Source organism: Crinia signifera, chromosome 7, assembly GCF_055691185.1.
Source record: "Crinia signifera chromosome 7, ASM5569118v1, whole genome shotgun sequence".
Lineage (NCBI taxonomy): Eukaryota > Metazoa > Chordata > Amphibia > Anura > Myobatrachidae > Crinia > Crinia signifera.
Window position 1 is genome coordinate 122,845,682 of NC_139223.1, and position 72,089 is coordinate 122,917,770.

Consider the following 72,089-nt stretch of genomic DNA (forward strand, 5'->3'; position numbering starts at 1 on the left):
TATGGTTCGTTATTAACAAATTACCCCTTCTTTCAAAGTGAACTGTTTATCCGCCTAAAAGATACGGATCTTTTCACTGGCTGATCTGCTGGATCCCAGCTCTCGCTAGTGACCCGTTTTGCCCATCTCTACCCCACTGGGCCCTTCCATCAGACTTTGGCCTGGATAATTTGTACCCCCTACCCTTTTCTCTCGGCACCCCTGATAATACCACACAGTAATACCCCTTACACCTGACACACATTGTTAATGTCCTTATAAACATAATGCCCCTTACACATTATGCCAACCTTTATTAATGCCCTTCATACACATAATGACAGATATAATGCCCTTTACACATATGTTGCACATTATTAATGCCCTTATACACATGACACACATAATGCCCATTACACATATGTTGCACATTATTAATGCCCTTATACAAATGACACACATAATGCCTATTACACATATGTCGCACACTAATAATTCATTTATACATGACACACATAATGCCCCTTACACATATGCCGAACACTATTGCACAACCAACACACCCGCAGACAGCACTCGCACAGCCGCTAACACTGTGATCTCTGCTTGGATACAGATGTTTCCTCATACATCTTTCCTCAATAGGCCATGCAGCTTCTGACCAGTTCTGCTAACGTTGGGTGCCTTTTTTGCGGAAAATTCATCTTATTTGCATTGTTATGTGACCAGGACACACAAGGAGCTTCCAATGTTTAAAATGATATGCAGCATGCCTATATTCTGTGTGCGACTGTGGCTGTACCTGCATACAGAATGCTATGTTACAGTGATTTCCATGAATACACTAATTCATATGCAGATACAGCCTCACTCACACACATAATAGAGACATGATGCATATAATTTTAATCAGCAGAAGCTGCTGGTGCCCCTAGACATTCCAAATGTCCTAGGCAGTTGCCTAGTTTGGCTATACCTAGGGCCGGCTCTGGGCTAATGCCATCTGAAAGAATGCAGCCACAAACAGCAGTAAGCTACACGTATCACTACGAATAGAAGAGGCTTAAAAGTGTGTGTGGGTGGCTAGTGAAAATTTAAGTTTTTTTTTTGTCAAAAGCAAGAGCAGAAACATACAATACAAAAAGCAGAGGGGAGTACTCAGTAAAAGCCTCCGACCATCTGAAGTCTCATTTTCTTGCATGTGACAGAGATGGTAATTGCAGGAAATGCCAGTCGTGTTTAATGGATCCTCATTTAATAAAAAAGCAGGATATGTTTGTCAGTACAGCAAATAATCCAATCTTTATCTTCCCTGATGAAATATTGATCTTTGTTGCACTTAAGCGATAACAAATGTGACAGAATTTCATGCTAATGATTTCTGTAGTGCGCTGTATTCAAGCTGCTGGGGTCCCTGCCAAAGCCGTAGACATTTTGGTGCACTGTGCCATAAAACAAATCCCCCCATTTCCCATGTTCAAAATTGGGAAGGTATGTGCCTAAAATATAGGGGTGTGGCTTCATGGGGAAGGGGCTTGGCTTCACGTGGCAGGAGCATAACCACAGAATAAAACCAGTGGCTGCTGCAGCGCTGACTATATAGAGTAAGGGGCGATAAGTTAGCACATGTTAAACATACACACTCCAAAGCCCACCCCTGGAATAGTAGGTACTTGTGGAGTATCACGGCTCCTATCGCATGCCATCGCATGCCAAATGTAGTGGCATGAGATGGCATGCGATGGGATGCGATTTTTACCGTTTTAGGCTATTTTTAGCAAAAATCGCATGCAATCGCATGCAATCGCATCGCATGCGAAATGCATCCAAATGCATAGAAATGTGCAGGAAACATGTTAAATGCCCCCAAATGTCATTTTTTAGAGTGTCCCACCCCCTCTATCAACACCAACCCGAAGCGTGACGAGCACAGCAAGCCCGCGAGGGGCGGCGGTACGCGTCCTACGACCCTTTCATACCCCCACTATCCACATCGGCGTGGAGTTGAGAATAGAATAGTGTGGCGAGCGCAGCGAGCCACCGAGCCCGAAGCGTGGTGATCGCAGCGAGCCCCGCGAGGGGACGCGGACACCTGTGAAGCCCGCGAGGGGACGCGGATACCTGTGAAGGTATCCGCGTCCCCTCGCGGGGCGCGCTGCGCTCGCCACGCTTCGGGCTCGGTGGCTCGCTATTCTATTCTCAACTCCACGCCGACGTGGATAGTGGGGGTATGAAAAGGTCGTAGGACGCGTACCGCCGCCCCTCGCGGGCTCGCTGCCCTCGCCACACTTCGGGTTGGCGTTGATAGTGGGGGTGGTACACTCTAAAAAATTACATTTGGGGGCATTTAACATGTTTGCTGCACATTTCAATGCATTTGGATGCATTTCAGTGCAAAAACGCATGCGATCGCATCGCATCGCATGCGATATGATCGCATGCGATGCGATATGATCACATGCGATGCGATGCGATTTTTTAGCATGCGATGCCCATCGGGGGAGCCGTGATACTCCACAAGTACCGAATAGTATTTGCTAGTTTCACAGGAGTCTGGCTTAGAAGTGTGTGAAGCATGCTGATTCCTAGGCACCATGCCGATCAACAGTTGGCGTTGCAGCTCAGGGCCCATAGTCACACCTGGTACCAACTCACATTACCCCACACAGTAGTGTCCATTAGTCACATTACATTACACAGTAGTACCCCTTATGCACATTATGCATCACAGTAATACCCTTTATACATGTGACGCCACTCAGTAAAGCCCCTCATACACATTACACTACAGTAGAGCTGCTTATACACGTTACGCCACAGTAGAGCTGATAATACACATTATGCCACAGTAAAGCCCCTTAAGTATGTTACACCACAGAAGAGCCCCTTATACACATTATGCCATGGTAGTGCCCCTTTCACAGATTAGAACACAGTAGAGGTGACATACATTTTATGCCACAGTACAGTTATTCCAGGGGGAACCCCTTATGCACCTCCACCCATTGTTGCAGTACCAGTTTAATTATACAATAATGTGAATAAGGATGTTTGAATAAGGGTGTTTTAACATTCACATTATTTTAGTATCACTTGAATGTACTAAAGAGCTTTAGAGCAGTTTTTGTGAAAATGTACTCCAAACCCTTTGATTCACTTGTTTTTTTAGTAACCGGATCGTATTTCCCATACTCAATAATGGGAAATGTGACCTGTCAGAATTGACTAAAATAAAAAATATATAAAAATAAACTGTAGTGAGCTCTGTGAAAATAATGCTCTCTTCAATTAGTGTAATCACAGGGCTCTCTGCAAAGCCTGCCTCCTGCACAGCTTTTCCTGGCCAATGGACACAAGATGATCACTTAGAGAGAAAAAGAAGAAACAAAAATGTATACTCACCTACAGCGAGGGTTGCCAGCAGTTATCAAGACTCTGCTGCTGCAGCTACTATGACTTCCCTGTGCAGTAAAGTGGGGCTGCTAAGGGTCAAGCAGCAAGAAGATGTGTTGCAGCTAAAACCATTTCTGTCTTTTGACATTTCTCATTATGCACTGGATCCACTTATACCTAGAGGGCCTTATTCAGATCTGAGCTCAGTACAAATTTGTTTGGAAAATGGGAAAAACCATGTGCAATGCATGAGGAGCAGATATAACCTGTGCAAAGAGAGTTAGATTTGTGTGAGTTATTTTGTTTCTGTGCAGGGTAAACACCGGCTGCATTATTTTTACACTGCAATTTAGATTTCAGTTTCAGTACACCCCACCCAATTTAACGCTCTTTGCACAGGTTACATCTGCTCCTCCTGCAGTGCACATGGTTTTGCCCATTTTCCAAACAAATTTGTATTGAGCTCAGATCTGAATAAGGCCCAGAGTGAAAATATAACAGTATGGCGAGCGAAGCGAGCCACCATGCCCAATGCATGGCGAGTGAAGCGAGCCTGCGAGGGTACAATCCAGCTGCAATAAAATAAAATAACCTACACCTATGGAAACTATAGAAAAACTAAAAAAAAATGCTGTGAGGGCATCTACAACTTCCACCCTCACATAACATCACATCTTCATCAAAGAATGGAAGTGGATCAAGACACAACTCAAGATGATCCGATGGATGGTATCTATCTGATTACTGGAGGAGACCAGGATCCACTATATTTGTTATGGGTAAACTCACAGGATCTCACGCCAATGTTAGACACATCGATAAAGAGCTGTGATATACCCAGGCTAAACTCCTGGATTATATCTGGTGGTTGCTCTAGTGATCTGGAGTGATATAATTGTTATTTATTATATGAATAGATTATTGTTTATGCTATTATTGGTATTTGATATTTTGTACAAGAGGTGACACCATGGTGTGTCAGTATGTCAGCATATATGTGTCGGTATCAGCATCTGTATGCTTGTCAGTGTGTCATCATCAGTGTGCGAGTGTCAGCATTCAGAGGAGTCTGATGGCATAATAGTGGCATATGGAGAAGTCTGATGGCATAAAAGTGGCATGTGCAGGGGTCTTATGGCATAATAGTAACAATTGGAAGGGTATGATGGCATAATAGTGGCATGTGGAGGAGTCAATGGCATAATAGGGGCATGTGCAGGGGTCTAATGGCATAATAGTACAACTTGGAAGGTCTCATGGCATAATAGTGGCATAATAGCAACACTTGGAGGAGTTTGATGGTATTATAGTGGTGATTCATTAGTCTGATGGCATAATAGTTGCATGCAGAGAAGTCTAATGGCATAATAATGGAATGTGGAGGAGGTCGCAAGTGACAAATGTGATATAACCAGCGCAATTTGACACATACAACAATCCTCGACATGTAAAAAATAAAAACGGACATTGAACAACATCATCAAACAGGTAATTTCAACTTTAGATTTAGATTTTGTACTGTATGAACATGGCTAGGAATAACAGATGCACAGGCAAAATTTTTAAAACTATGTGTGCAAATGCTAGAAGCCTAGGAGACAAAATTCCTGATCTAATTGCAATAATGACAAGGGATGACCTAGACATTGTGGCTATCACAGAGACATGGTGGAATGAGAACCATGTCTGGGACGTAGCTATACCAGGATACAATTTATTTAGGAAGGACAGAATGGGAAGAATCGGAGGAGGGGTAGCAATGTATGTAAAGAAAAACATAAATGTTACTTTAATACAAAACATTGAAGAAAAATCTGAGGCCCTTTGGGTGACCATAGAAATGGGGGAGAAGGACATTATTGGTACTGGGGTCATCTATAGGCCACCAGGCCAGGGGCAGGATTTGGACAGGAGCCTATTGCTTGATGTCACTAAAATGGCTTTAAAGGGAGAAGTCGTAATCATGGGAGACTTTAATCTACCTGATGTGAATTGGGAGGAGTCTTTTGCAAGATCATCTACAAGTGTCAAATTTCTAAATTCCCTACAGGGAGCCTCTCTCAAGCAATTGGTGAGGGAGCCTACTCGCAAAGACTCAATATTAGATTTAATACTCACAAATGGTGACAGGATATCAGACATATATGTGGGTGAGAACCTGGGATCCAGTGATCATCAAGCAGTATGGTTTAGTATCAAGGCAGGGTCCAACTCCAGTCACACAAAAACTAAGGTGTTGGATTTTAGGAAGGCTGACTTTGCAAAAATGGGGAGATGTTTAAGCGACTCATTAGCAGATTGGATGAACTTGAAAGGAGTGCAGGAGAGGTGGAGAAAATTAAAAAGTGCAATACTAAAGGCAACGGACCTTTGTATCAAAAGGGTTAAGAAAAGTACCAGGAAAAGGAAGCCAGTGTGGTTTACAAAAGAGGTATCAACTAGTGTAAAAGCAAAAAAGATGGCCTTTAGGACATACAAGCAGACTCAAAATAATAATGACAAAGAAGTGTATCTTGCCAGACGCAAAGAGGCTAAGAAAGTGATCAGGCGTGCCAAGGCACAAGCTGAGGAGAAAATGGCTCAGTCGGTAGATAAAGGAAACAAAACTTTTTTTAAGTATATAAGTGAAAGGAGAAAATCAAATGGAGGAATAATAAGACTGCGGACAGACACTGAGAATTTGGTGGAGGGAGACAAGGCAATTGCAGATCATCTAAATAATTACTTTTGCTCTGTATTCACTATAGAAGGAGAAGGGAAGGGACCACAGTTAAGTTGCAAGGACATTCATAAAAATAAGGTAGATGGAGGTACATTTACTAGGGAGAAAGTCCTAACAGAACTTTCAAGACTGAAAGTGGATAAATCAATGGGGCCAGACGGAGTGCATCCAAGTATACTAAAAGAACTAAAAGATGTGTTGGTAGCGCCATTAACAGATTTATTCAACCAGTCACTAGATACAGGTGCAGTTCCAGAGGACTGGAGAAAAGCAAATGTAGTTCCACTGCACAAAAGCGGAAGCAAAGAAGAAGCAAGTAACTACAGACCAGTGAGCCTTACATCAGTAGTAGGGAAAATAATGGAAACACTATTAAAAGAAAGAATAGTGGAATATCTTAAATTAAACAACTTACAGGATCCAAAACAGCATGGTTTTACTGCAGGGAGATCATGCCAAACAAGTCTCATTGACTTTTTTGACTCCATGACCAAAATACTAGATGAAGGGGGGGCTGTAGATGTGGCATATCTAGACTTTAGTAAGGCATTTGACACTGTCCCACATCGCAGGCTGCTAAATAAACTTGAAAGTGTGGGATTGGATTATAAAACAATTAAATGGATAAGAACCTGGTTGCAGGATAGGAAACAGACAGTTGTCGTAAATGGAGTGCATTCTATGGAGGGACATGTTACCAGTGGAGTACCCCAGGGATCTGTACTTGGACCAGTGCTCTTTAATATCTTTGTTAGTGACATTGCAAATGGTATTAAAGGGAAAGTATGCCTTTTTGCAGATGATACAAAAATATGCAACAGAGTAGACACACCAGGAGGGGTAAATCAAATGACTGATGATCTAAGTAAACTTGAGAATTGGTCAAGAGAATGGCAACTAGAACTAAAGAATTTTGGGGGTTATTCTAGTTCATTCTTTCTGACAAAATCCTTCTTAGATGGACAAAACCATGTGCACTGCGGGTGGGGCAGATTTAACTTGTGCAGAGAGAATTAGATTTGGGTGGGGTTTTTCTTCAAAGTGAGATCTATATTGCAGTGTAAAATAAAGCAGTCAGTATTTTCCCTGCACAGAAACAAAATAACTCGCCCAAATCTAATTCTATCTGCACATGTTACATCTGCCCCCCTGCAGTGCACATGGTTTTGTCCATCTAAGAAGGATTTTGTCAGAAAGAATGAACTAGAATAAACCCCTTTGTTGGCCTTTTTTGTAGCTACATTACAATGGGCACTACATCCTAGATTGCTGTCTATTTGGACTCCTAGATCCTTTCCATACTTGAAAAGGATCTAGGAGTCCAAATAGACAGCAATCTAGGATGTAGTGCCCATTGTAATGTAGCTACAAAAAAGGCCAACAAAATTCTGGCATGTATTAAGAGGGGAATGGAAACTAGGGACTCAAGGGTAATTATGCCACTATATAAAGCATTGGTGAGACCTCACCTAGAGTACGGAGTACAGTTCTGGGCCTCACACTATAAAAAGGACATCATAGAATTAGAAAAAGTCCAAAGGCGAGCAACAAAGCTTATTAGGGGAATGGAGAATTTAAGCTACGGGGAGAGATTAAGCAATTTGGGACTATTTACATTAGAAAAGAGACGTTTAAGGGGGGACATGCTCAACATGTACAAGTATATCAAGGGCCAATATAAGGAACTGTCACACACCCTATTTTCTACTAGAAAGGAATCTAGGACGCGAGGGCATGAGTATAGATTAGAAGAAAAAAGATTTCATTCAGCTAGTAGAAAGAATTTCTTTACGGTCAGAACAGTCAAACTCTGGAACTCTCTTCTCAGAGAGGTGGTAACGGCTGGCTCATTAAATGCGTTCAAGGCAAAGTTGGACAAACATTTACTGGAGAAAAACATCCATGGGTACAAATAAGAAATATAATTTGTCTGTAAAATACCAGAACCTACCAAATCAGCAATGGATATCTATACCAGGTTGAACTAGGTGGACGCAAGTCTTTTTTCAGCCTTACCTACTATGTAACTATGTAACTACAGTTTAATGCTAAAAAATGCAAAATTATGCACTTGGGACTCAAAAACCCAAAGGCTCAATATAGTATCAAGGGTACTATAATGGAAACTACTGAGGAGGAAAGAGATCTAGGAGTCACTATTTCAAGTGACTTAAAGGCACGGAGGCAATGTAACAAAGCAATGAGGAAGGCTAGTCAGATGCTTGGTTGCATAGGGAGAGGAATCAGTAGCAGAAAAAAAGACGTAATAATGCCACTTTATAGGTCATTGGTACGACCTCATCTGGAATACTGTGTCCAGTTCTGGAGACCATATCTTCAGAAGGATATAAATACATTGGAGAGTGTACAAAGAAGGGCAACTAAAATGGTTCATGGCCTACATCACAAAACTTACCTGGATAGACCAAAAGATCTTAACATGTATAGTTTGGAGCAGAGAAGGGAAAGGGGGGACATGATAGAAATCTTCAAATATATCAAGGGTTTTAACATAGTACAGGTGGGAAATTTTCTTCAAAGGAAAACAAGTAATAAAACACGAGGACATGCACTGAAACTGGAGGGAGGTAGGTTCAGGGGAAATGTTAGAAAGAATTACTTCACAGAAAGGGTAGTGGATAAGTGGAATAGCCTCCCTTTAGAGGTGGTAGAGGCTAAGACAGTAGAACAATTTAAACATGCTTGGGATAGGCATATGAATATCCTTACAAAGAAATAAGGATTAAAAAGGGTTGAGTTTACCTGAAGGGTAAATAAGGGGCAGACTAGATGGGCCAAATGGTTCTTATTTGCCGTCAAATTCTATGTTTCTATGTTTCTATGTATGCATAACATAATGGAAAATCTATGGTACAGTATCTGCACACATCTACCCATTTTGCCTCTATCCTACTATTGTATAGAATTTATCACAAAATGCTAAGCGAACATTTGCTGCTTATCCTTTCTCACATATGGGCAGGATATGTGTGGTGTTAGAGAACCCGGGGCCACTTGATTGTGTTTGGCCCACAGGCTGAAAGTTGCCAGCCAGTTGATGTAAAAAAAGACAATGGCAGCAAAAGCTTATGTGTGGAACAACATGTTTACTCCATAATTCATGAGTAATGTCAACTAGAGATATGTATGGCACTACAGGAAACATATCAGGATGGGGTCTCATGAGAAGGATGCTTTCTATATCTCTGTAATTAACATCTGTTGTTGTACAGATAGATGATAAAGAAATACCAACAGCCATGCTGCAAACACTGAGCTTGACTTCATAGTTGTGGCATTGGAGGACAACACAGCAAAGTTTTCAACAAACATAATAAGAGCAAAGCTATTACAGTTTCAGGAAGTTAAAGTGTTGTCACAAGAAACCTGTGCAAAGCCATACATTTAACAATAAAAATGAGTTGGCACCAATGGTGAGATGTATCAAATGGAAAATGCGGTAAAACCCCGGTTTTACCGCATTTTCCAATGTATCAAAAATGATACCGCACTGAAGGGTATCGCCACCTTTGGGTGGTGATACCCTATAGAAGCCTATGGGCTTCTTTTCGCCGCCGACGCAAACCCGCCGCCTCGCCGACCCCCCCTCTGGCTTACCTTCCTGAAGGGTCCTCCTGGACCCCGGAAGGTAAGCCCTGCCTCCCCCTAGTGAAGCAGCCGGACATCCTTCCGGCTGCAGGGGGGAGGAGGAAGCGCCGGGGACAGCATGCATGGCTGTCCCCGGCGTGAGAGGAGAGCGTGGCGGCAGGGAGGTGACGGAGATCCCCCGCACACCAGTGTACAGGTATCGCGGGGGGCCTCCGTCACCGCACCGCGATGCCAGCCGCATATGTTAGTACATATGCGGCAGCATCGCGGCGGGGGGGGGGGCGGCGAAGGGTGGCGATATATTTTAATACATCCCGCCCCAAGTGTCAGAAATAGCCACAGAAAGAATTGTTGGATGTGACACTATCGCAATAAAGTGAATGGCATTCATACATAAGCTATAAAATTTGGGACAATTAAAAAATTGAAGCAAGAATAAAATAATAACATATGTGTTTTGAGTACCTGGGATCAGAAAACAAATCTTATTGCCATGAGTGTCCTAAAGTAAATAAACCACAGACTCAATGGGTCATTCTGGTTAACTTGCACAGCTGCGAATTTCAGAGCTTTGTGAACCAACTAAAGGCCGCCCGCCACTAGCCAACTTTACCCGTAGGCATGCAAATAGATGTTTAGCATTAACATCCATTCGCAGCCTTGCATAAGGGGCCAAAATCATTCGATGGTCACCAACCACCCAATGATTTGTATAGGCCATGCAGATATACTGTAAGTCAGTGGAGACTGACATATTTGCGGCCATTTTGGCGAAGACAGAGCGGGCGGCTGACTTCATGTGACATCACCCGCCCACCCCCGGCACCCCGCATCACATCCGATGAAATGCTTGGCATTCCCATAGGTGCCACCCATGCAGGCTACACCACACCCCCGCCTGTACTGCACCAAGTGAATGGGCTGGCAAATAATCAATTTGCCACATCAGTTCACCCAAAGAGTCTACACATGCGCATAAATGTTTATGCACATGTGCACAAGCAAAACATTGTTCCCCTGTTTGAACGAGCAGGGGAACAAACAGACCAGAATGACCTCCTTAATTTCAGGGGAAAGGGAATGACAATTGTGAGAAACAGAAGTAGGACAATTATTGCAACACGCACATGGTTATACAGGCCCCGAACAGAAATTCCACATGCTTTGAAACCGTATTTGACTTTTATTAAAGCTTATTTTAAATATATTTACATTTACTGTATTTGCAATAACAAAGGCCCAACAAAAAAGTCTACTCATACATCCGCTCTTACCCTTTTAGAACAAGCACAAGAAGTCAGCAATTACAGTATATGTCTATGAAATGGTGATAACTAATACAGCAGGGCGATATTGCATACAATTCTTTAATTTCAACCGCATGTGTGAGATATATCTAAGGATTGTATGCAAGTGGAATGGGTCCCCCAACATGATGCGTGGGCCCACCGGTTGAATGTCGCGTCAATAGATATTATGTGCTGCATAAAATTGTTATCGTATCTCATGTTCGATGAAAAGTGGTTTTTAAGCACATTTGTTTTATTGCCAGTGCGATGTGCGATCGATGATGTTTTTACATCGTTTCCTGGACACTCTCAATATTACAATGGAGGGGAAGCCTTGCTCGACCGCCGTGACCCTGTCCCGTTCTCGGTCAGCTCGACCGAGAACATGCAGGTGGGATTCAATGTCCCGCCTGCAGTGGGAAGAGAAGGGGGAGTGGCCACGAGGTGTGGCCGGGAATTGGCGAGCTGCAGCCGGAAGCTCCTCAATTCCCGGCCGTTCTCAGCAGAACGAGCCTGACAGCTTGTGAAGTCGGGCTCGTTCTGCTGAGAAACCCTGCTCAATGCTATCCGGGAAGACTCCATTGAATAGGGCCCGGCGACCATCTCCCCCGTGGGGAGATGGTCGCCAGCGAATGAATACCGCCCTTAGTCAGATGCCATTGTTGCCAGTGAATACTCCAACTAACTACATGATATGTTTTAAAAAAATACATCTACTTTTATATACCAGTGATAAATTAATGAAAAATGATCCTCTTATCTTCATTCTTATTTAACGTTTAATATGCATCTAGGTATTTAGCTGGCTGTCCTGCAGCAACCATTCTTCAATTAGAACTGTGGCTCCTTAAACAGAGGGTTCACTCCTGTACTTCCCAACTGCATGTAACATCCTGCGTCAGCATGTAGACATTACTGCTTCTTAATAAAGTACATAATTCACTTAAGCAAAAGAACATACTGTACTCACAATGACAATACTAGTCACTGTCAATTTACATTGGAGGGAAGTAGGTTTTACTAGTGGGTAAATAAGATATTTTATGAAATTGCAAGATGTATATCTGCGTAAATGCCGAATTTTCTCTGCTTCATGCATACATGGGGCTCACCTTCCTACTGGTTCTAGAAATTTTCATCCACATTTTCCATGCTGTACATATATCCCAACCATATATGTAAAACATAGCAATTATATGCAATGGTGATAAATAGAAAAATATATAAATTACAAAAACCACACATTAAGGGGGAAATTTACTAAGATGGGAATAAGACTTCACATGTGATGTTGCTATGGGCAACCAATCAGAATCTACTTCTTTATTTAGCACCCTCTAGAATAGTGGTAGCCAACCCTAGCCCTCGAGAGCTACCAACAGTTCACATTTTCCAGATAACCTAGCTGCTGCACAGCTGCACTCATTAATCACTGACACATTTTAAAAGATCCACAGGTGGAGCTAATTAGCTCACTTGTGATTCTGTGAGGAGACCTGCAAAACATGCACTGTTGGTAGCTCGCGAGGACTAGGGTTGGCTACCCCAGCTCTAGAAGATAGTAGACAGAATCTGATTGGTTGTCCATAGCAACATCACATGTGAAGTCTTATTCCCATCTTAGTAAATTTCCCCCCAAGTGTCACGCACCATGGTTTAAAGCACAGGCAAGTATATAAATGAAATCTGCAGCATGACCACCACCCCCCCCCCCCCAACTACCCCCCCACCCCCATTTATCGCCCCTTTAGAAGATTGAAAGCACATTAAATGGGCCTTGTTAGTGGAACTGGTAGGATCCTTGGTACTTGTTTCCTAGCATGGCCACAACGATCATGATCGTGGGCATCGTGAGGAAAAATCGGGGCCATCGCATGCACTAAAAAATCGGGTGCGATGGTACCGACGCGATGCCCGCGATTTCCCCATAGGGAACAATGTTAAATGCATCAATTTACCCGCGATGCCCCCGATTTTCCATAGGAATCAATGTTAAATGGCTCAATTGACCTAATTCATCATAGGGAACACTGGTAAATGGGCCAGAAACCCAAAAAACACCGCTGAACAGTGAAATGTCCCCCCAAAAGTAGTTGACGCCACCCCACGATCAACGCGAACCCGAAGTGTGGCGAGCGCAGCGAGCCCGCGAGGGGCGGCGGTACGCGTCCTCCGACCTTTTCATACCCCCACTATCCACGTCGGCGTGGAGTTGAGAATAGAATAGTGTGGCGAGCGCAGCGAGCCACCGAGCCCGAAGCGTGGCGAGCGCAACGAGCCCCGCGAGGGGACGCGGATACCTGTGAAGCCCGCGAAGGGATGCGTTTACCTGTGAAGGTATCCGCGTCCCCACGCTTCGGGCTCGGTGGCTCGCTGCGCTCGCCAGACTATTCTATTCTCAAATCCACGCCGAAGTGGATAGTGGGGGTATGAAAAGGTCGGAGGATGCGTACCGCTGCGCTCGCCACGCTTCGGGTTCGCGTTGATCGTGGGGTGGCGTCAACTACTTTTGGGGGGACATTTCACTGTTCAGGGGTGTTTTTTGGGTTTTCTGTCCCATTTACCATTGTTCCCTATGATGATTTGGGTCAATTGAGGCATTTAACATTGATTCCTATGGGTTATCGGGGGCATCGCGAGTAAATTGAGGCATTTAACATTGTTCCCTATGGGGAAATCGGGGGCATCGCGTCTGGACCATTTAAGCCTTTTTTAGCCGCATACGACGCGACCGACGGGATATTGACTTTTTTCAATGCATTTCAATGGGAAAATCGGGTGCATCGCGTCGGTCGCGTGGTATACCACTAAAAATGACACCCGATGCCCGCGATTGTGGCCGTGCTAGGAAACAAGTACCGGATCCTTTCCTTTTTTTAGTAGGTGGCTTCCCTTATTAGTCAAATAGGGGTATGGTCAATGGCACAGGTATCAGTTCATAATAAAGAGACCCCTTATCATATTGTTTTATAACAAATATACATGATTAAATTGGGGTGTTCTACCAATGGACATAAAAGAGGTCAGAACATCAAAAAGGAAAGAAATGTCATAATGTAGTGCACTCTGTAACATAAAATAGAACTCTCATTTTATTAAATGTAAAACAGCAAGTACAAAAAAAAAATCAAACAAGTGATAAAATATAGAAGTGATTAAAAATAAATATGGTGGGGTACCAGTGCATACATGGTGTGTCATACAACAAAATGCTGAAACATTGGGGGAGTCTTATGGGCCCTACACACGTAGCGACCCTGCTGAGCATTCTGAGTGATGCCGTGCCAGTGCTGTGTGCTGAGTGATCTGTCTAGGCCCAGTGCTCTCCGTCTAGAACACTGGCCCTGACTCCGACGATTCATTTGATTTATCCAACATGTTGGATATCAATCGCCAGATACCTCATATTTGCAGTTAACCACAAAAATGGTTGTTTTTGGGGAATTATGCACAAATATTAAATGATAAATGGGCCCCAATTCACTTACTGCCTTAGTAGGATATAACCCACTGATTCTTTACAGCCTCTTTGGCAAATATTGTAACAATCTCTATATAAATAAAGGGGTTTTATATGTTTTTTATAGCTACGTCTGGCATTGTTTCCAGTATTGTAGCCCATGACCAGTATTTCCTCTAATATATCACTGCAGACACGCATGTCCCTGCTAAATAGGACGACTGTCCGCTATTGTGATTTATCACATCTGCGTCTAATACATATATTTACTTTGAGATTACTGAGCCATATTGCCTGGTATGCTGCCCTACGTGTCATTATAGATCTATGATATTATATAACCCCAGGATAGAAAGAATACCTTATACCAGGGGTTCCCAATCTTTTTTGAATCACGGCACCCTACAAGCAAATCCAGAATTTTTTCACGGCACCCCTAGGCCAAAAAAAACAACAAAAAAAACCCCCTAGAATACCTATAACATTAAGTAGATTGGGTTTATATGCGATTCTTAGGTTCATTTATGGTGTAAAGGGCAGGATTTGCTTGTTTGTACACATATTTTATGATTGGCAACCACCAGAACTGGTTTTGCCCATAAATAATTAAACCATAAATAATTTGAATTGGTCCTAGACCACCCACCTGGGGCACCCCTGCAAGTGTCCCGAGGCACCCCAGGGAGCCACGGCACACAGTTTGGGAACCACTGCCTTATACAGTATATTTTCAATTTAACATATTTCTGCACTGAAGTATATACTCTATTCTATTCCATTAGAAGACACAGTGGGCGAGCCCCGCCGCCAGGGCTACGCTGCGGGGGGGTTATGCCAGTTCTAGATGGCGTAACCCCATGGAAGCCTATGGGCTTCCCTTCACCTCCCCCGTCGCCCCGTGCGCCCCCTGCCGATCTGCGCCACCCCCCTCACCTGTGTCCATGCAGCCTCCTGCTGTGCTGCCTGGTCCAGTGATCTCTTCCTTCCTGCACCTCTTCCGAGTGCAGGGAGGAGAAAGCAGAGCCGAGTACGGGTCCAGGGAGGGAGGGGGAACCCGCTGCACATTGCCAGCCACAACGCAAAGGACAGCTCTTATCGCAAGAGATGTCCTTTGCCTTAATAATCGCATATTTTAGTGCATATCCGATTATTAACTATGCGAATGCCGGCGATGTGCAGCCGCATTTATTAGAGAATTCTGCCCAATGACTGGAGCAATGTCGGTAACTTATATATTGCAACATTTTTTCTAGAACCATACATTGTTGTTACCAGCAATACATGTTACCATTTCCTAGCAGGATCACACATTAAGCCTAGAGACACGATATGAGAATGGCACCTAATGTAGTACAGGCTACATTATTATTTATTACAGTTTATTACACAGAGAATATAGGGGCATACACACGTAGAGATGTGTGATAAGCTATTTTGCTAAGCTATTTAGGGTAGGCGATTTCCCTGTGTCCAGATCGCCCATGGAGAGCACATACATAGTAGGTAAGGCTGTACATACATACATACATACATACACATGAAGAGATTTGTGCTATCCAATTTTGTTTAAGCAAAAAAACGGCCAGGTAGGTGCTTCAGAATGAGAGATTACTATCTCTCATTCTGTACACACAGAGAGATTTACAGTCACTCGCTAAGCAATTTAACTAGGGCCATTATTCTAATTCACTCGCAAAGGCAAATTCCTTCTCAAATTGACAAAACCATGTGCACTTCAGGAGGGGCAGATGTAACATGTGCAGAGAGATTTAGATTTAGGAGAGGTATTTTGTTTCTGTACAGGGAAAATACTCACTTCTTTATTTTGACACTGTAATATAGATCTCACTTTTAAGGAAAACCCCACCCAAATCTAATTCTCTCTGCACATGTTACATCTGCCCCATCTGCAGTGCATATAGTTTTGTCCAGCTAAGAAGGAATTTGCCTCTAAGGGGCACATTTATCATGATCGCATTTACAATGCGATCTGGGCGCAATATTACCGCCCAGGATCGCATTGTAAAATGCGATCAAATCGGGGCAATGTATCAATTTTAAGGGCGCAGGGACAGGGCTCCGAAAGGAGCCCGTCCCTGCGAAGCCCTGACCCGGAAGCCGGGGGGGTCTGCGCATGCGCGGTTATGCGCTGACCCCCGCCGACCCCTGTGACCACACTGCCCGCTCGGCAGTGCGATGTGTAGCCATATCAGAATGGCGATAGCCCAGGGGTGCAAAGCCGGGCTGCCCGATGTTGATACATCGGTCAGCTTCCCATCCCCCATAGAAACCTATGGGTGATGCGGCCGGCGGCGCTGCAGGGAGGATCGCAGCAGGGATCGGAGATTATGGGCCCCTATGAGTGAACTAGATTAAGGCCCTTAGTTAGCAGGAGATAGTTTAATCTCTCGAGGAACAGACACAGAGAGATCTGTGCTTACTTTGTAAACAATCAAGCAAAATGGCCAATAAAGTTGATTCTGATTCTGATTCTGAATACAGTCCCCCTGTACAGGCACAAACTGACATTCACTACTAAATTTGATCAAACTCCTTCCGAGGCCGAACACAGAAAAACTGAGGAGATTATAGCCTGCTAGAACAATTTCTTCTTATATATTACTGTATAATTGTTCTCATGATGGATGATATATTGTTTTTGTTTTACATTGTGTTCAGATTACATTTTAGATTGTTGTAAAATTCCATCAAAACGAAAACCTTAAAAAACATAAAAAAAAAAAAATTTCAGGAAATTGTCACTAATTTTTCCTATTGCAATGTTTACCAGATTTACATGAACAGTACAATACTGTTCAGTATAGGCCACACATCTGAGCTGTGCAATGATGTTTTATTAGTTTTACATGCATGAAAAAGCTGGTGTATTTGAAATTCATATTTTTTCATGAATCTCAATGTTTTACGACCGTATTCTGAAAACAATACATATGTCATTATTTGCCGTACTTTATTAAAGTGTATGGAGAAATACGGCAAAGTTCTTTCGATGGTGTTGTCATTCATAAAGCTGAATTCGGATGAGATTGGCGTTTGTAAAAAAGATGCGTCCCCATGAAAACACTGGGTGTTCCCATGGGAACACAGGCAGGCCGATGCCAGCTGGAGGCGTCAGCACCACGCCCCTCTTTGGCGGATACCGAAGGAAATAAAAGTCAGACTGACTTTTCTTTCTGCAGTCAAGAGAAATCATCGATGGTCTGTGACCATCAATAATTTCTCCTGCTAGCGGCTGCATGCAAGGAGATGTGTTAGTGGGCACAACCCCTCACATGGGGCCTTATTCTAGTTCACTCTTTCTGACAAAATCCTTCTTAGATGGACAAATCCATGTGCACTGCAGGGGGGCAAATGTAAAATGTACATAGAGAATTTGATTTGGGTGAGTTATTTTGTTTCTGTGCAGGGTAAATACTGGCTGCTTTATTTTTACACTGCAATATAGATCTCACTTTGAAGTAAAACCCCACCCAAATCTAATTCTCTCTGCACAAGTTACATCTGCCCCACCTGCAGTGCACATGGTTTTGTCCATCTAAGAAGGATTTTGTCAGAAAGATTGAACTAGAATAAGGCCCATGGTACCGAGGGGATTCAGAGACAGGGCATTCGGCAGGGCGGATTTTCATCGCTCGGTAAGCAGCGATTTTTGCTGCTTACGGAGCCTTACAGAATAACCCCCACAATACCTTAATTTCCTGCTGCCAGGGCACCTTATATACCTGTAGCATAGCCTCTACCTGTGGCCTCGGGTATTAATGCTATGGTATCACCTGGTGCCAGGGAATAGATTCTAGAGTCATTTAATATGAATATTTATCTAAGTAGATGTGCATGAAATAGAACGATTCACTTTGGATTTGACAAAAATAGATCACACTATTAAATGTGATGCAATCGTACTCTTTATATCTTCAGGATGGGAGGAGAAAATACTTTGGAAGCGTTGTTGTCTACATAAATGACCATATGTTCACAGCAGGCTCCGCCACTTAGCTTTATAGAGATCAGTGATAACACTGCAGAGATAAGATGGTAATCACTGATAAGATTGGAAAGATACAGTGCGAGGCACAAACCTGAAATAAGGTGAACACTACAGCACATATTGGCGCTACTTGCATTTACACAGAGAACATCTCTCTTCATCCTTAAGGGGCCTACACATGGGGCAATTTGCTGAGTGCTCTGAGCGATGCTAGATTGCTCAGGAGGCTTAGCAAGATCGCGCAGCACACAGAGATGTGTCAGCACTGTGTGCTGAGCGACCTGTCAGGGCCAGTGTTTTCTGGTGAGAACACTGGCCCTGACCATCGATTAAGTAGATTTATCCAGCATGCTGGGTATTAATCGCCTGGCGATAGTGACGCGTGCAGCCATGCATCGCTATAGCCCCTACAAATGATGTAGAGACATTTTCTAAGCAACCTAGTTGGATTGCTTAGAAAATGCCCTGAAATCGCCCTGTATGTAGGCCCCATAAGAATAATCTCTTGATATACCATAGCAGAATGGGAGTATATGATATCCATAAGCATGCTGCCAGTAGTCTCTGCAGATGCAGTGTGTTGTGTCAATTTATTTAATAAAACATCTTAATTACATCTTAATTATCACAAACATTCTCAGTTACAATGTGCAAACTTAAAAATAACAACAGAAAAGTTAAGTGATTTAGAATGTATCAAGTAAAGGAAAGGCTTTTCATATTTAAATATGATTGATTTCTTTTTTCCATCATTTGATGGTGAGTTACCGACATGTATGCCTTGATCCGCGTGCACATCAGAGTGCACATGTTTCTTGATTGCACCCGTGCTCCATTTTTAAGAACGCATTTGCCGGCAGCCCAGTACCCTGAGGGTGAGGGGCAGGTGCGACTAAGTGAAGGACCAGAGGCAGCATCACAGCTACGCTGAGTATGGTAGCATCAGTACTGTAGGTAGATTTTCATGAGAATGCATGGCGGAAAGGAATCTTTACTAATCCCTCTCCAGTCTTTGCTCTCTCTCTCTATCTCTCTCTATCTATCTATCTATCTATCTATCTATCTATCTGTCTGTCTATCTGTCTCTCTCTCTCTCTCTCTATATATATCTCAAAGGGCACAGAACATGCATTCTCAAATGGTTAGGCAAACCAATGGTGGCATTCCACACCCCTAAACATGGGCCTCTATCACTATATTCCCCTCGGGAGCCTTTCATGCCTCAGTCTGATACTGCCTGGAGTTCACTGAGGCCCTCTGATATCCATATATTGAGACGGAAGTATCAAATGGCCTCATGAATGAAGAGATAGATTTCTCGAAGGGCATCAACACTTGTGCAAAAGCACAACTATCCCAAACTTTAAGACCATCAATGATAGTTAGGAAACAGTGTTTAGGTATCGGGCAAACCTTGCTCTGAACATACAGAAAGTCAACAGCTGGGAATCCTACCAGTAGCAAGTTCAAAGTCAATTCAAAGGTATTTCCCAAATGGTAAAAAAAATATTTTTTGTGCAATAATATATTCATATTGGTAAGAGGAATGTCCGAAAGCTGAAACTCATCATACTTCTTATGTAACATCATCTTACAAGCCATTGTTGAATCTAGAATGGCTCCCTGGAAATCAAAACTGGAAAGGGTATGTTGCAGTAATGTAACAGGAGCCTCTGCAATGGCTTGGAAGAGCTGGAGGTATGTTGCTGCTGGGGTCTGTGGGGTCTATTGCTACTCCCCTGCTGGGATCTTCATATACTTGTTATCAGTCCCATTGCACCTACCCCATTGATGTCCCTCCCAAAATGGATGGCGCCTCACAGGTAACAGTTGCTAAGGATAAAGAGCAGATGGCGGCTGCACTGCTGACTTTCATGGTGTCTTGGATCCAGTCGTGACCTTCTCCTCTCTTCTTTTTCACTCACTGAGTCATCATCACTGAAATGACTGACAGAATCCAGGACCAAGAGGAAAGAGTCAGTGGCCATTTTTAAAGTACAAAAAGATAACTTTAAAAAAAAGCGAGGACCCCTGAATGAGGGGTGCACGTGACTACTCTGTGTTAATCTGGATCTGCCTTTATAAAGATATCACACACACCAAGGTAATGGGTATATCATTTGAGAAAGTGGTCAGGTGATTGTATAAAGAAAAGTAATTGTGCAGTTCAATAGTAGGAATGGCTGGGATGAGGTAACAGGCATGGGGAGCCTGGGTGCTTAGGGTGGTAAGCTACTTTAAAACAGAGCAATTTGGAAAACCAGAGTGTTTGGGAAAAACAGCCTGCATGCTCCTCCTCCCCCCACTTTCCTGCAGCAATGATTGTGTACCAACAATCCACATATGGATCCTCAGTCGGGCTTGTTTAGTATAGGGCAGGCATTCCCAACCTGAGTCTTCAAGGCACACTAAAGGCCCATACACACTGGGTGACTTTGAGCTAAAAGCCTCTTTAATGTTAGTTGGTGAGAACAACGCACTCAGGGTAGTAGGGAGGAAGGGGGAGGGGAAGAGGGAATAGATCAGCGGCAGAAGGAAGAGGAATGTGCCCAGTCTACTGAGAATAGTGTGACCCAACAATTTGCTTGTATGATGGGATTAATTAAACTAGTACACTTTTGTTGTGAAGACCGTTACTTTATTAGCAAAATTTACAAAAAAATGAGGACTGGATGTGTGTGTATGTGGGGGGTTTCTTGTGACGGGTGCCTCAATTAAGGCGGGAGTAGTCCTGGATAAAAGTGCGTGGGGGTTGCTTGAACAGAACCCTAGAAAAGGGTGCCACCCTTCCACTCACTTGGGAGGATGTGTGAGGAAGGGGTCCTTATTTATGATGTGCCAATGTCAATCCTGGAGAATTCTCTACAGGTTACCCTTACTGTCTAAAAGGGAAGCCCTTACGGGGATGAGGGTATCAACAGATCACCTTTGTACCATAAGTCCTAACTTGGGACTTATGTCTCCTAACCTTAATGTGCAGTGAGATTTCAGTGTCTGTCAGCACCTTGCAATGGTGGTGCTGCAATGTGGGTATAGTCTGTATAGCATTACATGACAGGGTGTGGCTAAATGATGTGATCACACTGGCCATGCCCACAAGAAAGTCTCCCTCTTGTGGCCCCGCCCCCGCCCCATTGCCTCACTGCTCTGGCTTCCCTCTCCTAGAGGGCAACCAGCAAGTAGGCAAGTATGTATGTACCAATGCCATTTTAAAAATCTTTATTAAAATTAACAACCAGTGTCCTTGTGAATCCAGAATCTACAAACATCGACTTTTACTAAACAATAATACAAATATTTTAAATATGTGAAACAGAACACTCACTTAGACAGTGTAAATACACACAATCTATTATACTAGAATGGAAAGTTATACATGTAATTATAACATAACAACAGTGACAAAGTACAACAAAGGATGTGTAGGGTCTGAGAATCTGTATATGTCAGATAGAGACTGTTTGCTATTCACAGAGATTATGACAGTAAACAGCTGTTTAAAAAGAGGAAGCACACTCTGTTGCTATTCTAGACTTCTTAAAGGAAGTGACAGGAAATTCTTTACAGTATAATGTGAATTTTAGAACCATAAAGAGGCTTTATCAGCTTATCAGCTAATATTTGCGGCTAAATCCCCGAAAACACCCGTTTTTGGGGTTAACCGCAAATATTAAGTATGGGTTGCAGTTAAAATCCCGGCGGTCGGGATCCCGGCGTTCAGAATCCCGATGCCGGAATCCCGACCGCCGAAATGCCGACACATTCTCCCTCCTGGGGTGTCCACGACACCCCTGGAGGGAGAATAAATTAGTGTGCCGAGCGTAGCGAGGCACCGGGCCCGCTGCATGGCGAGCGCAGCGAGCCCGCAAGGGGGGGGCGATCCACGTCCCCCCCTTGTCGGCATTTCGGCTGTTGGGATTCCGGCGTCGGGATTCTGAACGCCGGGATCCCGACCGCCGGGATTCAATACTGAATCCATTAAGTATCCCCCTAATGTATCACAGGGGACCGCAGCAGGAATCTCCGATCCCTGCTGCGATACCCCCAGCAGCTCTGCCGGACGCATCCCCCATAGGTTTCTATGGGGGATGCGAAGCTGCCCGATGTATCAACATCGGGCAGCTCGGCATCGCACCCCTGGGCTATCGCAATTCTGCTATGGCGATAGCCCATTGTAGCCTATGGCTACACATCGCACTGCCCGAGCAGCAGCGCAGTCAGCGGGGTCGTGTGGGGTCAGTGTGCAGACCCCCCCGGCTTCCGGCTCCAGGCATCGCAGGGACGAGCTCCTTTCGGAGCCCTGTCCCTGCGCACAGCAGATAATTCATTTGGGCGAAATGATCGCATTTTACAATGCGATCCTGGCCGGTAATATACCGCCCAGATCGCGTTGTAAATGCGATCAATGATAAATAGGGCCCTGTGTCCATACTTGCCTACTTTTGAAAACTAGTTTCAGGGAGATAATAGTTGGTAGGAGAATTTTGCACAGCGCCCCATTGAGGGGGCGTCATGCTCCACCCAAAGGGCGTGTCTATTTCCATATATGGAGAGATTGTGAAAATAGATTATGGATGGGGCACCTAGAAGCGTGGGGGTGTACTGCTACATCTGAGAGGAATCTTTTAAAATGACTTAGATCCAAATGTAGATGAGCCCCAAAGCAGTTAGTAAGAGCTACTATACATGGTAAAGTGCTGGGAAATGGTGCAGATGATTCAATGTAAATGTATCTATCTCTCATTCCTTTTTTACCCCAAAATGTAACAGTGTAATGTGGGATAGGTGAAATAAGGGAGATTGCTAGACTAATGAGGGAGAGAGGGAGATTGCTGCTATTTCAGGGAGTGTCCTGCAGAATGCAGGAGGGTAGGCAACTATGGCTTAGTCACAGTAAGCAAAAATATGTATTTTTTTGTCAATTTGAATAGTGCACATGAATTTCTGTATATGTATTTGTCCCACATTTTCTGCAAGCCATTTGTCTAGTCATACATAAGGTGTGCACACAATTTATTTGTGTATTACCAGGTATTTATATAGTGCACACATATTACTCAGCTCTTTACAGAGAATATTCACATCAGTACGTGTCCCAGAAAATCTATATTCCGATGGACACACATACACACTAGCCAGCTTAATGGGAAGACTAGATGCCATGTGGTTCTTATCTTCCAGTATTTTTTTTATTGTGTGGAAGGAATCCCACTCACACAACATTATGGTGGCCCTTGCTTTCATGGTTGTCCCCTTTATTTAGGGGCTCGTTCAAGGACTCATGGACACACTTGGCTCAGAACATGTATAGGGAAAGTCACAGACAAAAAAAAATCCTTACACAGATACACAGGTAATTGCTGCAGACACCGGAAGTCTCACCAGGCAAGTCGGGGGGGTTCAAGAAGGAAAAAAGGGGGCCCTGTGTATTTTGACAGTATCGGGCCCCATGATTTCTGATGGCAGTCCTGATAGTTGGCATAGGATGCAGTTTTCCAAAACAGTAATATTTCTGCAATGGTTGTGTACGGCTCACAAGTGTGTAAGCTTACACTCACTGTAGCATAGAGATGCTTCATAACAGTTACTGGTAAATGTGAAATTCGCATTACCCTATTACAATGTACAGATAGAGAATATTTTCTCAAAATAGAATTGTCAATATAAATAATAATTAAATACAAAAACATACACATATGTTCCCCTCTTAAAAAATTGAATGGGAATTTTCTTTCCTGCAGTAGTCCAAATGATAACACTAATGATTTAAATAATAACAGCTGGGTGGGTCAATATATTATCAGCCAATAAGAAGTAGATGGATAGTACTAGTTATTATTATTATCATCACTTCACCAGCTTATAAGAGACACATTTGCTATTAGGCATACCTGAGAACTGGGGCATATTCAGAAGAAAGCGAGGGCATCGTTAAAAGAGGGGGGGGGGGGGGGGGTAACAGGTACATTTGTGTGCACTGAAGCCACGCTTCCAGAAAAGGTGGGTGATCTTACTAAAAGGGACATGGCAGCCGCAGAGGGACATACACAGCATTATAGAGAGGCATACACAGGGTGACATGCACAAGGTGAATGAGGTATAACATGGGCGACAGTCACATACACATCCACTAGGGACATCCACAAGGTGACATACACGGAGTGACAGTGGGGCATACACAGGGTGACAGATGGGCATACATGGGTTACAGTGGTGCATATACATGGTGAGAGGGGCATACACGGGGTCACAGTGGGTCATGCGTTCGGGTTGGCAGAAGGGCATACACAGGGTTATAGTAAGACAGTGGGGGCTTCGGCAAGCCACTGGGTCCTACTGCCTGATGGCTGGTGGCACCTCTCCTCAACAAGAAATCAAAAAGACAGGAGTCACATGCATGTATACCCTCCCCCTGGATCTGTGTATGCCTCTGAATTTGTCGATTTCTTATTGTGTCCCAATCCTGGGCATATTGTGCTCAGCCTACCCTTGCTTTCCCCTGACCTTCCAATTCCGCTCTCCAGACATAAGCAGACAGAAGCAGATGTGCAATGATCTACCATTGGAAATGTTTGAAAACTGTAAATCTTACATTTCAAATTCTAAATGATACCTTAGAATGAGGAGTAAATACAAATAAAAGGTTAAAATTTGCACCTGGAAGAAAACATTTTGAAATTTTAGCGATACAAATACCTTTTCTTTTTTTTGCATGCTGGTAAATTCCTGCCTATTATTGCATGTAAAGTACCGCACAGATTTATTATTACACTCACAGAAAATGTGATACCTTGGATTGGAGGCATTTTGGCTTGGTGGTGACGTTACTGCTCCCCTCCAGAGGCGATTCTTGTCTACCTTAAAAGTAGACTGATACATTGGGTATGAGTCCTATATCTAAATATAACACCATATGATCCATTGTCATACGTGATATATGAAAACTGTATTACACTATTGTGATTTTTATCTTCTCTTTTTCTGGTTCAAATATTGGGGGAGATTCTCTAAGAATCTCCGCCCCCCTTCGCCGCCCATCGCAATTATAATTATCGCATATGTTCTAACATATGCGATATTTATAGCAAAAGACAGCTCTTGCGTTAAGAGCTGTCCTTTGCGGTGAGAGTCGCCGGGTCACAGCAGGTCCTGGTGGCTCCCTCCCACACCCGGCGCTGCTGCTGCTGCGCCGGGCTCTCCTCCTCCCTGCACCCGGAAGAGGATCAGTGCAGGGAGGAGGTCACAGGCGAGGGGGTGATGCGGGGCGGCGGGGGGTCGTTGCGGGGCAGCGGTGGGATGCAGTAGAAGCCCATTGGCTTCTATGGGGCATCGTCACTTTTTTCTGGCGATGCCCCCCGGCGGGAGATGCTTACAGCATCCCAAAATGCGGTAAAAACCCCGATAACGGTGTTTTTACCGCATTTATGGCTTAGACAATCTCCCCCATTGTGAGAAAAACACAGTCAGCATCAAGGGATTATTGGTATTTACTTTGTATCCATTTTTGTTTGTTTATGACAGGTGACTCATACCACCATTGGTATCCCATAGGCAGCGACAAGCGCAAAGTTCAATGTCTATTTTTACACTGTTGGGGTGCATTTCAAACTGTGCACTCCTTTACTCATACAATTATACAGGGCATGCACTCTGTAACTAGACTTATCCCTAGCACTGATTAAGGAACTAAGGGCCTTATTCTAGTTCACTCTTTCTGACAAAATCCTTCTTAGAAGGACAAAACCATGTGCACTGCAGGTGGGGCAGATGTAACATGTGCAGAGAGAATTAGATTTGGGTGAGTTATTTTGTTTCTGTGCAGGGTAAATACTGGCTGCTTTATTTTTACACTGCAATATAGATCTCACTTTGAAGTAAAACGCCACCCAAATCTAATTCTCTCTGCACAAGTTAAATCTGCCCCACCTGCAGTGCACATGGTTTTGTCCATCTAAGAAGGATTTTGTCAGAAAGAGTGAACTAGAATAAGGCCCTAAATGTATTTCCCTAAAGTACTGTACTGCTGACTTGAGGGCTGATTCTGATGTTCATGTTAGTTGGTCATTTTTTTGTGGCTGCAGATCCATAAAATGTTACATGGCACATGCATCCCATGATATCCTCCCACAGAGTCGCAAGTCCAATTAAGCCACAAGGACTCTCCTGTGTATTGGGCCTTCCTTGGGTTTTGGCTGGGAGGTTGCAATGGATATGGACACACACAAAGATATTCCATCTTGTAGGCTTATTTTGGTACTGTTGTGGGAATGTTGCAGGAGTGGTTGGGATTAAAGGGTCTTTGTACTAAGCCAGTAGTTCCCTACCCTGTACTCCCAAAAGTGCACGTTTACCAGGTAACCCAGCAGGTGCACTCATTATTCAGACACATTTTAAAAGATCCACAGGTGGAGCTAATTATGTCACCTGTGATTCTGCGTGGAGACCTGGAAAACGTGCGCTGTTGGGGGTACTTGAGGACCAGGGTTGGGAACCACTGCACTAAGCCTTGGAGAAAGATATGGTGGACAGAGTAGCAGCAGATAAAATCCTAAATGCCATGCGACAGAGTGGGTTTGACAAAGACAGGAGCTGGCTAGTTGGTACATTGGAGCAGATGCACTAAGCTTCAAAAAGTGATAAAGGAGAGTGATAAACAACCAGCCAATCAGCTTCTACCTGTCGGGGGTTATTCTGGTTCATTCGCTCCCCCATGTGTTCGCACGGGGGAGCGATTTCTGTGCAGATGCAGGGTGCATGCGGCCATGGCGAACAGGGTGTTCGCTGGGCATATGCACCCAAGTGTGCGGGCAGGGGTGTGGAGGGGCGTGGGGTGGTGGGCTGGGTCATTTTCATATGGTAACGCCCAGCGTTTCATGGGCTTTCCCATGAGAATGCTGGGCATTCTTATGCAAATACCCAAAGACACTGGTGACGCAAGACATCACCAGATGTCAGCTGCCCGCCCACTTCCGCCTCACTTTATATGCATGCACCTTCGCCATCATTGGTGGTCGCCGACCATCGACTGATGTGGGTGTTCCCCCACAGCCTGGGAATGGATGTTTATGTTAAACATCCCTTTGCAGCCAGTGCGTGCGAACACACGCTGTGAGGGGTGGGAGTGGCCCGGCATTTGCCTTGCGAATCAACCAGAATAACCCCTGTCATCTTTCAAACCCAGCCTGTAACATGACAGTTAGGAGCTGATTGTCAGGTTGTCTATCACTCTCCATTTGATCACTTTTTGAAGCTTAGAGCATCTGTGGCAATCCACTCTGAGTGCCCCTGTGCCCTCAAAAAGGCTTAATGGCAGCCAATGCTGCTATTAGGAAAGACTGCAGCTTCATAGACACTGCAGGGATGTGAGGGGTTAACAGACCCAGCTCACATCCACGTGCAGAGAACCTGACATTCCCCTGATTGGCTGCCCTGGAGTGTGTGAAGACAGGAAGCTGAGAGGTCAGGGGTCAGCCAGCAGAATGGGACAGAGAAAACTTGCTGCAGTGGAGAGAAGGCAGAGATTGTGCACAGAGAGAGTGAGAAGACATGCTTGGAGCAGGGAGAGGCTCAGGCAGAGAGAGGAGAAAGCCCAGCAGCGTGTGTGCAGTGAATGGAGAAGCTGTTCCCCTGTCCTGCACTGAAGAGGAGAGCAGGTGCTGCTGATAGGTGCCAGGCAGAGTGAGACCCAGAGAGGAGTGAGAGACCCAGAGAGGAGTGAGAGACCCAGAGAGGAGTGAGAGACCCTGAAGAGTCATGATCAGCAGGAACTGGCATCTGCAGCTGAGAGTTAAGGTACAGGAGCTCCCCTACCCCCAGGCTGGCCTGCACCCCACATTGGCCCACTTTACCCAGCTATTGAAGTGGCTCTCCACTGCATAGGGGACAACTGTTATTGGGGTGCTGATCACCCTGCGACATTACCAGCCCAGAGACACCTGCAACGCCCCTCTGGATGCATGCCAGATTTGCCACCACTGCCAAGCCTATATCTACAGCCTGTGTTGTATGTCTAGCAGGGAGTTGCCCTAGGTAACGGGGACTCGCCTGTACCCCGCTATAGGGGACCATTAATATTTTCTGGCCTTTATATAGTAGTGTGCACACTAAGGTAGGGCCTACCCTTGTACTTGTGAGGATCTTCCTGCGTGGGACCGTTTCTTCATTGACTGTTTTCCTTGCACCAGGGACTATAGTTCAGTATAGTGTTGTATGTGCAGTATAGTGTTATATGTGCAGTATAGTGTTATATGTGCAGTATTGTGTTATATGTGCGGTATAGTATTCTAGTGATGTCATATTATTGTCTTTAATATTGCTCTGTTTGATGTCATTGTCTTTGTGTTTTTTTTTATCTTTCTTATTGATGTTTGCATATGTGTACGAGTATATCACAGCGACTAGTGCAGTTGTTTTCCTTTAATAAATATTTGTCGCTGCTAACCGAAGTAGCGTTGTCTTTTGTGGGTCCCTTGGGTTGTGCCGTTCCCTGCCACAGGTTCTCCAGCAGAAGCCGCGAAGAATCCAGAAGCCGCCGCGGTCACCAGCTCCAGATTTAAGGTACGCCATCTTGCACCACACCGTACAGGGGCACTGTCACACTTGGCGTCTACGAACAGGATTGCACAAGACCCCTGTGAACGGCAAGATGTGGCGATCGCAGTACACAGAACCGCTGGAGATGCGAAGAACCGCCACTCCACCAGCCCAAGCCAATCAGAACTCGATTGGGGCCATCATCGGAGCGATGACCGAAATGACCAGGATGATCCGTGAGATGCGTCAGGAATGGGCGGAGGATGAAAAGGAAAGACAGCGACGTGAATGTGGCGGAAGGCGCAGACAGAAGCGGAATCCCCCATGGAGGTCAGGACAACTACCCACTGACCGAACCAATGTATGCCCACAGACCGTGAGAAGACACAGGACAGGAGGTCCACCGGCAGTGTTTCAGAACACGGCAAGAGCATCCGGTGTGATATCGTCAAGGGGTAGACCACGAGCCAGCCCAAGAAGAATTGCAGGTCGTGTCCTGTGGTTTGATGTACCACGCGGGTATGGCTTCATTAAACGCGCAGATACCGGCCGTAGCGTGTATGTGCACTATACCGCCATCCAGCATGCCGATCCCCAAAATAGCTTCCGGAGCCTGAGCAACGGTGAGGCTGTAGAATTCGAATTGACAAGCGGGAAGAAAGGCACCAAGGCCGCCAACGTGACCGGGCCAGATGGCACACCAGTGCAACGTAACAGACGCGCTCCAGAGCACTATCCACGCCATCGAGAGCCTCCACCCTACCACCAATATAGCGGAAGCAGAGTTGAACCGAGAGAGGTCAAGCAGGAGAACGAAAGGGTCAACACCAACCCTCCTCGACCAGGACAGATGCCCCGCCCACCAGAACCTGAGACCACAAGTGCAAGCGAGAAACCGGTCATGTGGAGTGAGGCAGTTCACCAGAGGCAGCAAGCAGTGACTAGGCCTCAACTTGCAGAGCCAACAAGAGAGTACGTCCCTAGAATGGATGATGCCGGTTACCGAGCGGCGAACCTAGGGCCAAGAAATGTCAGAATGGCTGAACCGGAGAGAAACTCCAAAATTGTGGTCCATATGGCCGTGACAGAGACCGTGGAGCCATCAGAAGTGGAATCAGCTATACCGTTGCCTGAACCCAAGGCCAAGATAGAACCAGCAGAGAGAGATGAGAAGGCCGAGACCTTTTTCATCAAAGGGAAGCCTGTAACGGATGGAGAGTACACGACCATCTCCGGGGAAGAATTTGCCTTCCAGATACAGCAGGCGATTCTGCGATCCAAGAGGCAAGATCGAGAGTCGAGACGTGCTTAAGTGCCGGTCGTATGCCGTGAGAGTGGGCGCCATCCATGGACGTCGATGAAGCACCTGGACCGCAGAGGGATGGGAGACCTGTGGCGGAGGGATGGTTGACTCAGGGAGCCCACATTGGATATCAGGTGATAGGGAGGCAGTAATTTGTATTTGTGATGAATGTATGTGTACTCACCTGTTTTCTTTCTCACCGTTAAATGTCTTGTCATGGACATTGAGAGGTTTTTGGCAGGAACCTACTGACCCAGGTTAAGTTGCCTGCGGACAGGCAAATTTCCAGCAGGGAGGTATGTGGCAATCCACTCTGAGTGCCCCTGTGCCCTCAAAAAGGCTTAATGGCAGCCAATGCTGCTATTAGGAAAGACTGCAGCTTCATAGACACTGCAGGGATGTGAGGGGTTAACAGACCCAGCTCACATCCACGTGCAGAGAACCTGACATTCCCCTGATTGGCTGCCCTGGAGTGTGTGAAGACAGGAAGCTGAGAGGTCAGGGGTCAGCCAGCAGAATGGGACAGAGAAAACTTGCTGCAGTGGAGAGAAGGCAGAGATTGTGCACAGAGAGAGTGAGAAGACATGCTTGGAGCAGGGAGAGGCTCAGGCAGAGAGAGGAGAAAGCCCAGCAGCGTGTGTGCAGTGAATGGAGAAGCTGTTCCCCTGTCCTGCACTGAAGAGGAGAGCAGGTGCTGCTGATAGGTGCCAGGCAGAGTGAGACCCAGAGAGGAGTGAGAGACCCAGAGAGGAGTGAGAGACCCAGAGAGGAGTGAGAGACCCTGAAGAGTCATGATCAGCAGGAACTGGCATCTGCAGCTGAGAGTTAAGGTACAGGAGCTCCCCTACCCCCAGGCTGGCCTGCACCCCACATTGGCCCACTTTACCCAGCTATTGAAGTGGCTCTCCACTGCATAGGGGACAACTGTTATTGGGGTGCTGATCACCCTGCGACATTACCAGCCCAGAGACACCTGCAACGCCCCTCTGGATGCATGCCAGATTTGCCACCACTGCCAAGCCTATATCTACAGCCTGTGTTGTATGTCTAGCAGGGAGTTGCCCTAGGTAACGGGGACTCGCCTGTACCCCGCTATAGGGGACCATTAATATTTTCTGGCCTTTATATAGTAGTGTGCACACTAAGGTAGGGCCTACCCTTGTACTTGTGAGGATCTTCCTGCGTGGGACCGTTTCTTCATTGACTGTTTTCCTTGCACCAGGGACTATAGTTCAGTATAGTGTTGTATGTGCAGTATAGTGTTATATGTGCAGTATAGTGTTATATGTGCAGTATTGTGTTATATGTGCGGTATAGTATTCTAGTGATGTCATATTATTGTCTTTAATATTGCTCTGTTTGATGTCATTGTCTTTGTGTTTTTTTTATCTTTCTTATTGATGTTTGCATATGTGTACGAGTATATCACAGCGACTAGTGCAGTTGTTTTCCTTTAATAAATATTTGTCGCTGCTAACCGAAGTAGCGTTGTCTTTTGTGGGTCCCTTGGGTTGTGCCGTTCCCTGCCACAGGTTCTCCAGCAGAAGCCGCGAAGAATCCAGAAGCCGCCGCGGTCACCAGCTCCAGATTTAAGGTACGCCATCTTGCACCACACCGTACAGGGGCACTGTCACACATCTGTCCCTTTATCTCTGTCCACTTTATCTCTCTCCAATGCTTAGTACACAGCCCTTAATTGCATACATCTGCCCCTAGTATAAGTCTAGAGAAAGTCCAATGGGTGCTTCCATTGGTTGCAACTGCAGCCATTTTAAATGGGAATCCAGCCCTACAACCATTTCAGACACTTGGCTGTACACCAGAGGAAGGGTTGATACCAAAGTAACATAAAGTCATTGGTGTGAGTACAGCACAAAGACACTAATGCAGTCACAGCAACCTCTAAACCAGAATCAGCCCAGTAAGGGGCTAATGCAGTGATTTTCAACCTTTTTCAGCTCGCGGCACTCTGGACAAAACTTTAAAATTGCCAAGGCACACCATCAGTCCCTCACGGGGATAAAAAAACAAAAACCCCACACATCCATTTGCCCCAATGGAAAAAAATTCAACACATACATTAGCCCCCACAGTAATAAAACATACAGGCCCCCCCAGAGAAATACAAACACATTGGCAACCCTAGTGATTTCACACACTGCCCCCTATGCTGCACTGAAACCTGGCAGCAGCTGCAGTTATAAGAGCTGAGCACACACCGTGATTATATTGGGCTGGCTCCCTGCGCCGGCTCTGCCTCCAGTTTTGGCGCCTTTCTCGCGTTGGGGGGGGGGGGGGGGGCGAGCTGTCTGCCCCCTCCTTCCCATTCTTTCTGATACCCCTGCTTAAGGCTGCTGCTTCCGCTCCTGTCCCAGCCCGCCCACCTATCCTGTGCACAGAAGCCATTAGGCTCTGTGTACAGTGCTAGTCGCTGCCAGGCATTTCCTGGCCTGGCTGCAGCGCAGCTGTCCGCTCAGCTGAATGTCAGTACGCTGTGGCGGCCACACTGATATTCAGCTGAGCTGACAGCCGCTGGCGCACTGACATTGGGCGCACTGACACTGGCTCCCCCGTCTCTCATGGCACACCAGACCACCGCTGACGGCACACTAGTGTGCCGCGGCACAGTGGTTGGGAACCGCTGGGCTAATGGGTTATGTTGCATATTTCTTGTTGTTGCATCCAACGATCATCCTCTGAATGAGATACAAATCCTTCCCCTCACACCTTGCTCAGTCAGCATGACTTTTGCTCTTTTTTATATCGGATGTGTAAATCCACAATGATGTTTTTGACCTCTCTGTCTCTCTCTATGTGTCATGTACAACAACGCACCTCCTCAATAACATCCACCATCAACACATACAAAATGTATTTCTGCATTGCCCTGCTCATTGTAAACAGCAGCTTGAAATGAAGATTTGTCAGAAATGTCTCACATTATCTAATACAAGTATCTTCTCTGTACGGCATATTAATATCACGATTCATAGCCTGTGGAACTCAATCACACATTTACTAGACATGCATATAAATTACTGCTGATTATGACCTTCATTGTAACTGTTGCCATTGCTGGTGCCAGAGACATGTGGGTAGTTTGCAGTCTTTTATAAGTTACTTCGTTATTTAACCACAATTAATTGATTCTAGTGTCTCATCTTTGCTAGCTACATCATGATGAGATGACGACCTTGCCCTTTGTTTGCAGCACGATTGGCAATATTTTTTCCATAGGTTCCTCCAGAGTTCAATGTACTGCCGATGGCATAGTCCCAAGATAACTGGGATGACAGCAGCACTTCCACTTCCCACAGATGTGAGTGTAAGGACAATCCACAAACTGATTTCATAGTTCTCCATGGCTAGCACTGAAACCTGAAGAAGTGCAATGTAAGGAACCCAGCAGATGAGAAATGTCAAGGAGAAGAATGCGATGCATTTGGCATATCGTAAGTCCATTTGGCGTTCTAGCTCTGTGCCTGCTTCCCGCTGCACTGAGCGGTGGAGCTTCTTTATTTGGTTCAGTTGTTTTCTTGCCACTGACAGTAGTTTGACTGTGATAAAACTCATTGCCAGTATGGATGGGATGACAACGCCATAGGTCTCCATGTAAATGTACTCATTTGTGAAGACTTGCTTATAAGAGCAGGTGTAGCTAGCATTCCAATTGTTCCATCCCAGCATAGGCAGGCAGGCAAATGCCAGGGGTAGTGTCCATGCCAAGAACAAGGAGAAAGGTACACAACGGTGGACCCAATTATTCCGGTAGTGCAAAGGATAAATAATGCACAAGTACTTCTCATAGTGGACCATTAACAAGTTAGCCAGGAAAGAAAGGAAAAAGAAATTAGGAGATATGAAAGCAAGAAAACACCCATGATACCCCAGATTCTTGTTGAATCTCATTCGGGGAATGCAAGGGAGGAGCACCCCGGTAAAGAAGTCTGCAAATAGCAAGCTGAGAAAGAAATAGTTGGCAGTGTTGTGCAGCTTCTTGTTGAATACAATTCCAATGATGATGAAGAGGTTGGAGAAGATGATAAAGGCTGAGAGTGGGCTGGAGAGCAAGATGATGAGTTTCTCCTCTTGCTCATTTAATGATGAACTCTCACTTACATTTAACTCCATCCCTCACTGAGTCAATGAATGGGTCATGTTCTTAATTGAGGTCCTGGAAGCATACTCCCCCTGGATCACAGCGGAGACAACAATCTTCAAAACAGCAATCAGTATCCCACTGGTTAAGATAAAGATAAAGGAATATGCAATCATTATATTGTATTGACACTTTGCAACAATAAATATTAACACTTTTTTTTCTATGTTATATTTTTATGGACCAAGGACCTGAATCAGACCTATTGGCAGGACAAAGTTGTTCTCAAAAAGGGCAAAACCATGTGCACTGCAGGTGGCGAAGTTGTAATACGTGATACTGTGATACCATCTACCCCCCTCTTTTTGACAATATGGAAGATGACCATATGGATCAGTGAGTTTTCAATACACTCCTCAGTTTATAGGCGGACCAGGCTGACCATTTTGATGATTGAGGTTTAGAAAACAGTGTGTAGGCTAGACCTGCAGTTTCAAATTCAAAATGGCTTTGGACCGCTTCCTCAATGGCTGAAATCGTGAGGGTGTACACCAATTTCTTGCTAAGTATAATTTGGTGGATATCAGGACATGGCCTAGAACATAGCGGACATCAGGGGGGGGGGGGTGGTATCAGGAAATAAATGAAACAAAGCGATTTTTGGGTGAGGTGGGATTAAAGTCCCAGAGATTTCAGAAAGTAGGATAAACACCTTAGACCACAATCTTACAATTTTAGCGCACGACCAGTAATTATGGAAGAATATTCCCACATTGTCACATTGCCGCCAACAAGCGTTAGAAGAGGATAACCACATTGTATGTACCTTACACAGGACACTGCAAAAACTGTAATCCATGCACTCATTATATCATGCATTGATTATTGCAATAGCCTCCTTACCGGTCTTCCTAAGAAAAGGCTCACCACTTTTCTTAGGAAGCTGCGAGGCTGATCTTCCTGGCTAGATGTTCATCGTCTGCTGATCCGCTCCATTGGTTGCCTGTATATTACCGCATTCAATATAAAATACTTCTACTTACATACAAAGTCATCACTGACTGACTACACCGCTCTGCACAAGATCTGCGTCTCTCATCCACACTTATTACTCTCTCCCAATTACACTTGCCGGATTTTTGCCGGGCAACACCCACCTCATGGAATGCCCTTCCACGCACACTAAGACTCTCCTCTAGCCTCCAAAATTTCAAGCGTTCCCTGAAAACTCACCTCTTCAGGCAAGCTTATCATATTCAGGACCCCCACACAACCTCCAGTAGCATTCATATCTAATTGCATCCCATCAGGACCGTCTAGTAATCTGATGGGACTGCCATGCTATGGTATTCTATCCTTATGTATCCCTCCTATTATCCCTATAGATTGTAAGCCTGGGAGTAGGGCCCTCCTACCTCCATGTCGGTTTGTATCTACCCAGTTTGTTTAATCACTGTTGTTTCCAATTGTAAAGCACAACGGAATATGCTGTGCTATATAAGAAACTATAAATAAATAAATAATGTAGAAGAGCAGGGGTTAGGTATTGTTGGTGAATAACCTTATAATATTGTTCAATGTGGGATTGGCATTTGTAAATGTGGAAACATATCAGAGCACCACAGTTTTAATATACCCATTCACCACCTCCATCTAGTTTGAATACTGACCTATGGAGTACCAGCATGGACTGAAGGAGATATATTACGGTAACTTAAAATAATGGCGTTTGTTTGCTGATCACATTAGTTCAAAGGATTATTGTGACAAAACCTCCACTGTTGCAGCATAGCAACCATAAATCTATCTGTCCTAACTGAACCATAGGCAGGGCCAGACTGGCCCACAGAGGTACAGGCTAAACCCCCAGTGGGCCCTGCTACCTGTGGGCCAACGCCAACCCCCTTTTTTAGGAACAGGTTCCACACTGTGCACTTAAATATTTATATTTATCAAAGGACCCAAACCATGCATTCTCCAATGGTCAGTAAAGCCTCTGTGGTAGCTAGATAGACCCCCTATAGAGGATGGCCACACCCATAAACAAGGATCCATTCTCCCAGTGGGCCCTTCATGCCCTAGTCCGACACTGGTCGCAGGTATCTTGTGACTTACCTGTCTCCTGCATTTATACACCAGGGGAAAATAGTAAGCAGAGAAGTACACGTGCACCAACAAAAGAGTATTAGCAAATGTATATATTTTATTAAGGGTATAGTGGTAGTCTGGACTCTGGACTATAGTTTTTGAAAGTATTAGCTTATTATATACTGAGTTATATATATATGTACACATTTGTTAAGTAAATGAAAGCATGTTGAGGGTTGTTAATACAACTGTGAGTAAATACCCTTGTTTTAAATGTAGCAAAATGAAAACTGCCTTTGTGTATGAAGAAAATGCACCTGTCTGGGTATTACAATATTTGAATCTATACTTCTTTTCCTTAATGCATCTACAGTATGTTTCTGTTAGCTAAGGCCCCCATCCACTAGTGCTATATGGGCACTTTTCATGCGGTTCTGATGCATTGTTGCAATGGATCGTATTAAAAGTTTCATATTGCATGTCCTTTTCTTACAATTGCAATGCTAGGAGCCTTCTTCTGTTCCTCGCATTATAATCACAGATCTTAGTGGCTGCCACAAGGATCTATTGGCTCCCGCAGCCATATATTGGGTCGCATATGATACAATGTATACAAAATGACTGCATATGAGGTATTGTATGTGATCCAGCTGCTCTGGAGCTGCCGGGTGAGTTCGAGGGGTAGGCATGTGGTACCTCTCACCATAGGCATGTGGTACCTCTCACCATAGGTGCCGATTCTGTGGGTGCTCAAGGGCCCGAGCACCCACAGGAATTAATGAGCACCCACATGCCTGTAACTCCAGAGGCCCAATGCCGGGCCACTGTATTTGCTTGTTGAGCCTTTCAACAGGCTTGAGCACCCACCAGCAAAAACATAAATCGGCACCTCTGCCTCTGCCTTTACTGCTCAACTCTTATATGGAACAGTAATGATGTTGTTTTGTATGTAGGGCAGAGAATAAAATCTGTTTCTGAGCATTATGTTTACGAGGTTTCGCCTGGTCACAAATGACTTTCCTAGAAAACTATAGCAACTGTCACTTTATGGTCAGGGATCGCTTCAGGGTCATAAATATGCTTCCAAATTCCCTTCCTTATGGGGGCGTTTGAGCTAAACAGCATAAACATCCGCACAGAGAATGGACTTTTATAGCTGCTTCTCAATGAAGCAGAATTCAATTATATTGTTAAAGTCAGCAAACAGTAAGTGGAAAATGCAATCAAGGAGCACAGAGCATGTTCACTGAGGTGTAAACACACTTATATACTATAAACAATGCAGACTATCTATCTATCTATCTATCTATCTATCTATCTATCATTCATATCTACCTATAAGAATTCTACCTATGGGGGTTATTCTGATTCACTCGGAAAGGAACAATCGCTCTCTAATGGACAAAACAATATGCACTACAGGCAGGGCTGATGTAACATGTGCAGAGAGAGTTAGATTTGGGTGTTTTATTGTTTCTATGCAGGGTAAATACTGGCTGCTTTATTTTTACACTGCAATATAGATATCAGTTTGAAGTACACCCCCCACCCAAATCTAACTCTCTCTGCACATGTTACATCAGCCCCACCTGCAGTGCATATGGTTTTGTCCAATAGAGAGTGATTGTGCCTTTCGGAGTGAATCAGAATAACCCCCTATATGAACATTAAAACTAATGGGGTTTACACACAGAGCCATTCCAGGGCATTTTCTAAGCGATTTAACCAGTTGCTTAGAAAATGCCCCTACATCGCTCCGTGTGAAGGTGCCATAGCAATAGCAATGCGCGACCCCGTGCGACGCTATCGCTAATCGATTAATATCCAGCATGATGGATAAATATAGCTAATCACTGGTCAGGGTCAGTGTTCTCACTGGCCCCAACAGATCGTTCAGCACACAATGCTAACACATCGCTGTGTGCTGAGGGAAGTTGCAAAGCATGCTGAGCAATCTAGCATTGATCATAACACTTAGCAAATCTCCCCATGTGTAGGCCACCACCCTCCTCTAAGGAGACATACCTCCAGGCAAGATCGCATTTTAATGGTATCTTGGACCAATATGCTGCTCTCCAAACCTTTAATAGGAATTATCAATTCTATAAACATGGCCACAAATCTGGATGACTTTTATCAAATTTAATAAGTAACCATAATACGCCTGCATGTGTTCCCTTAAGAACCCTACTGGCAATCTAGTTAAAAAAGGACACGATATTGCAGATATATTTTGTGATTTTTACAAGGACCTCTATTCCACACCAAACATTGGTGAGTAGGGAACAGGAATTCTGGAATAGTGTATCCCTCCCCTCTATTGCACAGGTACAATCCGATATGCTCTTAGCCACTATTACCCCGGAAGTAGTCATTTCAGGGATCAAAAACGTAAAATCGCACAAAGCTGTTGACACTGACGGGTACTCTGGGGAAGTTTTCAAATTATTCTGAAACAAAATAATACCCCCTTTGGTTTCCTTTTAACGACATCTTACTTTATTATAACCCCAATTTAGTTCTGCTCTTATTTATTTATTTATAGTTTCTTATATAGGGCAGCATATTCCGTTGCGCTTTACAACTTATTAAAGTACTGCCCAAACCAGGCCGTTATCCCTTACTTGCAGCATCCCATCGGCCCATCTGATATTAAAAGTTGATTATAAATTATTTATCAAAATTACAGACTTAAGGAGCCCATACACGGTCCGTTGTGTAGGGCTCCGTTCTGTACTATGCGATGCGCGCTCCCGCGCATCACATAGTACGGTACAAAAAGTATGTGCTGCACATACTTTTTGTACTAGGTACACATCGGAACGGATCGCAGTGCATGCACACTGCATGCACTAGGGATGCGATCCGATGTGTACTTTAAAAGTACAGAACGGACCGAAAAAACGGACCGTGTATGGGGGGCATTAAAGTCATCTTGCCCCAAATTATTGCTCATCAGACTGGTTTTATAATTTATCATTTTATTATCACAGACAGGCTGGCACTCTACTCCTAATATACGTAAGGTGATCTTTGTGATACAGTGAGCCGCACTTATACCTGGACGTATTTCCCAAGCCATTTTATAAAAAGCGTTCAACCTTGTCACATGGGATCACCTTTATTACACTTTATCCAAATGTGGCTTCCCTGCCCATTTCGTATTACGCAGATCCTCTTTCGATAAATTCCCCTCTACTCAGGGGTCCAGCAGCGGTTATTTGTCTTCCACGTTTTGGGTTCATAGGGGTACCTGACATGGGTGTCCTCTATCTCCTCTCAATTTTGCTGTAGCATTAGAAACCTTAAAGGTTAACAATGGCAATGTCGACATTGAGTTTTTTATGTTTTTTTTACCCAAAGTGTAATGCCATCAAAGTGTACTGTGTCCCATCACTGCACTCGCCGGACTTCAGGCACGGTGCCTTGCTGCCACTATTGTCCCTCCATGCTCTAGTGGATGGTAGGGCATGAAATACCGCCTGTCGGTTCAACAGAAAACGTGAAAAACCATGCTGACCTTTTGACTCTCGACCATACCATTGTCAACCTAATGCTTGTGTCAACCTTCCAACCCTGTCGACCTTAGACATGTCAATCTATTCCATTTGTCGACCTAAGCCATGTCGACATTCAGTGGTCGACCCAATGCATGTCAATCTAATATGGGTCGACCTAATGCACGTATACCCTGTAGGGCCTGTGGAGCTCTGTTTATATCTGATTCTATAAACTCCATCCCTCCTATCATTTCGTTATTAATCAACTTAGGATGCTTCCCAGGATGTAAACTGAATCTCCATATATCAGAATTAGTACCAGTAGCTAAAATCTCCAGTAATGATCTACAAGATCCAGCCCATTTCTGTATCTCCCCTTCCCAATGTAATTATCTTGGTATTTTGGGCCTGATTCTGGTTTACTTGCAAAAGCACGTTCTATCTCTAATGGACAAAACTAAGTGCACTGCAGGTGGGGCAGATGTAACATGTGCAGAGAGAGTTAGATTTGGGTGGGGGTTTTACTGCAAACTGATATCTATATTGCTGTGTAAAAATAAAGCAGTCAGTATTTTGCCTGCACAGCAGTGGTGTAACTAAGTCTCCACAGCCCTCGCGGTGGGGGGGAGCCGACGCCACAGGGACGCATGGACATAGAGCCAGAGGCAACAATCCCCCTGTCTGAGCTGCAGCCGCCAATTCCTCTGTGTGTGGACAATCAGTGTCCCGACAGCTGCATCATGACCCCCGGCTTCCTGCTGCCGCTGCGCTGTCACTTGTGGATGATACTTCCCTTCTCGTCCAGCCAGCTGAACACCGTGCCCCCCCCTTTCCTCCGCCAACCCCCGCCATGGGAATTAACTAACCACTGCACTGGTCTGAGACGGATGCAGAGGCGGAACTACCATTGGTGCAGCAGGTGCATTGCACCAGGGCCCCTGAAGACTAAGGGGCCCACTTCTGCAACCCACTGTTGTGTGGCATATTGTGAACTTGGGTTGGAGTGGAAGAGGAGGGCCCAAAAATGTCATTTTGCACCTGGGCCAACCACTCATAAGTTCCAGCACTGGACGGATGGGAGGGAGTCCGATGCCTCCGGCCATACTCCACCTCCTTACTTCTGCGGCGCGTCACACTGAAGTCATTGCAGTTTCTCTTCTCCCGGGCCCACTATACTGCGCTTCCTGGGCCAGTGGAGAAGGAGGGAGGGAATGGATGCAGTGCATTGAGGAGAATTCTGCCTGACCAGCTTCATTGAGATAGAGTTGAGACTGTCAGTGCAGGTTAGTAATGACTATGCGCACTGTCGTGGCTTCTCCCTCCTACTGCTCTGTCTTGTTTGGCCACCAGTCAATGGTTACTTTGTCTAATGTAGACATATATGGAGCTGACTGGATATGTGCAAAATTGTTCTACCACATCCAAATGCTTCCCATTGGCTTATCACTTCCAGATATAAAAACATATACAAAATGATTTACATAATTTTTATGGAAAAGAGGCCACCCTGCATTGCTGCTGCAAAATTGCAATTGCCCTGATCTAAAGGAGGAGCAGGGTTACCTGATATAATTACATTTACTATATATTAGTGATTGAATCTAATTTCCAGCCCTTGAAACGCGCGTGGTCTCTTTGTACAGGAAATTGGGTGCCTACATTAAGACGCTCGATTCCACCACAAAATCAAAACTATTTAAAGTTTTTGATGCCACATCCTGGCATTTATATAGCTTACTAAGAAAGGAAAATTTAGAAACTACTTTTATATAATGAGCTTTGCTATATAGACACACTGCTATATGGCACCCTGAACAGATATTGTTGATCAAATGTTTTTCTATAGCTATGCTACTGCAGACTTGCCTACCCTCCTGGAATGGCCGAAAGGCTCCCAAAAATCGAGTCCAACTCCCGGCCCCCAGAGAAGGTGGGCAAGTCTCCCGCTTACTGCCCAGAGCCCCCGCACACCCCTTCCCCACTGATTCAATTACCGGAATTTGCGGGTTTACGGAGAGGGGCTTAAATGCTATGAGTAGCGGCATTTCACATCATTTAACCCCTTCAGTGGTAATCCTGAGAATTTTCTGGTTATGCTTCAGTGCCCAAACTGGTAAGCCCGGAAAATTCTCGGGATTGCCACTGCTTAGCGCCGGGCTGCGCCGCTGAGGTGATCATTGAAATCCGCTAGCTTCAGCAGCCCGGCTCCCTCTGCTCGGCCGCGCCTCCTCCTCTCCACACCCCACCCCCAACCAGCTGTAGTGTTACAGTCTGCAGCACCGGGTTGTGACACGCCGGGATGCCGAGGGCAGAGGCGGATTGCCAGGGGCAGGGTCGGGCAACAGCTGACATAGTGCTCAGCGGCGCTGCCCGGCCCTGGTCGACAGCACTACCCCCTAAAAAACTTGCCCAGTGGGGAGTGCTCCCTAAAAAGTTAAGCCCGCCCCCTCTCTGCGCCCCGACAATAAAAGTAGGCATGTATGGCTACTGGCAATGTTTGCCATATATTACATGATGTATATTTCTACATTTGTAAGACCAATGTGACCCTATCACTGTTGTCTTTTAAGGTTCAAGTTTTAAAGGCCTACATACTGTATGCTATGCAATTTGGGCCCGATTTTACCCGATTCCGGTGGATAGGGCTGAGAAATCAGGTGAAATAGGCTCAAATCTCATGTGTACGACATCCAATCCAATGAGCGGTCCTGTGCGCATCAGAGTTGGAGGTCGGATGTGCTGCATGGAGTCCGAGTCTGACCACCTCCAGGTGGCGGGGAACAGGATTGCATGCAATACATCACATGCAGGAAGACCACTCAAGGGGGAACGGATATGACTTCTACCCTTGGAGAAGTCGCATAGTGTTACTTTTGGCTACTGATTTCTTGTTTGTATTAAAATAATAAACAGTATTTTTTTTAAGTGCCCACCATTTGTGGGTTGACCATTTGTCACCTCAACCTTTTAAATCTGTCGACCTTTTGTACTTGTCGATCTTAAGCACCGTCGACAGTTTCATACCTACTAACTGCCTCATTTACAGCTAGACAGTCTGACACTTTTCCGCTGTCCCACCCTCGGGTTGCAGTGCCCCACGGGTTGGGGCAGGGCCACCTTAATGTCATTGTGGGCCCTAGGCAAAGCAATGCACTGAAGCCCCTACTTATGTTAAAGAAATCAAAAACTCCAACAGACTCTCTCCACCTGCTATCAGCCATCCAGCTATAAGCATCATTAACTGTTTGGCTGCAGGCCAGTAGAGAATGTTTCCTGGCAGCTCTTACTGTGTGTAATTCACACAAAGCAGCTGGGCAGCAATCTCTAACAGCCTCACATGGAACTCCAGAGGCCCCTGCTTGAAGGCCTGTAGAATTGTGTGGCCCTAGGGCAGCTGGACAGTAAGCCCATTAAGATGGCCCTGGTTGAGGAGACAGTTGGGGGAGCCAGTAATCATCACTGCAGTCGGTGGGCAGCATTTGCTGAGCTGGGGAGAGAGTCTGTGCTGCGGCAGCAGCCTGTCATCTCAGTCCCCACTCCCTGCAATGGAAGAGGAGGGAGCGGGCCCATGTAAAAAGTACCCCTCTCGCCGCCACTGGGCACAGGCAGCGGCTCCTCCTATCCTCCTCTCTTGGTAAGTGCTGTATAGTATGTGAAGTGCGTGGTTCACAGGTACAGAAAATCCCTTCACAGCATGTTATTGTTTATTACACAAAACTACAGTTGTGTTTTGAAATAAGGGGGCTATTCAGACTCGTCAAATTTGCTACCCCATCCAATGTTTGGGGTTTGCTCAAATATGCGCATGTGCAAATCCCTGGAGCAAACACACTCGCTGGGGCGCTCACTCAAGAGTGGGTGGAAAGAGGGTGGGCATGAAGTGGAAGCAGGGGAACACCCAGTAATTTATGGATGCACCAATAGCAAGCGATCCTGCTTGGGGCAAGTGGCTGATGTCTGTGCCCCCCCACTAATTGGTCGAGAAGCATAGACAATAAAAGTCAGTCCAGGCTGACCTTTCATCCACTCACATGCTACTGCAGGGATTTGGGGGGGGGGGGGGGGGGGGAGTGGTGGGGCGGCGTTTACCTGCTCGAGCAGGTCTAAATCAGTGCCAAAGTTGGGAGGTACAGTTTTTTGCAGCTGCTAATTGATCAGCTTTCTGTAGGCAGAATACATTTACATAACACATCATTACTGTGCTGTTCCTTATATTTATAATTGTGTTAACAACATTTGAAACAATTATGCAATTAAGTATTGCAACAAATATATGTAATGTGATGTTTTCTGTCCCATGTTTTCCCAATGTACAATGGCTTTCGGACCTAGATATAATTCTTGCAGATATTCCTCTTACACTATTAAATTACCTCTATGCATTGTCTTGTCTTCTGTGAGGGGAGCTGTGGTCTCTCCGCTGAATTTTTCTCATGCTCATGGGATCAGCTCCCTCAAAGGGAGAAGAAAACAAGACAGGCATATTCTGCTGCTTACATAGTAACATAGGCCTTCACTCAGACCTAATCGCACAGCCGTGAATGAATGTACGGGACAGTACGGATGGTGTAATTGTTAGCATTACTGCCTCAGCCTTTTTGGAAAATAAAGAAATACTTTGAAATTAAAAGGAGCATCTTGAAAGAAACCTTTATATGAGGAGACACATCCAGTTGGTGTAAGCATTCGTGTGAGCACTCATTGTGGTTTATCTGTGTGTGGCATATGTGGATAGCCTAAAGAAACCGTTATATGTTTTCCTAATTCTGAATGAATGTAAGCTTTATGTAAGCAAGTTTTCAAGTCTACACTGAGGTGACCCCATAAGATCAATAAGACAACACTACCCAGAGGGGAAAGATCTATATCCCTATTCTCAGAATATTTTATCCTAGACCTACTACACCAGCGGTTCTCAAACTGTGGGTCCTGACCCCAAAGTGGGTCCCCACCTGCTTAGCATGGGGTCGCATCTCCATGTTGCTGACCATCAGGCTGATGACTTTTCTAAACTCAGTCAGTGATTCAAGGAGTCTGAACAATCTGTTGAATTGTCTGTTATATCAGACTTCTCACATCACTGTGTGCCTCCACAATGCTGCCATGTATGTGCTGTCTGCGGACTACACATGTGATGTGAAGACCTTCTGCATCAACTTGCTGGGGTCCCGTAAATATTATTATTGTCTGATGGGGTCCCAGAGCAAGATTGTTGAGGACCGCTGTACTACACTATATATATTTTTTTCTTTTTCCTCCCTTTATGAACTACTTTGGAGGAATAAAGAATTAAAAAGGAAAAAAAAACACGCAAAGGAGAACTTTACCAGGAGGAGACTATTACATTTTTGGATTCCCGGTGATAAGAGTGCCATTAAAGGGCCATCTTGTTTGTGTTTTGTGTCTCTAGTACACTCTTACTGGATTAATGCTGCAGTTGTTATGCACAACCTAGAGAAATGTATTGTTCGCTACAGCTCTCAGAGTCGCTGATTTGTGTTGAAAGTCTGTTGCCATTTGCTTATAGGCATTGCTTGTACAAGGTTTTTTGGGACCATAAGCAACATTTCAGCATACCACTCCCTCTACCCACACACCAATACCATCTTTCCAGATGCCTCTCTCAGGGTCATCTTTAATTGTAATAGTCAGTCTCAGGGCGCACCCAGAATCTGTAGCTCCTAGGCAGCTGCCTAAAGATTCCTAACTGTAGAGGTGGCCTTGCTTATATAATCAGTATCTGCTGCTGTTAACCTTAATGGAAATAAAGGTAAGAGCAGGAGATGCCAATACAGGGAAGAGAGGACACAACACAGTCTAAACAGGAACAGGACAATGCTAACACAAAACCAATTCAGCCGACTGATACAAGACACAACTTGACCAAACCTAGGATACAGTATGATATCATAGAAACAGCAGCATGCCAATGACAACATACAACTATTTATTTCTTTTTAACTATTATTACTTACTTTTGTTCATCAATAATAATACTGGAGAAAGAAAGTTATACATTGAGCTGATTTTTACAAATGACAATATTAATTTTACTATTAATATTGTTATTGTATAATGCAGTAAACGAATTAAAGCTCCATAGACTTATTTGAGCACACACATCAGGCCAGCAGCACTAAAACAGGTGAAACCTATAAGCACAATAGATGCCCAGGAGTACCAGAACCAATGAAAATAAAGGGTATTCCTAGGTGCCCATCTGATGTTCACTGATGTTCAAATTTTCTCATATGGAGCATTACCAAAAAATGGAAGAAAAAACACAATAGTGAAGTACTGTAAAATTCTCTGGTTTTTCTTAATCCAAAACAGGGTATCCAATATATGATATAGACCCGTACCATTTACGTTGGTCTACAATGTGTAGACAGAAATCGCAATAGGGAGAGACAATGACATCACCCAGGCAACCAGATCACAATTTCCACAGGAGTATCAATATGTAAGAAAAAACTGATAAGAATGCAATACAGTTTTTATTTAAAATACAATTAAAAAGAAATCGATAACATTGCAGCAGGACTCACTGAACGGAGTGGTCCACAAATGAGTTGGTAGACAAATGGGCATAAGATTTTTAACAAATATCAGGTGTCCCTGGTCTGTCCATTAGTCCACCTGGATCGAATCCTGTTTCTCACAAGTAGCCAAATAAGCCAACCGGTTTCAACAGATACTTCTATCTTTTTCAAGGCTTGATAAAAAGGTGTTCCTTTCCTCTTATTTACACCACACTTTCAAATAATTAAGACACTCCTAATACTAGATATGGATTCCACTATCTATTAAAAATATTAATTTCATGTTCCCCAAACCGGATCCATTTGTCCTTTGTTTAACTATCTCTCCCGCCAAAAACACGGGCACATGTGAGCTTCCTCCGTTCACTCGCGGCTCCTGTGAGTGTCACTTCCGGTGGACAAATGGACAGACCAGGGACGCCTGATATTTGTGAAAAATCTTATGCCCATTTGTCTACAAACTCATTTGTGTCTTCCGATAACAGCTGTCCTTTGTGATGCAGCTCCGGTGCTGGACTTCTGCGTCTGAGACCCGGGAGTCCCTCTTCACATGCGCAGAGTGAAAACCTGGTTGTGGGGCATACTGGGAGGGATCCGTAATAACAGGATTTTTACCACATTTTCATTTTAGAGCATCCTGACCAGTACCTTTACAGGAAGACAACATTTCATATAAAAGGATAATCATAATATGGTCTATTCTGGAGGAAAATACAGACCACATTATGACAGGTATGATGGGTCACATACTGGTAATGAGGTGTAATTAAAGCAGGCTTAATATTTAACCTCACTTTAGAAAACTGCTCATGTACAATATAAAGCCTTGATAGGTAACATGTAGCAATATACGGAGACATAAAGAAACTGCTGCGTGTTCATTAGGAGGGTAAATACAGTTTCTAGGTATCCATAAGAATGCTGTTTCCGATATGACCCATTTGCTAACAGATTTAGTACTTATAAAAGAAAAACAAATATGGAATAGGAAATCTGTTCTTTTATATTTTAAGCAAATTGTTTTCTGCCTGAAAGATAATAAGCAGATTGTGGAAAACAATGGAGACACGAACCGCAACACAGGTGTCCTACGGCAAGCTCACGGAGGACAGAAACCTTACGTGGAGCATAAGGGCAAAGCTGTTTGCGATTTAACCAGTGTGTCTGAACTACAGTTTTTGCCTCTTTGCCAGTGATTAGGAACAAATGATAGGTTGTCATGTGTTCTCTTCAATTATTATATTTTAATTCTAACCAGCCAGATCTGGTAGATGATCTGCCAAATAATTGTACAGCATATGCCCAGTTTAATACTGGGTACACACTTTTACTACCAATCTGCTGATTAGGTGAGCGATTTTGCTACTCCAGTTGATGTTTGGAGTTTCCGCATGGGTGAATAAGTGGTCCCATGAGACCATGTTGAATGCCTTTTCTGCATCTAAAGGGTCATCCTCACCCTAGGCAAAAAAATAATACTTTCCAATTGGATAGTCTGCTCCCAATCATGGCTGCGGTTACAGCTAATGCTCCTGTAACAGTACAGAATACAGCATACACCAACTCATGACTTCATGGCTGCCCCATTGGAGATTTTGCTCTAAGACAGCCCCAAAAATCATCTCTGTACTCCCATGATACTTGTCTCGGAATGTTCCCTCAAGCTACGTAGACCTTCCACTACTGGATAATCGAACTAACCCAAAATGCTCAAGCACTATTATATCCTATGTGTTATGTACAGAAACTCCCCATGTTACTCATACCTATTATTATTACATTTCCACACATGACAGTCACTTCATTTACCCATGCCACTTAAATGTATTATGTCAAATAATCCTTTTATTTACACCATCCCTCCTTATGTCACAAGACTTCACCATATGTTACACGGGGGAGATATTGGGTGACGGGGAGGCTGAGAGTGTCAGGTTGTGACAGAAGGAGGAGGATGGTGGCAGGGGGGAGCAGAGGTTACAGCAAGTGGTGGTGGGTTAAAGGGTGACAGGAGGATCAGAGGATGAATGAGGGAGGCAGTGATTGATAGGGATAGGCAGTGGGTGAGACAGACAGTAGGTCACTGCGAGTGGAGGCAATGGGTGGCATAAGGTAACACTAAGCTCTGTGTTAAAGTCTTCTATGTTGAATGTGTAGGTCTGCATCTGGTTTGATACGCATGAATATCATATTTGCCTACTCCCTCAATCTACGGAAGAGCTGCCAGATATCCCTCATCCCACCTTCTTCCTAGTGAAGCGGCCACAATAAGAAGATTAGCGGTTTCCTCAGAAGAGAGCGGTTTTATCTTCTGAGGAAACCGCTGTAAAAGCCAATAGCGGTGAAACGCATCAAGAGGCCTGGGCATTATCTCCTTTCCGTGGGAACCTTCTCCTGACTCTAACAGAGATTATCGGCACCTGTGCGCCAGCTCTAAAACATCGCATCAACCACTTTGTTGTACTGATCCTCCCGGCGAGTCCACACAGAAGGCGGCTGTGCGCTGCACAGTTTCAACGGGCGGATGGCACGCTCCCTACATCGAGCTGCACAGTTTCAACGGGCGGATGGCACGCTCCCTACATCGAGCAGAGACAGATAGCTCGCTCCCTGCCCAAATACCAACTACGGTGCGTCATTTGGCAGCGGCAGCCAGCAGGTGAGCTTGAGCTCCTCTCACATAACTACTGCCTGTCCGGATAATTAGCTCTATAGGTATGGTCACAAAATTATAAAAATCTTGATAACACTGCCTGAGCTCCACTTATAATATGCCTGTCGACCCAAAAGGATATATGACTGCCATCTTTTAATTGGATCATTAAGGGACATTGCTACTAATGTGTGGCTGTCTATTGTCACAATTAAACCAAAGCACTGGACACTGTGCAATATCCAGATAACGGGTTAAGGTTCACAAATGACACACGGAGAGTGAAAGTGCATTTATGTTTTAATTATGTACAAGTTTTATTATCTGATTTAATTTAATTGATTGTGTAATAAATGTGTAATTGGAATTGATAATTATTAAGGAATAAAACCTTTTATTGTATCCAGTCTAGTGGCGCTCTCTTACAAATAATATTTATGTGCAAGAGTATATATACACATAGATAATTATTGTCCATACTTTGGTCCAAACCAGCAATTTTCCAGATTGCTATTGGGAGCAGCCTATTTCCATAATCATCCATCAGCCTTAATTGGCGGAGAGTATTATAATATTATTTTAATATAACCTAATTTGCGCCCGATTCCTTGTTTTTTGTTTTAATTTGTAATATAGTCATGATTGTACAAGTGTGTAAACACCATTAGACTTGAGTGGCAGTGTAGGGGGCAGAGTATCAATTTATTAGATATACAGTGTCTAGGTTGACAGTCAAAAGGTCGACAACTAGTGATCAACAGTCAAAAGGACGACATGGTCAAAAGGTCAACAAAGGTCGACTTTTTTTTGTAAAGAAACAGTTTTTTCATACTTTGGGGGCGATTCTCTAAGACAGAAATGTGGTAAAAAACCCGTTATCAGGTTTTTACCGCAGTTCTGTTATGCTCTATCCCTCCTCCGCAGTGGCAGCGCTGCGGAGGGAATCACCAGCAAAAGCTGGCGATTCCCTGCAGAAGCCTATGAGCTTCTTACCGCAGCGCTGTTTGAGGGATCCGTCACGGATCCCTCCCAGCATGCCCTGCGGCCGGCGCGCCACTCTGCGCATGCGCAGATGGACTCCCGGGTCACAGACCCGGAAGTCCAGTGCCGGTGCCGCATCGCAAGGGACAGCTCGTATCGCAAGAGCTGTCCCTTGCGTTAATAACCGCATATGTTAGAGCATATGCCGTTATGAATAATGTGGTGGCCAGCGAAGGGGGGGCGAACAGGGCTGCGGATGTTACAACAGCCCGCCCTTTACCATTGACGTAGGTATAGAGTTAGATTATAATATGCAAGCCATGTGAGGGGACATAGTACACCTATATGGTGTCCATGTCTACCTATGTCGACATATACAAAAAAGAAAAACTAATGTCAACCTTTTGATTGTTGACCTTTTGACCCTTGACCTTTTAACAGTAGACCTTTTGACCCTTTTTACTGTCGACCAATAGTTGTCGACCATTTGACTGTAGACCTAGATACTGTAGATCTAATATACCAGGGGGCAGACACGCAGAGGAGCAGCTGCAGCAAGTCCAATTAATCCCTCCCTTCATGTGGCACTGTACCTCCACCAGCATGGTGAGTCAGGGCTCTGCCGGCAATGGCGATGTTACGGTCAGAGTCAGCACTGGGGTGGACACAGTGCAGTTCCATGGTGCCCGCAGGTGTTTGCGGTGTGTTCAGGAACGGGGCGGAACTGTGTTCTGGCAGTTCAAATTTGAGGCGGAACCAGTTTCGCCTGCGCCAACCTATCGTCAGCGATTTTATAGGCAGCCATTTTAGGGAGGACACAGATTATCAGGAGGACAGCCCTGCTTCTGCTGCACCGCCTGTACTGTCTGCCCACAACATTTACTCAGTTGCAGACTGCGGGCTGAGGCTGTGTGAGTGAGTCTCTCACAAACACTTGTGTGGTGTAGGAAGTGTCTGTCCCACCTCCGCCAGCCAACCCACCTTGCCTGGCTCTGTACACTGCTGCAACGCTGCTTGTTTACTCAAGCCAACTATCTAGCTTCTCTGCTGCTGCGCCGCCCACTAGCGGCACTGCCGGCAACATTAATGATGTGGTAGTGGGTAGGTGGCACTAAAAAGATAATTATTTATTTGTTCTGCCCTGCCTCCTCCATTGGCGGTGGCGGGAAAGATGACGACATTGCTCATCCTGTTGTGAATAGAGGAGCAGCCTTGAGTAGCTTTGCCTATAATAAGGGAAGGGATGGCAGATAACTATCAGGTGATTAATCACAGTCAGTCATCAAACAGCAGTGGGAAATGTGTTATGGGTATTGTGCTATTCCTGTGCTAATGTTGTGGGCATTATGTAATGGGCATGATGATAATACTGTTCTATTCATAGGGTACAATGCTATTACTCTAGGCATTACATGTGACAGGCACTGTGGTGGGCATTATTTGTGTAAGGAACATTACTAGTTTGGTGGGCATATCTGTGTAAGAGGCGCTACTAATGTTGTGGGCATTATGTCTGTAGGGGCATTTTGTGTATAAGCGGCGCTACTGCTGTGGTGGGCCTAGTATGTAAGAGGAACTTTGGGGTTTTAATTTAAGTTAGAGCTACTACTATACCTGATTTTTATTTGTATACTTTTTCTATTTCTAGTGCATTGTATGAAATCGAATATTAAATTTTTTAATATTTCATTTTTGTCTGTATCTATAAATGTCATAATTATTAACATAGACTGGCTTTAATCTACCCCTCAAATCCAAGCGCTTCCTTTTACTTTGTTCTTTTGTTCTCTTTGTTAGGATTGGTGATCCTAAAAAGTTAGCAGCTGGATTTTAAGGGGTCTGTGAAAATATATTTTGTCATTAGCGCTACTATCCCTCTTTTTCCTACTACTGTACTCCACCACCTCTCCAAGACCACTTAAAGCACTGGGTTTGTTCTGCTTGAGGCACATTCCTTGTATTGCAGATGAGGAGGGAGAAAAGTCACTGTGTCTCGTCAGCTGTTTGGACCTACAGTATGTGGAGCGACTACTTGCTGCAGCACCAGTATTTTTATAATCTTTGCTCTATACCCAGACTGTGGCTGTCAGCACGATATGCTGTATGAGAGAGGCAGCACAAAAACAAATGAGGTGGGGGGGAGAAAACATCTATCTTGCCTCTGGGCAAATATGGTAAAGTTATGCCACTGTAACCATACATATAGAATAAGATTCTTCGAAACAACTCCAACCCACATAACAGGGAAGTAGTGCTGTGCTGCTACCTATACATAGAGTAAGAGGGTTAAATATATCTCCAACCTACAAAACAAGAGAAGTGGTGCTGTGTAGTTACCCATACATAGAGTAAGAGGCTTACATAAAACCCCAACCTATAGAACAAGAGAAGTGGCGCTGTGCAGGTACCCATACATAGAATAAGAGGCTTACATAAAACCCCAACCTATAGAACAAGAGAAGTGGCGCTGTGCAGGTACCCATACATAGAGTAAGAGGCTTACATAAAACCCCAACCTATAGAACAAGAGAAGTGGCACTGTGCAGCTACCCATACATAGAGTAAGAGACTTACATAAAACCCCAACCTATAGAACAAGAGAAGTGGCACTGTGCAGCTACCCATACATAGAGTAAGAGGCTTACATAAAACCCCAACCTATAGAACAAGAGAAGTGGCACTGTGCAGCTACCCATACATAGAGTAAGAGGCTTACATAAAACCCCAACCTATAGAACAAGAGCAGTGGCACTGTGCAGCTACCCATATATAGAGTAAGAGGCTTACATAAAACCCCAACCTATAGAACAAGAGAAGTGGCACTGTGCAGCTACCCATACATAGAGTAAGAGACTTACATAAAACCCCAACCTATAGAACGAGAGAAGTGGCACTGTGCAGCTACCCATACATAGAGTAAGAGGCTTACATAAAACCCCAACCTATAGAACAAGAGAAGTGGCACTGTGCAGCTACCCATACATAGAGTAAGAGGCTTACATAAAACCCCAACCTATAGAACAAGAGCAGTGGCACTGTGCAGCTACCCATATATAGAGTAAGAGGCTTACATAAAACCCCAACCTATAGAACAAGAGAAGTGGCGCTGTGCAGCTACCCATACATAGAGTAAGAGGCTTACATAAAACCCCAACCTATAGAACAAGAGAAGTGGCACTGTGCAGCTACCCATACATAGAGTAAGAGACTTACATAAAACCCCAACCTATAGAACAAGAGAAGTGGCACTGTGCAGCTACCCATACATAGAGTAAGAGGCTTACATAAAACCCCAACCTATAGAACAAGAGAAGTGGCACTGTGCAGCTACCCATACATAGAGTAAGAGGCTTACATAAAACCCCAACCTATAGAACAAGAGCAGTGGCACTGTGCAGCTACCCATATATAGAGTAAGAGGCTTACATAAAACCCCAACCTATAGAACAAGAGAAGTGGCGCTGTGCAGCTACCCATACATAGAGTAAGAGGCTTACATAAAACTCCAACCTACAGAACAAGAGAAGTGGTGCGATCCATCAGGGGAATTTAAGAGAGGCATAGGCCCATGTGCAACTTCCTCCATAAGGGCCCTCTCCTCTCTGCCAGGAGTATAGCGGAGTACAGTAGAGCCTGAGCACTAGAGCGCGCATACACTAGATCGCATGGGAAGATCTCCGGAAAAATGGCGCGGCGGACATGTTTACAGCACAGCGGCAGCACTGCTGCAGCTGTCCTGGAGCTCCGAAGGATAAGTATTAAGAGGGAGGAAGATTCAGGGGAAATGTGAGGAAGAATTACTTCACAGAAAGAGTAGTAGATAAGTGGAATAGCCTACCATCAAAGGTGGTAGACGCAAATACAGTAGTACAATTTAAACATGCTTGGGATAAGCATATTGATATCCTTACCAAAAAATAAGGATCAAATTTGAGGTAACATGTTTAAAAAAGGGGCAGACTAGATGGGCCAAGTGGTTCTTATCTGCCGTCAAATTCTATAAAAAAAATGGGTTCAGCGTGTGCAGTGGCGTAGCTAGAAATGTTTCTCCCCCTTGCCAATAAAATTCCAGCGTCCACACCCCCCAGAAGGGGCGAAGCGATGGACTACAAGCGCCGCTGGCTGATCTGACAGGCGACTGAAGCAGCACTGAGTGCTGAGTTGGTCCCACTCCATGCATATCTCATGAGCGGGGACCCACATTTAATATGCACTGCACTGGGTCCCCGCTCATTAGATATCTACAGGGTGGGACCAGATCAGCGCTCACCGCTGCCTGGGTCGCCTGTCAGTTCAGCCAGCGGCGCCCACTACAGACCACATTGGTTCCACGGTACTTGTGTATACAATGAAAAATCGGGTCTGGGGGTGCCATTTAACATGGGACTCAATTGGAAATCGTGTCGCATCGCATGCCATTGTAATGGCATGCGATGGACCCGATTTCAGCCTTTTCCCGAGCTGAGTATACAATTTTAAAATCGGGTCACATCGCATGCCATTACAATGGCATGCGATGCGACGCGATTTCCCATTGAGTCCCATGTTAAATGGCACCCCCAGACCCGATTTTTCATTGTATACCCACCCTGATAAGTAATAAATATGTAAAATGCCCCCACATTGTTAATGCCCCCCCCTCCACTATCAACGCCAACCCGAAGCGTGGCGAGCGGCGGCGGTACGCATCCTCCGACCTTTTCATACCCCCATTATCCACATCGGAGTTGATTTTATAAAGTGTGGCAAGCGCAGCGAGCCACCGAGCTCAAAGCGTGGCGAGCGCAGCGATCCCCCCGAGGGGACGCGCATTACTTCACAGGTATTCGCGTCCGCTCTCCACGCTTCGGGCTCGGTGGCTCGCTGCGCTCGCCACACTTTATAAAATCAACTCCACACCGACGTGGATAGTGGGGGTATGAAAAGGTTGGAGGACACGTACCGCCGCCCCTCGCGGGCTCGCTGCGCTTGCCACGCTTCGGGTTGGCGTTCATAGTGGGGTGGCGTTAACAATGAGGGGGCATTTCACATACTCATGACCCATGAGGGTGGGTATACAATTAAAAATCGGGTCTGGGGGGGGGAATTAACATGGTAATAAGGCATCTGGATGCCTGTACAATTAGATTGGGTAAAATCGCGTTGAATCGCATCGCATGCGATCATATTGCATGTGATGCGACGCAATTTTTCCTCGTACAATGCCCTGCGATGGAAATCGGGAACGCCGTGATAATACACAAATACCGGTGCCGCTCCCCCAAGCTGCCGCTGGGTCTGCCACATATGTGGCTATGCCACTGAGCGTGTGCAGTATGGGCCTACTGGGACACTACACCAATTATAAATATGCCCCTTCTATCCATAAATAAAACATACAAATAGATACCAATAATACTGCATCCGTCACACAGAACAACTTTTTAAATTATCCATGCATTGAATAGATCCTGAAAATTACACATACACAATAAGACACACTGACTGTATAAACATGGTGTAGTTGTATAAATGTCTTATATATAATATATATAGCATAATAACAGATAATAAGAATAATGCAGAGTGCATAGAACAACTGGTGCTAATCATTTGTATGAACAGACAGACAGATACATCCGGCATACAAAACAAGTGTTACTGTCTAGTTGTTTATACACATTATATTTATACTGCAAAACAAGGAACGTGGATTTCTACATTCTGTTTGTACCATTACATCTGTACCATGCAGAGGACCATACACAGACAATATGGAAAGAAATTCTCTGTACAGAAGTACAACTAGATAATAATTAGTCAATATTACAGATCAGAAATAAAGTCCTATTATATGCAGCTGATAAAGGGTGTTTGCAGTATTGTGCCACAGGTATGCAAGTGGTGGGCAAGCACACAGTTTTTGTGAACCACCCAGGGCGTCACGCAGTCTCTCTGGCAGTACCTGTGTAAGGTGGTATGGGTGATGGATCCAGGTAGATCTTGACAGCTCAGGTCCCTCAGGAATTCTCACGTCTGTGTGACTGAGGCAGGCAGAGATCCCTTCTCTATGTTGAGAGTGAAGGGAAGTGCTGCTGCATGTTCCTGTACCCGCAGCCTCCTCATGACCCTCCCTCCCTCCCTGTGACAGTCACTAACACAAGCAAACCGCATCCTAACCAAGTGGACTTCTGCTAAGGAAATCCCACAGCAGGGCAGAGTTACAGCTACAAGTAGGTTTAAGCTACTATTAATTCTGGTGTCATTTTATAAAGTGTATTATTAAATATATGCCCATCCAAAACATTCTGGTGCCAGAGGCGTAACTAGAACTTTGTGGGCCCCATAGCAAGATTTTGAAAGGGCCCCCTACCATACCATTATCAATACAATGCCCCGGGGTGGGGGGGTGGGGGGGGGGGGCAGAGGGTGTCCCGGAAAGAGAAACGGAAGAAAATGAAGTGGAGTGAGAGAGGGGTGGTCACGGAGAGAGGTTTCATGGAGTAAGATTGAATGACAGAAAGTAAGAGGGAGAGACAGTGACAGGTAGAGAGAAAGTGAGCAGAGAGAAAAGAGGAGGAGACTGAGAGGATGGAAGAGACCAAAAATAAGGACCAACATGTGGGAGGGAGGTGAGAGAGAAAGAGGTGGTAAGTAAGAGACGGGGGGTTGACAGGCATCCCTTTTTACCCCTCCTAATTGACTCCAAATGAATGCTAGTCAAGTGCTCCCCTCCCCCCTTCCTGCTCAACCGCTCTGGGCGCTCCCCATCCTGGCTTGTCTCTTGCCCACAGCGCCGCAGCCTCTGGCCCCTCACTCCTACCCCTGCTGTCAAGTTCTGCCACCACTGTTATCTTGTACCTGTTAGTGCTGGTCACCTGTTCCTTGCAGCAGCATCCTCCTATTCACAGCCACGCCAATCTCCTGTTCCCCCGTGCTGGTCCTCTGCTCACGGCCGTAACAGACAGCCTTTTGCACAGCCCGGCTCCTGCTCCTGCTTCTGACAGCGCAGTCCTATTGCTCGCAGCCGCGTTAATCTCCCGCTCCGCCCAGCGCTGGTCTCCTGCTCAGTGCTCATATTGCCGCAACCTACGGCCCCCTCTACCGCTGCCGGTCACCTACTGCCGCCGCTTTTATGCTGCACCTATCGGTGCTTAAATGGGGTATTGGCAGCGGTGCAGCACTATTTTAAAAACAATAAGGTGCAGGGGATTGCTCTGGGGCCCCCTAAGCCTCCGGGCCCCATAGCAGCTGCATCCCCTGCACCCTCTATAGTTACGCCACTGTCTGGTGCCCTTCTAATTTCCAACATCTTCCATCAGTACCAAAAACTGGGGCAAAAAGGTTTAATTGGAAAAGTGTACGTGTGTTGGGACAACATATGGTGATTGCAATGTGTTATAATTCTATGGTAAAATGCACATAAGCAACACATTCTTGTGACGAAGCTAAAGTGACCTAGGGTACTCACAGAGAATAAGAGATGGGGCCCCCCTTATTTAAAAAACCAGCACCGGGGGCCAGATTCTATAAGCTTCAAAAGTGATAAAATGGAGAGTGATAAACCGCCAACCAATCAGCTCCTACCTGACATTTTTCAAACACAGTCTGTTACATGGCAGGTAGGAGCTGATTGGCTGGCTGTTTATCACTCTCCATTTTATCACTTTTGAAGTTAAGAGAATCTAGCCCTGGGTCTTGGACCGGTCCTGGTTCCAAAAATGCGGAGACAAAAAGGCTTGGTTTAACATTGGGTTCTGCTGTGGAACAACAAGTCCCAGCAAGCCTCCCCTGCATGCAGGGACTTGGAGAGTTGCAAATCCCAGCATGTGGGTCATTAAACAGCCTGCTGTGACTTGAAGTACGACCTACTGCATAACCAATGTTACAATAATTACACACAAACAACCAGACATACAGCCATTCACACATGCAAACAGGGGCAGAACTCTGGGAGGCAATGGAGTCACCTGCCACCAGGCTCCTTCTCCCAAGGGGGCAGTTTAAATCAGTCAATTGAAAGCCGTCGATATCACTTCTGTATCTAAATTATGAAATATATATGTGAAAATATCAGGGAGAATCAGAATCAGCTTTATTGGCCAGGTATACTTGCGTATACTAGGAATTTGATTTGGATTTCTGTGCAACAGTCAGTTAGGTACAGTTAAGCAGTGACAGTACATATATACATAACACGTGCAGGTATAGGCTAGATGCACCCTGGGGGTTATAGAAGCAGAGACAGCACAGTTATCACTCAGGGAACACAAACCTACCGAGCTGCACATCGCCTAGGCAGCCATTAGTGGTGCCACTGGTCCCCAAAAACAGCCAGGTAGGTAACAATAAACAGAGACAGTAGAGTTATCACACAGGGAACATATACCCGCGGAGCTGCACAAATCCTAGGCAGCCATCAGTGGTGCCACTGGTCATTGCAACAGCCAGACAGGCAACAATACAAGCAGAGACAGTACAGTTATCACACAGGGAACATATACATGCCCAGCTGCACAACGCCTACGCAGCCATTAGCTGCGAGAAATGGTCTCCGCAACAGCCAGGTAGGTAACAATAAGCAGAGACAGTACAATTATCAGACAGGGAGCACATACATGCCGAGCTGCACAAGGCCTAGGCAGCCATTAGCAGCACCACTGGTCTTTACAGCTCAAAATACAAAACAAGCTTAACAGTAGATGCCAGTGAAATGCTTGAGTAAATAAGTGTGAGTGTGCCAAGCGTAGCGAGGCACCAGCCCGCCGCGTGGCGAGCGCAGCGAGCTCGCAAGGGTGGGGGCGATCCATGTCCCCCCCTTGTCGGGATTTTGTCGGTCAGGATTCCGGCATCGGGATTTTGACCGTTGGGATTCCGACCGCCGGGATTACATACCAATCCCACCAATAGGATTGCATTTTACAATGCGATCCTGGGCGGTAACATTCCACCCAGATCCCAGTGTAAACACAATCTTTGATAAATGGGCCCCTAAATCTGAAGGTGGCCGTGTTTTCCTGACAATCCTGACAGACCTACAGTTTGAAATATTGGGCTCGTTCCCCATGAAATATTTTTTTGTAGCTAGCTTCACATTTTACAATTAAGAGCATGAAAATCTGATTTCCATACCTAGCAACTGTCCCGTTTACCACAGGAACGTCCCTGTTCCCACGTCCCGACCAGGCCCAGCAGTGTCCTGCGGCAGGGAGGGGGGGGGGGGGGGGGTAGTTGGGAATTTACGGTGAATACACGCTGTGCGCTGCGTCTATTCACTGCTGACAAGCATGTGCGGAATCTTGGTGTTGTCCTGGATAGTGACCAGACACTTAAACATCAGGGGTGACATTTAATAGGATGCGAGTTTTAGTAACATTTCAAAATCGCATTTCCCCCCCCCCAAACCGATTATTCAATGGGATACACTAAAGTGCCGAAAAAGTGCGGTGAGATGCAAAGAGATGCGATGTGGTGCGAATTTATGACACAGTAATTTGAGATTTTCTGACCAACCGGAACGAAAATTATAACACTGCCTCCGCATGCCAAATAACCCCCTAACCTATTGACCCACCTAAGTCCCCTACAATATGCATCACACACCCTATATAAAGGGTCACAGGCACCATTTTGACCTTTGAAAGGTAGTAAGGTGAGGAGAATGTATAGGAGAGGAGGAGTGACAGTGAGCGCAGGTGGCAGAAGCAGCAGTGGGCCAGTTACAGGCAGCAGCAGTGCCAGAGGAGTCAGGGGGAGAGGCAGCAGAGGCACACTAAGAGCCAGCGGTGTGAGAGGAAGAGGCAGCACTTTGCCAGCCAGCATGACCACAACAAAGCCTAGGCCAGGGCAGACCGCGGAGGAGCAGGCACAGCAGGAGGAGGTGGAGGACCCTCATGCCTCCCCATCTCATTCCCTCACACAGGAGGACCTGTTCAGCACACAGTCCGAGGAGGAGATGCAGGAGGGCCAAATCTCTGAGGTGGAGGAAGATGGAGGTGAGGAGGAGGGTGATGCTGCCCTGGAGGAGGAGGGGGACATGGCTGCAGAGGAGGTTGAGGAGGAGCCAGAAAGTGCCCGCACCCAAAGTGGCCGTAAGGTGCACTTCTCTTATGAGGAAAATGCAGTCCTTGTCCGCGCCATAGTGCCAGGGCCGGATTATAATGGAGGCACAAGGGGTCAGTACCCCTGGGCCCCCCTCTAGCTAGGGGCCCCCTGTGGTTGGCATGTATTTAAAAAAAATATATATATTTTTTTTTTTTTGTAGCAAAAGGTTTTGTGCATGGGAGTGGTGGAGGCTGCAGCTTCACCTATCTGCCAATGTGACAATGATTAATGATTAATGGTGCTGAGCATTGGGATCCAAGGCACACTGACTGCACAAGTGTGCAATACATTCCTGGGAGTTGACTAAGTCCCATGACACTTTGCACCAGAGGGCAGAGGCTGAGACGTTTGTGCTGAGCTCTGATTGGTGGAGCTCATTACATGGAGAACAGCAGCAGCAGCAGCCTAGTCATGGGAGGGTTTTTAATCAGAGGCAGCACTGGGACTGTGAGGTATCCTACAGAGTAAGGTGCAGAGGGACAAATATAGGCTTTCATGTGGTATGTATGTGTGTGTGTATATATATATATATATATATATATATATACTGTATATAGGGGGAGGGGGGATCGGGTCAAATTATTGGTGATTAGGGAGTCCCAGTGGATCTTGCGTTTAGGTACCACTAGACCGTGTGGCCTGAATGACAAGATTAACTGGAACTCTTTCAGCTAATTGGTTATTTGATGTTGTGCCTTGCATTATTCTGTATATGTTTGTATATATTATATGTATGTCATGTGTGTTTTTGCTTTTGTAATAGAGTGCCACTTGGTCCTGTGCTGCTCCGCTGCCCGGGTGACGCTGTTGGAGCTAGACGGATGAGGCAGTCTGTGGAATGCAGAGTGAACCAGGTGAGACGCAAGCTATGCGGTCACCATGGTTTCATGATGTCTGTGACCGGAAGTGACCGCATCTGACAGCTTCCGGCGTGACGGATCCAGCGTGCAGAGACGCCGGGACCAGGTGAGTGATGGGGTATATGTAGGGGGGATTGTGTATGTGTCTAACTGCTGTAGGTATCTGACGAAGGGACTGCGGTCCCGAAAACGGCTGTTTATACCGTGAATACAGTTATGTTGTATTGATGAAAAGTCTCCTGAGTGCTCTTTCCGTTTGGAGTATATATATATATATATATATATATATATATATACACACACATACTAGCTGACTCGCCCGGCGTTGCCCGGGACAACCTTGGTGGGTTTTTTTTTTAAATTGCTGTAAAATGTTGTCTTGCTGTAAAATGTTTATGGCTCAAGATTGTAATTTAATAAAACCTCCACCATAATCTTAGAATGTGTTCGCATTGATACTCAACTAGGTGATTCATCGCGCCCTACGGGCGCTCTTCACACCGTCGTAAGGGGCTGCGCCCCCTTAATTTGTGAACATTTGCATATGAGAAAGATGGTTAGAATTGTATGAAAGATGCCTGTATTGCAACTTGAGTTATAGGTGAAATGTGTTAAATAGAGAGCATATGATGTGGAAGGGGGTGTGTATTGTTTTGTTTAATTAAAAAGCGGTTACAGAGCAAGATGTACATTGATAGTGTGGATGGTACAGTGACATTTGTGGGTGGGGGGGGGGGCTGTGTGTGCGTGTTGTTTAGGTGTGTGTGTGCAATAGTATAGTAGGGTGTTTCTGAGTCAGCGGCTCCCCACTGGCGGAGGTCACGACACAGGAAAACAGGAGGCTGGGTAGTGATAGGGGTGTGTGGGCATAAGGGGGACTAAAGAGGAGGGTGGGAGATACTGTGCAGCTTCTGCGAGTGGGTGAGGGTCCAGCGTGGCAGTACAGGAGTACAGGATGGTGGCCCTTAGTCAGTGTCTCCTCCTACTGGGTGGGAGTTCGGGTGCATGAGAGCAGGAGGCTGGGCTATGAGGCATGATAGGGGCATGTGGGCAAAACAGCGTCAGCGACTCCCCAGTGGTGGAAGTTACGGTTCAGGAGAGCAGGAAGCTGGGTAGTGAAAGGGGTGTGTGAGTATACGGGGGACTAAAGAGGGGCTTAGGGGTGCTGCCGTGGGTGGATGCCGTGAATTGCGGGAGGGGGGGTCGCGGTGGGGGGTGTGGGTACCGCAAATTGTGGGAGGGGGGGGCGCGGGGGGGTTGCAGTGAATCGCGGGAGGGTGCGTCGTGGGGGCGGGGGGTTGCCGCAATAACAGGAGGGGGGTCAGGGGTGGGGAATCGTGGTAGGGGGGTCGTGGGGGGCACCGTGAACAGCGGGAGGGGGGGCCCGGGGGGTTGGCGCGAATCGCGGGAGGGCGGGTTGCGGGGTGCTGCAATCGCAGGAGGGGGGGTGTCACGGGGTGGGGCCGTGAATCGCGGGAGTCACCGGGGGTGCCGCGAATTGCAGGGGGTGTGCTGCAAATCGCGGGAGGGGGGTCGCGGGGGGTGCCGCGAATCGCCACAAGAAAAAATCAACACAGAAAGTTCAACACATGTAAATTTTGACATAAGTGTGGCACTTCATCGGTGTCCATGTCGACACATGAGAATGAATATGAAAACATTAAAAAAAGAAAAATAAATCTTCAAAAACTCATGTCAACCTTTTTCATTGTCGACCATAGCCGTGCCAGTGTTTTGCATGTGCCATTTAATCCTGGGGTTGCCGTGAATCATGCGCGGGGGAGGGAGGAGGTGAGGGGTGTCCGCGAATCACGGGAGGAGGGGTCGTGGGTGGATGCCGTGAATTGCGGGGGGGGTGTGTGGGTGCCGCGAATTGTGGGAGGGGGGGCGCGGGGGGTTGCAGTGAATCACGGGAGGGTGGGTCGCGGGGGCGGGGGGTTGCCGCAATGACAGGAGGGGGGGTCAGGGGTGGGGAATCGCAGTAGGGGGGGTCGTGGGGGCACCGCGAATCGCGGGAGTCACCGGGGGTGCCGCGAATTGCGGGGGGTGTGCTGCAAATCGCGGGAGGGGGGTCGCGGGGGGTGCCACGAATTGCCACAAGAAAAAATCAACACAGAAAGGTCAACACATGTAAATGTTGACATAAGTGTGGCACTTCATTGGTGTCCATGTTGACACATGAGAATGAATATGAAAACATTGAAAAAGTGAAAAATAAATCTTGTCAACCTTTTTCATTGTCGACCATAGCCATGTCAGTGTTTTGCATGTGCCATTTAATCGTGGGGATGCTGTGAATGGGGGGGGGGGGGGGGGGAGGGAGGGAGGTGCATACCTCCCAACATGACCTCTCTAGGAGGGACACATTGCTCTGTTTCTGGACTTTCTTCTTAATTTATGGATTACCATCACCTGTGCTTAAACACCTTTCTTATCAATTACCCTGTTTAAAACAGGTGATGACAATCATAAATTAAGATGGAAGTCCACAACCCAGCGTTACAGCTCCAGACACACTTTGAGTGACAGATGTAGCCAAATATATAAGAGATTATTAAGCAGGTGTGTTCCTCGCAGGCAGAGGGGCAGCGACAAAATGGGGGCGTGGCCTCGCAGAGTGGTGCAATTTGAAGGCTACGTACCCTTTTCGTGAGGCCACGCCCCCAAAATGTTGGCTGCGCTGAGCCACCAATGAAACTTGGGAGGTATGGAATTGTACACCACCAGATCATTTGGTGTATAGTATTTTATCTACTAGTAAGTAGTAAGGGGGTTAGCACTGTACACATTCACAGTTATGGTGATTAAAAAAATAACACTACGCACAGACTCCGGTTGAACAGTGGTAAATCATCATAAAATTACATTTACTTGGCTATAGAGAACATCTCTACAAGCAGCAGTTCATTGTAAGTGCAGTGACCAGTTTGTGGCACACTATGCTTATGAAGCCACACTGTAAAACAGAAGGTTCTCACACCTTAATGAAACCAAACTTATTTGTAGTGTGTGATATAATATTCAAATCCATTTATGAAATAGATTTGTTTTGCGAAAAAAGGTTCTTTGAAAGTAGTAATTAATTATCTGTGTTGAGCAATGACTGATTGCCCCTGTGATAAATATTGGTACTTTGACCAGAGATAACACTGTGTGCCTCTGGCATGGACCTACGGATGTGAAAGAGGAAGAAATATTTATTTTACACCTTCTCAACCGCACATTTGGCCACATTCTAATTTTACATAGAGACGCAGCTGGCATGATGACAAGAGGCTCGTCTCAAACCAACACCAAAAGTGCCAATTCCTTTATTGCTGTCGGATCTCACATCCTGGTTACTCTGGTCAATTATAGGGGTGTGCACCAGCTACTTTTCGTGTTTTGTGTTTTGGATCTGGATCCTTCTTCATGTTTTGGATCTGGATTTGTTTTGCCAAAACCACCCTTCTGGGATTTGTGTTTTGTATTTTTTTGTTGTTGTTTTTTTTTGCTCCTGCGCTATTATTAACCACAATAACATTTCTTTTCAGTCTATTCTGAACACCTCACAATATTGTTTTCCGGCCAAAAGGTTGCACTGAGGTAGCTGGATGACACACAAGTGGATGGCACAAACACTAGGCCCATCCCACCCTCCCTTTTGTTGTATAGTAAACAGTACATGCACACTGTCTTTAACAAATCAATCATTTCAGCGACAGGTTCTGCCACACGACTGGGATTGAAATGATTGGTTTGTTATTTTGAAAAAAAAAAAAAAAGCTATTAATCTCTCCCTGTACAAACTGGCACTACAAAGGCAAGATGACGTCGTCATCCTCCTCCGATTCCTCACCCTCTTCAGTGTGTACATCCTCATAGATTATCAATTAGTCCCCACTGGACTCCACAATCACAGGCCCCTCTGTAGTCTCTGGAGGCTGGTCTTCATTGATAAATTGATAATTCATTTTGATGAACATAATTTTCTCTACATTTTGTGGAAGCAACCTTCTATACCGCTAGCTGACCAGGTTCCCAGATGCACTAAAAACTCTTTTGGAGTACACCCTGGAGGTATAATAGAGCCAGTTTGTACAGGGGCCTCCAAATTGCCTCTTTTTCCTGCCAGTACAAATATCTGACATGCCTAATTGGATGCTGTCACCAATGTCATCCTCCACCATTTTTTCAATGGGGGCTGCATCGTATGCAGTGACAGTAGACATGTCAGCAATTGTTGGCAGGTCCTCCAGTCCAGACCAAATGTCCAAACTCGCCTCTGCCTGCCCGGCATCAACGCTGGCGGGTCAGTTAGGAAATCTTAGTTATTTCCGCTGGAAACAGAGACACAACACGGGTTTTAAACCTAGCCTCAAGCACGGTGTCCAAAATGAAGTATTCAGACTTTAACAGACTGGCCACCCTCGTTTCCTGGCAAAGGGTATGAAGAACTTCATCCACAAGACCTACATACTTTATAGAATCGCTCCACTTTAGCTACTCCTTCAATTTCTCCAGCTGCTTCTGCACTAGCCTGATGAGAGGAATGACCTTACTGAAGCAGGCAGTGTTTGACCTGACTTCACGTGTGGCAAGTTCAAAGGGGTGGAGAACCTTGCACAACATGGAAAATCATTCTCCACTTTACTTGAGTCAGGTGCATCCCCCCTCTTTCGCCTATGTCATAGGTGGCTGTGTAGGCTTGAATGGCCTTTTGCTGCTCCTCCATTCTCTGCAGCATATAGATGGTGGAGTTGCACCGTATCACTACCTCTTGTTTAGGGAGATGGCAGGGCAGATTCAGGTGGGGTTGATGGAGCTCCAGTCTTTGGCAGGCAGTGGCAGAATTGACCTGAATTTTTGCAGGCCACCGCAAGCATCTCCTGCACGCCCTTGTCACTTTTCAGGAAATGCTGCACCACAAAATTGATTGTGTGAGCAAAACATAGGGCATGTTGGAATTTTCCCAGATGTAATGCCTGCACAATGTTACTGGTGTTGTTAGATACCACAAATCCCCTGGAGAATTTAAGTGGGGTAAGCCACTATGCAATGATTTCCCTCAGGTTCTCTAAGAGGTTCTCAGCGTTGTGCCTCTTAGTGAAACTAGTGATACACAGCGTAGCCTGCCTTGGAACGAGCTGGTGTTTTGGAGATGCTGCTACTGGTCCTGCTGTTGCTGCAGAAGGTGATGCATCTACCCAGTGGTCTGTCACAGTCATATAGGCCCTTATTCTGATCGGTGCGGCCGGAGCCGATTATGCGGCCAGGACCGTGCGTGCGAAACCCCGCCTTCCATACGGATCGCCAACTCCGTCCGTATGCGGTAAGAAGCTGTCCGAACGGACCGCACGTGTATTTTTCACGGAATACGCCTCCTCCATCTAAGGGAACCTCCCCCATCATTCGATGGTCGCAGACCATCGAATGCAGGACCGTGTGCTCCACCAGCACCCGCAACCTCAGACCACACGGACATTTTTCCATGCAAAAGCAGGGATCTGGGCGGGCAGCTGACATCCGGCGATGTCATATGTCCGCCCCCTACACGTGCGTCACGGCTGCATTACCATACGTACGCCCAGCGTTTTCATGGGAACTCCCATGAAACGCGGGGCGTATGCATATGGTAATGAGCCCAAATAGCCCTTCACGCCCCTCTCCACCCCCTGTTCGGAGTGTTCACATATCATGCGGGATTTGGCCGTACGCCCCGCTCGCACATGCGCAGAGACGCCTCTGCACATGCGCAGACACAAAACATCGGCGGGCCGAACGCACGCGGATATATCCGCACCGATCAGAATAAGGGCCATAGTCCTTAGCTTGCCCTTTACCACTTGTCCATGGTTAAGTGGGCAGTGGGTACAACCGCATTTTCAGGACACTGAGGACACTTTTTCAGACATACATCCTGGGTATCGCCTACCTAGTTAGGTGGACTCTAGATGGGGTTTGGTACTGGGGACATACTACCTTCATCAATTGCCTAAATCTCACTCAGCTAATGGCGGATACCGGACGCATGTCTTCTAACACCAACATAGCTGTCAAGGCCTCAGTTATCCAGTTTGCCATAGGATGACCGCAGTTGTACTTCATCTTCATCGAAAAGGACTGTTGGATGGTCAATTGCTTAGGGAAAGAAGTAGTAGTGGTGTTCTGACTTCCCCTCTGGGATGATGAACGACTCCCAGCAGCAACAGTAGGCATAGCACTGTAGGATCCTCTGGAGGAATCACGGATAGAAGAGGAGTCAGTCATGCTGGTGAAATGGCATGCAGGACTACTTTCAAACCAGATCCAGGAGGATATTGATGATGAGGGACTTGCTGGTGTGCTTTTCAGGCGCTTGGTTATAACAGGAGCAAGGGATTTAGGTATCACTGGACTGCTTATGGTCCTAGCCACAGTTTCTGAACTAAACAATGACTTACAAATAAGCTTCAGGTGACGTATAAGGTAGGATGTCCCTAGGTGGCTAATGTCCTTACCCCTGCTTCTTGCAGCTTTATGTAAGCTACATATGGAAAGACAATTGTTGTCCTGATCTAGATAAATATAATTCCAGACCGAAGAGGTGAATTTTTTGGTCTTCTGCCCAGGCATGACGATGGGCTTTTTCATCCCACAGACAAATGTCTGGATTTGTATGTCTGTACCACAGGACTAGACTTATACAGCTGTACCACTGGTCAGTACTTATACATCAGCACCAATGGACTTATGGCAGCACAGGACTGCACTTATACAGCAGCACCACAACTTATTGAAGCACCACGACTGAACAGGACCAGGTCACCACCCTCAATAGACAGTGAGACCAGATCCACAGAGACTCTTGCTTCCACTACCCTCTCCAATGCTGGAGTGAAGATGGTGGTGGGTAGTGGAGACTTACATCGAGTCCGGATCTTGCGAGAATCCGATGATGGGATGATGATATTTTGCCTCATTTGGAGATCCGCATCTGGCAGGAATACTCAAACAGTGCTCAGTTCCCGGCTCAGATCGGAGGTGTTCGGATTTCTAAAATCTGAACCCACTCTTCCCTCGTGAATTTCCCAGGTTATTTCCAGGTTGACCTGGGCCGGATCTCAGTTTAAATGGCCCCCTTAAAAATAAACAAAGACTAGGCAATCCAATGTTGTGTGTTGAACAAGGGTAAGACCCATGTTCAGGGGCAGTGTAAAGGAGTAATGGGGGTCATCTTATCTGGGACCCATTTACATTGATGGAAGAGTCCATACCTTCCAACCACAGTGGCCTGTGGTCAGACCGGAGGTTGGGACAGGGAGCAGACAAGCCTCTGCAGCTGTCGACCTGCTATGCAGACAGCAGCAGTGCCAGGGAAGAGCTGAATGGATTCCTGTGTGCGGCATCCATTCACCACACAGAGTGAGGCTGGGGGCGTGACATAGGCGCTGTAGGGGTACCGACTGGCACATTTCCTAGAACTTGGATAGGATGTATTGTACTTTTCAAAAGCTGGCCTTCAAAACATTGCACCCATGTGCAATGTGAACGGTACCAACCCGGGAATACACTGCTGTGTACATGCGGTGAATACTGGATCTGACCCAGATTGGAACTGTTCAAAATGCACAGTATAAAATCAGTATAAACAATATTTGGTAATGTATCAAATGAAAATGATGTGCTTTTACATTTCCAATTCATTTTTCTAAGTATGGTTAAGGGGTCTAATGTACAAAGAATAACAGGAAGGTTGCAATTTGTTCAATGTATATCGCAGAAGGGACAATTGTTAACATGATTATTCATCCTATGTACAAAAGTTCACTCACGGAGACAATGGTAGTGATAACCACCAGTTACATCCCTAGCATATAAGAACTATTTTTTATCACATTCTTGAAAAACCCTTCTGGGAAATCTAATATCGGGGGTTATTCTAATTCACCCGGAAAGGCACAATCCCCCTCTAAGGGACAAAACCATATGCACTGCAGGTGGGGTTGATGCAACAAGAGCAGAGAGCAGTGGCGGCTCCTGCTATAGGACTGCAGCCCCTCCAGTTAAAATCACAACACCATCCCCCCCCCCCCCCCTCCGGAGCTCTGGTGCTGGCTGTCTGTGTCTCTGACACGCTGGTAACCTCCTCTCACCAGGCTCCATGAAGCAGCCGGGCAGACACAGCAACAGCCCAACCCTGTGGGGAGGAGGTCAGCATTTATTAGATTCCTATTGGAAGCTGCTACTGCTCATCATACACAGAGCTGGAAACTCCTCCCCTCTTGGGCTGCCAGTACATGGAGCCATGACCGCAATAGCTTCGAACAGGAAGCCATTCTGTGAAAATCGCCAGAGCTACAGTGCTTCTATGGGCTGCTGTCTGTGCAGCCCAGAAACAATTCTCTGCAGTGAGCATGCCCAGACTTCAGTGAGTCACTCAGTGTGATGCAGCTGAAGGAAGGTATGCATTGCACCAGAGAGGTGCATGGATTTTTTTATTTTAATAATATTTGTGTGTGGACCTTTATTAAGAGTATCATTTTGTGTACTTGAAATAATATTAAAGTTATTAAAAGTGTATATTTTGCTCTGTACCGGTGTTTGTGTGCTTATGAGTACATCATTTCTTTACAGTTAATACACACAAACATTGGTACGGAGCAAATCAAACTAATAACCTGCAAATAATTAATGACTGCTTGCAACGAGCAGTACCCAGGAAATTGCAGCCCCCCTTAAGTCTAAAGGCAGGAGCCGCCACTGGAAGAGAGTTAGATTTGGGTGTTTTATTGTTTCTGTGCAGATTAGATACTGGCTGCTTTATTTTTACACTACAATATAGATATCAGTTTGAAGTACACCCCCACCCAAATCTAAATCTCCCTGCACGTTACATAAGCCCCACCTGCAGTGCATATGGTTTTGTCCATTAGAGAGGGATTGTGCCTTTTTGAGTGAATCAGAATAACCCCAATAGGTTTGCGAACCAGACAGAGGGGCCCATTTATTATTCTAGATTTACAGCTAAATCGGGTGTTTTCGTGGGTTAGCCACAAATATTAAGTATCCACAAATGTATCAGGAGAGACAGCAGCAGAAACCTCCAATCCCTGCTGCGATCTCTCCTATACCACCACCGGCCACCTCCCCCATAGGTTTCTATGGGGGACACAAAACTGCCCGAAGTACCAGGGACGAAACAAAGGAGATGGAGAAGGAAGTTCAGCACACACAGATACACAATCACAGAAAAGAGGTGAGAAACTGCTTTAAAGGAACAAACCCTGTGAGAGGTGCGTCAGGGTGAAGGCCCTGTCCCCATTATGGAAATGAAGAAAGGTATTTAACAGGTAAGAACATAAATCCCCTTTTCACTCTTCGTTCATTAGGGGGCACGTGGACCATGTGACTGGGTTGCTCTGTAGAAGTGCCACACCTTCTTGTCCAACTGGCTGGTTGGAATGATCAGTCACCCCAACCTAGTGTTCACTCTAGCACTCGCCAACTCTTAAATCCCATGCAGTTCCTGTTCCCTGCCTGGGGTGTCGCTGTCTGCTGTGATGTTTCTAGTACAGGTCTGGTTTGCATGTCAGTGCTGATATACAGACCACACTGAGCTAGAAGCACTACAGTAGACAGCGACACCCCAGGCAGGGAAGAGGAACTGCAGGGGTTTTCAAATATGGCGGGTGCTAGAATGAACACTACCAACCAAAAACAGAACACAAGCTTCCCGATAGATAGGTAAATGAATCCACCTGGCCAAGGTCTGCTTTGATGCCATCCAGCTTTGTATGTTTAAATCATAAAAGACAAACGTAAATCCTTAGTATAGCCCACAGACATGGTTGAACAACATCCAGAAAGGCTATCTCAGGATGGAACTATAATTTCCAAATTGATACGAAACCATGAAAAGACCTTTAGCAAATAGCCAAAGCAAGAATGGTGGCTGAACGGGAAACCTTGAAATAATCTCCACACATGTGGCAATAGCACAATCTGTTTCTGAAACACAGACATCGCTGAGCCCTGTACCTTTGAAGAAAATAGCTTGAGACCTGTTTTGAGAAGGGAAAGAATCCACTAAAGCCAAAAAGGCCTTGGCAAATTCAAACTACAGGCAAGTAGGCACATCATATCCAGTATTAGAGTCTTGCCGGCAAAGGCTTCTAAACCCAGAGCATGGTACTAATGACCTTTGGAAGCAGGCGATTATGGTGGGTTGCCATAAAGTTTATGTCGGTCAGTCCCTGAACAGTAACCCAAAGACCTGAATAGAGCGCAAAATCCCCTGCATGCACCTCTTGGTGACTTCCACCTTTGAATTCTGAACACTGGGAATGAACACAGCCAACAGAGCTAGACTGTTCTTTCAAGTGAAGAATGCAGCTGACCTTTTTCATGGCACTTCGAAGTCGCGTGGCGAGCCCGCAAGGGGCTTAGTTGCGCTACCCATGCTGTCGGGATCCCGACGTCAGGCTAACGACTGTCGAAATCCCGACTTTTTGACCCCTGTACCACACCCTTCACAACGTAAATGTCAATGTGCAGAGCTCTTCCCTCATGTGCTTTTAGTTCCAACACTAATACCATCATGTCCTCTCCTCCCTACTGACTACAATGGGGTGTAAACCTTGGGTCCTACCACCCTGCATTTTATTTGTATCACCAATATGTAGAAATCAAATCCATGCCCTGCAACAATCTATAACACAAGTCCCATTGTTCTTGTTTTGATCATTCTGTTTGTGTATTTTGTAGGCTGCTGCTGCACACACCTTGTGGCACCATATGAAGAATGGAAGGCCAGTGTGACTGCTACAGCAACACAATCTGTTTAATCTCTGCCAATTGAGTTGTACTGAGCTGGAGACATACACAAATGCTGAGAGTAGTGCGGTTTGGGCAATATTTTTGTGTTAGTAACCACAACTCTATACCAACTGCAATGACAGACCACCGGAAAACAGACTGAATATCCCTTGTTCAAATATCCTTATCCAACTTATTCCGAAAACTATA

The 72,089-nt window shown here is 45.5% G+C and overlaps 1 protein-coding gene across 1 annotated transcript; it reads right to left on the bottom strand.

The window, feature by feature from the left end:
- Positions 1 to 26,434: 26,434 nt before the first annotated feature.
- Positions 26,435 to 56,241, bottom strand: GPBAR1 (G protein-coupled bile acid receptor 1). Its single transcript, XM_083153698.1, has 2 exons — positions 56,105 to 56,241; positions 26,435 to 34,537 (listed from the first exon to the last, which is right to left on the bottom strand). The coding sequence occupies exon 2, from the start codon at positions 34,426 to 34,428 to the stop codon at positions 33,427 to 33,429; it is 1,002 nt and encodes a 333-aa protein (XP_083009824.1). The 5' UTR covers positions 34,429 to 34,537; positions 56,105 to 56,241; the 3' UTR covers positions 26,435 to 33,426.
- Positions 56,242 to 72,089: the final 15,848 nt, after the last annotated feature.

What these genes read in the sequence shown, in the direction of transcription:
- GPBAR1 (XM_083153698.1), bottom strand. Translation starts at nt 34,428, where the DNA reads ATGGAGTTAAATGTAAGTGAGAGTTCATCATTAAATGAGCAAGAGGAG.